This window comes from Cyphomyrmex costatus, unplaced genomic scaffold (assembly GCF_001594065.2).
Source record: "Cyphomyrmex costatus isolate MS0001 unplaced genomic scaffold, Ccosl1.0 scaffold152, whole genome shotgun sequence".
Classification (NCBI taxonomy): domain Eukaryota; kingdom Metazoa; phylum Arthropoda; class Insecta; order Hymenoptera; family Formicidae; genus Cyphomyrmex; species Cyphomyrmex costatus.
Genome location: NW_017275522.1, coordinates 91297 through 163385, shown reverse-complemented (window position 1 = coordinate 163385; position 72089 = coordinate 91297). Strand labels below are relative to the sequence as shown.

The window sequence follows — 72089 nt, the reverse complement described above, 5'->3', positions numbered from 1 at the left end:
TTGTATAAATTTAGTATTAGCTCATTATTTGTTATTAGCTTGAAAAAATTACAAATTATATTACCCGCTTCGTCATCTTACCCTCCTTTCTCCTACACATAAATTCGAAAAAAGGTTCTAATAAAAAATTGTAACAACTAGCTCCGTTCTACGTTACATATATATTTCTGTAAATTATATACTAATAAAAAATAGTTTGTTTTCCAATCTTATTATCTTAATTTAAAAAGTAATATTCTATTCTAAGCTTTATTATAATATGTGTAACCCTGTCATTCTCGATAATTACAGATGTTCTATTCCTTTTAAACATGGTTAAACACGATTGGTTGAAACCGAAAATGATAAAAGAGAGACATATTATGATAAAACGAGCGCGAATAGCACGTATATTTACCATATTCGGATACTCCATGATGTTGGTATCTTTTAATTTGTGTGCAATTCTTCCTATTTTCGGTATTTCCATAAGATATGTGACAAATGAAACGGATTCAGGCAAATTACTGCCACTACAAACATATTACATATATGATCGAGATAAAAGTCCATATTACGAAATAACTTATATCATACAGAGCCTCGGATTGTCAGCATTAGCTTTAATGTACACTACTGTAGACAGTTTTTTAGGTTTATTAGTTTTTCACGTATGCGGTCAGTTGGAAAATCTCAAAACACGCATCAATCAGCTGGATAAGTTCCAAAATTTCGAAAATGCTTTATCACACAGCGTACAGGATCATATACGTCTTATCAGGTTACGAATATTATTGATTTTTTATAATATTTTCTGTGTTTTCTATTCTTATCTAAATTAAATAATTGCGAAACGTCCAAGTATCAAAATACATTAAGAGAGCTTGTGTATCATAGTTTTAAAATATATGAACAAAATTGTTAACATGCATATAGTATTTAACATAATTTAAGTAAATATACCTTACAATTCATCAGTATACCAAAATTTACAATCAAACTGTGTTATATGTAAATATACAGCTTCTTATTTACACAGTACAAACGAATATTAAAATTAAAAAAAAAGTCAATAACAAACTTAAACAGACACTTTCTTTACCTCTAATTTATACAATCAAAATTGTTGAAATGCACATAATATCTAAGATAATTTAAATAAATACGCCTAAAACATACGTTTTGATTATGATTTGAAATCAATACAGTTAAGGCAAGTAATTATATAAAGCAAATTCGATAAGGAAATACAAAAATCATATTATTTCAATGACATATATTTATTTAATTAAATGTACATGCGCAAAATACTTCATGTTACCTATATCTTTAGATAAATAAATCAATTTTTACTATTTCGGCCACAACTACAAAGTATTAAAAAATAAATAAATAACAGTTAGTCTATAAATTAGATAATGTGCTGTTATATCTATCTTTAATTCCTTTATTCTTATTATGATAAATATTCTTATATATTCGTTATTACACACAATAAATACATTTATATTCTTTTAGATCAAATATTGGAAAATGAAAAAGTTACTTTAATGTTATGATATAAACGAATAAAAATTAATTAATAAATATGACTTGTTTAATAACTTTGTTTCTTTAAAACTTTCAGATTTATTAATATGATTGATGATATATTTACGTTAATGTTACTTGGAGTGCTGTTTTATTATGGACTATTATTTGCTCTTTACGGTTTTTTAGTGGGTAGTGTAAGTAGTTCTTTTTAATTACCTTTGCCTGTGAATAATATGATGTATTGCAAATGTTATCTTTATTAGAACATTTTATAAAAATTTAATAAGTTATGCATATACTTCTACGTATAGCGTATCTGACTATCCCATTCCCATACATTTCGAGAAAAGTTGCAAGAAATTCTTTGCATACATTTCTTTTTTAAATATTAATGCATTTCACAATAAATGATTAAAGTTGTATAAACGAAGAATAACCACATACATATAAAATCTGTAGACGTAATAATGCAATTTAATAACATAAACATATTATATAAATTATTATTAATATATATAATTAACATTATATTAATTATTTTTATTTATTTATTAACACTAATTACGATTCCTAAACATTCAAAAATTAAATATTTAATTCTATTAAATTCTTAATTCTTAATTTTGTTTAGATGATGACTCACGGTTGCGATGTGTCAATACCACGTCTAACTTTCCTTATGACGGTATTTATCAATACATTTGCACATATGTGTCTCTACTGTGCTGTAGGAGAAATTTTAGTTGCACAAGTACGTAATTTTTTGATTAACTCTCTTATTACAAACAGAATATTTGTCATAAGATATACTAATTAAAATACTTGTCCGATCTAACACACGAACTATTAAATGCTTGAATTATAGTAATTCTCGCTATTTTTTGCTAAAAAAAAAAAACTCGTGTTTATTTTATCAAAAAGATACCTGATATTTTATTTACAATATTGTCCATCGAAAGCTATAACCTTTTCCCACTTTTCGTGTAACAAATGGATTCCGCGGTAGAAAAATTCAGGTTTTTTCGAGGCGATCCAGTTATCGAACCATTTTTTGATTTCTTCGAGAGTGCCTTCCAAAACTTGACTCTGTCAACTCTGAGTATCTTTTATTCTTGTTGTTCATTGAATGATAAACAAGGATAAAAGATACTCGGAGTTGACAGAGTCAAGTTTTGGAACATAATCTGAAATAACTGAAGTGTTGCTCAGAAAGACCATGCTGCAGCGAAACAAATGGTAATCTGATAGAGTAATATCTGATGAATAGGGTGAGGTAAGGTAAGACATACCATCCAAGTTCCTCCAAAATTTCCTTCACAAGTTGTGCAACATGTGGTCTATCATTGTCATGGAGAAGAATAACTTTATCATGTCTTTTGGCGTATTGCGGGCGTTTTTCTTTTAGTGCTTGATTCAAATTGAATAATTGACGTCGGTAGCATTCCCCATTGATGGTTTGACTCGGTTGCAGCAGATCATAGTACACGACACCGACTTAATCCCATCAAATGCACAGTATGACCTTCTTTTCATGAATATATTGTTTTGGTATTGATGTTGATAATTCGCCGGGACACACTCATGATTTCTTACATTTAGGATTGTCGTAACGAATCCATTTTTCATCGCCAGTCAGAATTCGATGGAAAAACGACTTCCGTTTTTGTCTTTGGAGCAGCAATTCACAAATGGCTGAACATTTCGCAATATGTCTTTCTTTCAATTCATGTGGAACCCAATTTCCTAACTTTCAGATCATTCTTATTGCTTTTAAACATTTGCTAACGATTGACACATCGATATTTAATGTTTCCGACGCTCTTTGAGCGTCTGACATGAATCTTCTTGAAGTAATATATGCCTCCAATTCTTCATCTTCAAATTTTTTCGGCTGACCAAGATGCTCTTTGTCATTCACGTCAAAATCGTTGTTTTTAAATCTTCTAAAACAATCTCTGCAAGTTGTTTCAGATAGAACATGCTCTCCATAAGCCTCCACTAGCAAACGATGACTTTCAGTAGCAGATTTCTTGAGGTTAAAACAGAAAAGTAACGCTTCCCGCAAATACTCTTTTTTGGTACGAAACCTGTCATTTTGATAGTACTTTCATATACATAAGCAGTCACTTTCGGCCATGTTGAAATAGCACAAATACTGACCTCTCTCAGTCAACAGCGAGAATTAATTCAAGCATCTAATATAAAACAATATATAATTTGCGTATATCAAGTGCGAAGGAATTTATGAAGCTGCATGCAAGTACAAATGGTATAACTTGAAGCCAAAGAAAGCAAAGGACTTAATGTTGATAATGATTCAAGCCAACAAATCGTTATACCTTACCGCAGGAAAACTGTTTCCTATGACGATGTCTACATTGTGTAACGTAAGCTAGCTAATAGAAATTGTTAACATATCACTCTTATCTTTAGCACGATTCTTAACATAGATCACAGAAAATATAATATAAAAACAACTTTTATGTATGTAACAGCATTTACTATTTTATTTATGTTACTTTATACATATATGTATAAAATGTAAGGTGTCTGTAAGGTTTTATTTTTATTATTACGTTATTAATTAAGTTAATTTTATACTTTGACATTTTTTTCATATATTATATTTGCAGTTGTTAAAGACATCGGGTGGTTATATATCGATTTTGCTGGCATATTGAGAATAAAAATCAAAATCAGCGAAAATAAAAATCTAATGTTAAAACCCATCGGGAAGTAATAATTAATTGTATTTATTTGATCATAATTTGAATTTATATATAATAAAATTTATTTAATGTATAAAAATGTATGTATATTTACATATTTGTAAAATATACGTATTATGATAACAATATTATTGCATTATCTTGATTTTAATATGCATTTCTCCTGTTAACTTTTCCTTAGGATGTACAACATCCTCTGGACTTCACTTATAAGAGGACATTCCTTGGAGAAAATTGCACATAGTATAGGTAATTTAAAAAATTATAATTTATTTTGCAACAACATTCTTTAAAATGTATTCAATAAGAGTATTTCAGAATTGTTAATATTTTGAAAAAGACGAACTATTTTACATAATTGTTCTAAAACAGTAAAAACGTTTCCAAATTATGGATAAATTTCTGAAAACTACCCACCCCAATTGTCATGAGTTTTAGCATAAAAACTCCAATATCATCAAATAAATATCCTTAAATGGATCTTCGCGGATAAGAAAGTTTAAAGCTAAAAATGTTTAAATAAACATTTTTGGCGTTAAACTATATACAGCCTGAATGGATTATCTTTACCTTATTCGCTCCAAATCACTTTCGAGTGATCTTGATGTTGACCTTCATCTTCAAAAAGATATGCCACAACTTTGAACACCTCCTGGCAGAGGAGAAAGTGGGATGATCCTCGTTTTACGTGAAAATTCATGCACTCCTTGACAAAGGGAAAATGGGGTAGATCACGCTTCATGTGGAAAATCGTCCTCCTTTAGATAAGAGTACGTAGATAGGGGCAACATTTACAAAACTCCACTCCAGTGACATGACATTGTGTAAATATTTATGGCATTAAACCTTCATGTTGATAAAAATTCATTTAAGGACATTTGACAACATTCGGATATTATGATCACTTTTGGTAATAAATACGAGCTAACATTCTATTATACTCGTATGACATGTAAAAATTAGCTATATTCGTACTATAGAGTCAAACCGTTTAGTATTTCAAGTATCGTTTTTGAAATTGACTGACTTTAATAAAATGAAAAGAAATGAGAAGACTAAGTTTGAAGCTAAAGTTTAGAAACTCTAAACTATAGTTTAAAAAACTTTCAAGTTTCTCATATTTTCAGAGAAGTAAACAATCGATTATTACGGCACAACAGGATCGACTTTACAAATTTCCAACGTATAATATACGAAGAAGACACATATCCGTTTTTTAAACTCAAACCTACTTCATAATACATTCACAGTTATACATGTTGCGATCCTGCATCGCGATTACTTACACTTTTTATACAATTTTTCATCTGTAGACTGAACCAAACGTCATGGTTGTAAATTAGCTATAAATATCGACCGTATTATTCTTGTTAAAGATGTTACATTATTAATATGCGATGTACACACTTGTTGAAAGGCATTAAAGTTAGGATGTCCCGTCATATGTAAAGATCTACTACTGCAACGGACAATGAAACGAGAAAAAGAAAAGCTTAGTCCGTTTGCAAACAACAGTATGGAAGTTTCAAAGTATTCAGCTTATGTAGGTGTGCATTTATTTCTTCGATTAGTTCGGATAGACATGCTAGATAGCAATGTCCATCAAGCACATGAATCTAAAATTCACAAAGAATATTTCAAATTATTTTCGTGCAAAACAGTAGTGTTGCAAAAATAATAAGTAAAATGTTTTTTTATTATACCCATTTAAATAAAAAATATTTTATATTTTTGAAAAATTATTATTAACACAGGTAAAAATTGCAAACGTAAAGAAAGTTCGTGTCACTCAATTATTATCTTACTTATTTATCGTTCTACTACTCATTTATACAAATACACACACACACACACACACATACACACTAATTCAACACATATACTAATATGTGTATAATACATATCATCCTTTTAAACGTAAGTTGGTTTGACATTATTTTAATCTCTAGCTAATACTAAATGTAATTGAAGATTTAATATTTATACACAAATTCATATACATACGAGGGTCATCTGAAACGTTTTGAGCCTAACATAGAAACAAGTATTTTATCGGTCAAAATCAATTTCATTTTTCCACATAGTCTACTTTTAATTCGATACATTTTTTCCAACGATGCTCCCACCCCTTTAATCCATTCAAATAATACTGAGCGTCACGCTTTGCAAAATAGGCGTCTACGGATGCGATGACCTCCTCGTTCGATGAAAATTTCTGTCCTCCGAGCCAAACTTTGAGCCTAGGAAACAGAAAAAAGTCGCTAGGGGACAGATCTGGTGAATACAGTGAATGGAGCAATTAGTTTGAACCGCAATTCGTGAATTTTATGCCATAGCGACAGCCGAAGTGTGAGACAGTGCATTATCTTGATGGAACAGCACTTCCTTCTTTTTGAAAGTCGTTTCTTCTCAATTTCTGCCTTCAGCTTGTCAAGTAATGATGCGTAGTACGTCCCTGTTATTGTTTTACCTTTTTCAAGATAGTCGATTAACACAATTTCATGATTGTCCCAAAAAACAGTCACCATCATCTTTCCTATGCCGATAAAACCGTCTTCACTTTCTTCGGAGCAGGTTCACTCTTCGAAGTCCACTGTTTTGAATGTTCTCTCGTTTCAGGAGTGAAGTGATGAACCCAAGTTTCATTAACCGTTATTAATCGAAGCAAAAAGTCCGACTCGTTTCGCCTACCCCGCTCCAACAGGGCCTTAGAAATGTTCATTCGAATGCGCTTTTGATCCAGAGTGAGCAAGCGCGACACCCAACGCGCGGTTAACTTACGCATGCCTAATTTTTTAGTCAATATATAACGAACACGTACTTCAAAAAAATGTATCGATTTAAAAGGAGACTATGTGGAAAAATAAAATTGAATTTGACCGAAAAATTACTTGTTTCTATGTTAGGCTCCAAACTTTTCAGACGACCCTCGTATATTATGTTTCAAGAATAAATAAATAATTATTTTTTACGAAAAAGAAAAGGAATGTAATTTATAAAAAAAAGAAGAAAAAGGTTACAGGAAAGAGAATACACATAAAGAAAAAAAATACATAATCATTACATAATATTTATGCACAACAAAGCAATTTTATCTTACTAGAAGTACTTTTAATCGCATTTATTTCTTTATAAATTAGATTATAAATGGGCTATCCAATTAAATCGAGCTAGTTTGACACTATTGGGCGTCTGGCCAAAAAACAATGAAACTAAACAGAAAAAGATAATATCAAACGTCTATACAGCCCTTATATTAAACACTGCAATCTGTGGGTGCATCATTCCAACTGTACATTCTTTGTTCAAAGTTTGGGGTGATATAATGTCTATAATAGATAACCTGCAATATACTTTACCACTGACAATAGCAATAATAAAGTTATGTACTATATGGTTGAAAAAGGAAGGTAATACATAGACGAGATAGAAGCTAGTTGTTACAATAATTCCTTTTAGTTGCCAAAGACAACAATACATTTCATAAGTTTCATACCTGTGACATTTTACTCACAATCACTAGAAGCCTTAATTAAATTATAGAAGGCACTATGTATGTTTAAATGATTATGAGGATAGAAAATCTATAAATTAATGTATTTCTATTAATTATGTATTTATAATTTATTTGTGTGTACGTGTATGTGTGTATGTGTGTGTGTGAAATAATCTCAGAAATGTAATAATATCATAAATGATAATAATTTGTTAAATTATTAGTTACTAACCGAGTAACTTGACTTACAAAGTGGAATAACATGTGATAATTTACTTATTAACAAAAAAATTAATAATTATTGACTTATAAGGGGAGGGCGCGAGGTGCTACTCACCAATTTTAAAAAGGCTTATGTATGTAAAGTACTGTATTACTAAAGTAATTTAACATACATAAGCCTTTTTAAAATCGGTGAGTAACACCTCGCGCCCTCCCCTTGTTAGACTAGTTAACTCTAGTTACACTAGACAAAAGTTATATTACAATCAATGCATAAGTACTCATTAATAAAAAATTTAATGCTTACATTTCAGTTTAAGAAAAAAATTCTAATATAAAATTGTAACAACTGGCTTCATTCTCCTTTGTACATATACATATTTCTGTAAACTACATGATAATAATAAAACAGTATTTTTCAATTTTATTATCTGAATTTGAAAAGTGTTATGACATGTTCAAAGCTTAATTTGAATAAATAAAATATATAAAACCTTATTATCAATAAAATATATAAAACCTTATTATCCACGTTGTTTACAGATGTTCTTCCTCTTTTAAACATGATTAAAGACGATTGGTTGAAACCGAAAATGATAAAAGAGAGAGACATTATGATCAAGCGAGCGCGAATAGCACGAATGTTTACAATATTCGGATATATTATAATGCTCATATCCTTTACTTTGTATGCAGTTCTTCCTGCATTCGGTATTTCCATAAGATATGTGACAAATGAAACGGATCCAAACAAATTATTACCGCTACAATCGTACTATATATACGATCGAGATAAAAGTCCATATTACGAAATAACTTACATAATGCAAAGTCTCGGATCGTCAGCAGCAGGTTTTATGTACACTACTGTAGATAGTTTTTTAGGTTTATTAGTTTTTCACGTATGTGGTCAGTTGGAAAATCTCAAAAATCGTATCACTCAACTGGATAAATTCCAAAATTTCGAAAAAGCTTTATCACACAGCGTAGAGGATCATATACGTCTTATCAGGTTACGAATATTATTGATTTTTTATAATATTTCTGTCTTTTCTATTCTTATCTAAATTAAATAATTGCGAAACGTCCAAATATCAAAATACATTAAGCTTTTGTATCATAGTTTTAAATAAGAGCAAAATTGTTGAAATGCACATAGTATTTAAGATAATTTAAGTAAATATGCCTTACAATTCATCAGTATACTAAAATTTACAATCAAACTGTATTATATGTAAATACTGCTTCTTATTTACACAGTACAAACGAATATTAAAACAAAAAAAAATCAATAATAAAATCAAACAGGCACTTTCTTTACCTCTAAAGAAAGAACCGTAACTGTATATGTTAAAGAAAAATAGCTAAAGAAAACTTAAACGTTTTTCATACGTCGTCAATATATCATTGATGATGAGAATCAAACACTTCATCATTTGTAACAATTATCTTAAAAAATATTTTTGTTATAACTACTTACATAACTCTCTTTATATTGCTGCATATAATGATTTCACCGACAATTTTCTTATGATTTACAATTAATAGAGTTCAAGCAAATACTTACTTATATCAAGTTATTGAATAAATTCAACGAGGGAATACTAAAATCAAATTAGTTCAATAACGCACTTTTGTTAAATCTTATATATATTTATATGCGCAAAACACATTTCGTGTTACCCACTTTTTAGAGAAGTAAACCAATTATTGTTATTCAGACCACTACTACAAAATATTAAAAAATAAATAAAAATTTAGCAGTAAATTAAATAATACGGTTATCTACAAATTTCTTGAATTCTTTTATTCTTATTATAATGAATATTTTTTTTGCGCGTAACATTCTTGTTTGCTTTGTATTCAATTGTACACTCATTGTGAGATACATATATGATCATATACTTATTTCTACTTATAATTATACTGCATCTTTTTTTACAACAGATATAAAAAATGAATTACATTTTTTTCACTAGCATGTTTACTTAAATTATTATATGAAAGATAAAGTAAAATGAGAAAAAGTTCTCTTAATTAATATTATAATGTAATCAATTAATAGAAAAATTAATTTATAAATATGCATTAACTTCCTTTCTTTAATAATATTCAGATTTATTAATATGATTGACGATATATTTACATTAATGCTACTTGGTGCGCTGTTTTACTTTGGCGTAATATTTGCATTTCAAGGTTTCTTATTGGTAACTGTAAGTATCTCTTTCTTAATTTATATGGGTAACTAATCTCCTTAATTAATTTTGTCTATCAATATTGTGACGTATTATAAATATCTTTTTTATATTACAATATTTTCTAAATACTGAATGTGTATACATAACATATATATATATATTTTTTTTATATATATATATATATACTCTACATAGGCGTAAACAAACATACATGCGTATATGACAATCCCATGTATTGCGAGATATGTTGCCAAAAAACTCTTTTCATTTATATGTTTCTTTTTTAAATATTATATTATTGTAATTTAAAATAAACGATTAAAATTGTATAAATAGAGAATAACCTTATACGTATAAAATCTGTAAATGTGATAACGTAATACAAACAAGAACATCATATTATAAATTATAATTAATGTAACTAACATTATATTAAACATTTTAACGTATTTATTTAACATTAAAAAAAGCATTCTTAAATATTCAAAATAAAATACTTAATTCTATTAAATTTTTGATCTATTTGTTTGTTTAGATGGTGATTCAAGATCGTGCCATATCAGTACTACGTTTAACTTACATTATATTAACATCTGTCAATATAGTTGCACATACATGTCTTTACTGCATTGTAGGAGAAATTTTGGTCACAGAAGTACGTTATCTTCTTGATTACTTTATTACATACAAAATATAAATCATATCAATCCGATCAATAAATATTCTAATTAAAATACTTGGCCATTCCTAACACACAATCTATAAAAATGTAAAATCTATTGCGTATGGCTATATATATGTCAAGTGCGAAGGAGTTTATGAAGCTGCATGCAAGTATAAATGGTACAACTTGGAGCCAAAGAAAGCAAAAAGCTTAATGATGATAATGATTCGAGCCAACAGATCGTTGTACCTTACCGCAGGAAAACTAGTTCCTATGACAATGTCTACATTTTGTCAAGTAAGCTAAATAATACAAATTGTTCATATCACTATAACCTTCAGCATAATTCTTAATATAGGCATAAAAAATGAACGATGTTAATTTTTATTGGACCACCAAATTTCTAACCAAATGAAACAGTGTCACAGCGGTTTAAATCCCGGATGCTTCTAAATAATTGTTTGTGAATTTATATACTACGTATGTAATTTTCGGTTGCACACCGAAATGTTTTCAAACTTGAAACACAACACTAACAAACTCCCGCAATAATATCACGAGATAAATGGACTAATGATTTAACGAGTATTGATGTGTTTATGCATCTTATATTGATCTTGATAATGTTGAATGACTGTTAATAATTAATTTTTATTGCCGAAAATGATACCTCGGCAGAAGTCCAACCCGGGTCTCTGACATTCCGTGCTAACGTACTGACAGTGAGCCTTTAGATCACCGAGGCACGCATTTTTTGCAATAAAAGTTTATTTACAGTAGATTAATAGGTTATTTAACATTATTAAGATCACGCTTTTGAGGTTTTCACGGGTATTTTCTTCAATTATACCCGAAAGTTTACGGGTTATCGCCGAGTCTTTCTTCATTATTAATGCCAACATTTCGTGAACCATGCCGTACACTTCATCAGGGCGAGGGGTGCGCTGACACATGCGATAACACGTAAACCTTCTGGTATTATTAAGATCAATATAAGATGCGTAAATAGCACCAATAATTGTCAAATTGTTAGTCAATTTAACTCGTGATATTAGTGAGGTAGTTTATGCGTATTGGTGTTTCAAGTCTAATTGTAAGAAAATTTCGACGCGCAATGAAAAAATTACGTACGTAATATATGATATAAATTCACACGCAATTATTAAGAAGCACCCGTGATCCAGCTTAGATCGCTGTAGCATTGTCTCACTCGGTATGAAAAATAAAATAAACAGCTTTGGTGTATATAACACTTTTTTATCTTATTTATTATGTTACTTATACGTACAAAATGTAAGGTGTCCATAAGGTTTTGTTCTTATCGTTATTAATTAAATAAATTTTAAAATTCAACGTTTATTTTTTATATATACTTTATTTGCAGTTGTTAAAGACATCGGCTGGTTATATATCGGTTTTGCTGGCACATCGAGAATAAAAATAAAATATTCCGCGAATGTCGAATAAATCTGATTTTGAAACTCACATATAGGAAAGTAACAATTAATATGTTTATTTTATCACAATTTGAATTTAAATTCAATAAAATTTATTTCATTTATAAGAACGCATGCATATTTACATATTTGTCAAATATACGTAATAAAATAACAATATTATTGTATTAACTTGATTTAAACATACATTTCTCCTAGGAACTTCTTTTTACGGTGTGAAACGCCCTGGATTTCACTTATAGAACATTCCTTGGAGAAAATTACACATTGTGCAGGTAATTTAAAAAATATCAATTTATTTTACAGCAACGATTTAGAAAACATTCTTTGTGATTTATTGAATAAGAGTATTTGTTAAATTATTAATATTTTGATAAAACAAACTACTTTACATAAATTGTTCTAAAACAATTAAAAGGTTTCCAAAATAAGATTAAATTTTCGAAAAGCTATCTAACACAATTGCCACTAATTTTGGTAAAAACATTTCACACATGACGTTAAATAAATACCCCTTAAATGAATTTTTATGGATAAGAAATTTTAATACTAAAAATGTTTAAAAAAAAATGTTTAATAAAAAAATGTTATATATATATATACATAAATGAGTTATTTACACCGTACATTCCAAATCACTTCCGAGTGATCTTGATGTTGGCCTTGATCTTCAAGCAGATCTACACCACCATCGAGCATCCTTTGGCAAGGAAGAAAGTGGAGTGTCCTCGTATCACATGGAAAATCGTGCGCGCCGTACAGGAAGTGCTGCAGGAGGGTAGCATTTACGAAACTCTACTTCAGCAACGTATAACTTTTTAACTCCGTATAAATATTTGTAACATTAAATTAAACCTTCGTGTCAATTAAAATCCATTTAAGGGTATTCATTTAACATTTAACATCATTTAGAATATGTTTATCAAAGTTCATACCAATTGTTCGAGTGTCATTTTCGGAAGTTCAGCTACAAAGGCTCACAATAAATGATCGCTTATGAATTGAACAAAGATATAAACAAAATCTAAATATCCTTTATAATGAGACGTCAGTTAGTTTGCGTAATAATTTTGTTATGACACGATAATAAATAAAATATATTAATGCTATTTACAGCTGTATTTCAATAGGTACATATACATATATATATTAATATAAAAACATATATAGTACAATACGCAATCACTATTATTGTACTTTTCGAAGTTTGCCACGTGCAAAAGCAGTACTGTGCATTGAAGCTATTGACGTGATCGGATAGGTGGTCGTCGGGAAGTGAAATATAAAAAACTTGATAACGCATTTTCTGACAATTTTATAAGTTTTGTATAATTTAAATATACAAAAAGCGGTCTAAATCGAGCTTTAATAAGATTGTTTAATTAATTTCTAGTTTAGAATATTACTAAAAGAAACGGCATAAAATAAAAATTTTAAATATATGTATATAAATAAGATCACGAAATAACTTCACGAAATATCTAACACACCGTTTTTTGAAGTATCGGTCTGAAAAATGGAGATTTCAAACATTAAAATGCTTTTTTAAACATCTCGATACGATGATTTTTGACGAAGCTAGTTTATCTTAAAATTTGCCTACATCTTCTTAACAAAATTAAAGTCATTTAATATAAGAATAAGGGTCATTTTTACTTCAGCGTTAAATAACTCGGTGAAAAAAAATTATACTAAACAATAAAGCAATATAAGGATTCACTTTTTCGAAAACTGAAATCGTATTTGTGCACAATTTTTGACCAAATAGAACTTCGAAAATTTTGTAAAAAATTTTGAAATCTGATCCTGTTCATTTATGTTTGTCTAACTTTATAAAAAATATTAGTAATACAGTTTTTTAAACATTTGAATCGATGCTTGCGCATCAAATGTCTAGACGTAATTATTCTATCTCAAAATATACCTATCTTTGCAGGGTGGAACAAGTGATCCTTTAAATTATGTCGAGTAGTGTATGTACCATTATATGTACTTATATTCATTATTCAATTTGCAACAATAAATCAATTTGCGATACACAATTGACAAATTCGTCTGAATAATTGTCGATGAGCTTGAGAAAAAAACTTTATTTTATCTTTCAAGACAATAACACAAATATATTTTAAAAAATTGCAGTACCAGATGATAATGTATAGTATCCATTTTTAGATTTTGTGTATTACGATCACTCCTGGTAATAAATACGAGCTAACATTCTATAATACACGTATGACATGTAAAACTTGGCTACATTCGTACTATAGAGTCAAATCATTTAGTATCAAGCTTCGTCTTTGAAATTGACTGAATTTAATAAAATAAAAAGGAATGAGAAGACTAAGTTTGAAGCTAAAGTTTAGAAACTCCAAACTATAGTTTAAAAAACTTTCAAGTTTCTCATATTTTCAGAAAAGTAATGAATCGATTATTACGGCAGAACAGGGTCGATTTTACAAATTTCCAACGTATAATAAACGAAGAAGACATATATACCCTTTTTAAACTCAAACTACCTTCATAATAAATTCCCAGTTATACACTAAACGTTTTTAAATATACATGCGTTGCGACCCTGCATCGATAACTTACACTTTTTTATTCGTTATTAAGCTACTATGCAGTATTTCATCTGTAGACTGAACCAAATGTCACGGTTATAAACATTAGCTGTAAATATCCACAGTAATAGTCTCCGTTAAAGATGTTACATTATTAACATGCGAAGCACACACTTGTTGGAAGGCATTATAGTTAGGATGTCTCGTCATATGTAAAAATCTACTACTCCAACGGACAATGAAACGAGGAAAAGGAAAGCTTAGTCTGTTCGCAGAAAACAATATGGAAGTTTCAAAGTATTCAGCTTATGTAGGTGTGCATTTATTTCTTTGATTAGTTCGGACAGACATGCTAGATAGCAATGGTCATCAAGCACATGAACCTAAAGTTTACAAACAATATTTCAAATTATTTTCGTGCAAAGTAGTGTTGCAAAAATATTAACTAAAATGTTTTCTATTATGCCCACTTAAATAAAAAATATTTTATATCTTTGAAAAATTATTATTAACATAGATAAAAATTGCAAAGAAAGTTTGTGTCACTCAATTATTATCTTACTTATACATTGTTTTACTACATATTTATACAAACACACACACAAACATACGCACTAATATAATTCATATAGTAATATAATACATATTGTATATGTGTATAATACATGTCACCTATTTTAACGTGTTGATTTGATATTATTTTAATCTAGCTAAGAGTAAATTTAATTAAAGATTTAGTATTTATATACAAATTTTCATATATATAATATTATGCTTCAAGAATAAATACATAACTATTTTTTACGAAAAAGAAGAGAAATGTAATTTACTAAAAAAAAGAAGAAAAAGGTTAAAGGAAAGAGAAAACACATAAAGGAAAAAAATACATCATCATTACATAATATTTATGGACAACAAAGCAATTTTATCTTACTAGAAGTACACAATTGCATTTATCTATTATTTTAATTTTATCTCTTTGTAAATTAGATTATAAATGGGCTATTCAATTAAATCGGATTGGTTTGACACTGTTGGGCGTCTGGCCAAAAAACAATGAAACTAAACAGGAAAAGATGATATCAAACATCTGTACAATCCTTATGTTAAACTCTGCAATCTGTGGGTGCTACATTCCAACTGTACATTCTTTGTTCAAAGTTTGGGGAAATATAATGTTTATGATAGATAACCTGCAATATAGTTTACCGCTGACAATAGCAATAACAAAGTTATGCATTATGTGGCTGAGAAAGGAAGGTAATACACAGAGGAGACAGAAGTTAGTTGTTATAATTACTTCTTTTAATTGCCAAACAATACATTTCATAAATTTCATAAGTGTGACATCTTACTCATAATTACTGGAAGCATTAATTATAAATTATAGAAAACATTATACATGTTTAATGATTATGAGGATAGATATCTATAAATTAAATTATTTCTAATAAATTTGTATTTATAATTTATTTACTGCTTACACTGAGAATGACCCAACCTGCTTTGAAACGTTTGTAATTATTTTTATTTTTATATTTTAAATTAAATGTTTTTTGTTGCATAACTGGCTGTTAACCCTACAATTGTTATTTGTTTTACTTTCTTACAACTATTACATTTTGCTAGAAACTCAACAATTAATTCAAGAAAAAAATCCAAATTAACATATTTTTCATTTCAATTTTATATCCTAAAATAAATATTCCGTATAATACATTTTCATGTGTTTGATTTTATTATAATCTTTAATTTATTTTGTATGCCTACATGTGAGTGTGTGTATATGTGTGTTTGAAATAATATCATAAATGCAATAATTTGTGCTAACTGAGTAACTTGACATACAATGTGGAATAACATGTGATAATTTACCTATTAACAGAAAAATTAATTTTCAATACATTAGAAAAAATTAATTATTATCTACTTCGACTAGTTAATCCTAGTTACACTAGCCAAAGATACATATTACAATCAATGCATAAGTACTCATTTAAAAAATTTAATTCTTACATCAGTTTGAGAAAAAAATTCTAATATAAGATTGTAACAACTGGCTATATTCTCCTTTGTACATATACATTCTGTAAACTACATAATAGTAATACAACAGTATTTTTCAAACTTATTATCTAAATTTAGAAAGTAATGTAGTGTTCAAAGTAAAATAAAAGATATAAAACTCTATTATTTCCGTTGGTTACAGATATTCTTCCTCTTTTAAACATGATTAAAGACGATTGGTTGAAACCGAAAATGATAATAGAGAGAGATATTATGATAAAACGAGCACGAATAGCACGAATGTTTACATTATTCGGATACATTGTGATGCTGATAGCCTTTAATTTGGGTATAGTTCTTCCTGCATTCGGTATTTCCATCAGATACATGACAAATGAAACGGATCCAGGCAAAATAGTACCGCTACAATCGTATTATATATACGATCGAGATAAAAGTCCATATTATGAAATAACTTACATCATGCAGAGTCTCGGAATGACAGCAGCAGGTTTTATGTACATTACTGTAGATAGTTTTTTAGGTTTATTAGTTTTTCACGTATGTGGTCAGTTGGAAAATCTCAAAATACGTATCATTCAACTGGATAAGTTCCAAAATTTCGAAAATGCTTTATCACACAGCGTACAGGATCATATACGTCTCATCAGGTCAGCACATTGTTGACTTTTTTAATTCTTTTCTTTTTTCTATTTTTTACTAAATTACATAATTGCAAAACATCCAAAATTTCTAAATAAAATAAACTTTATTATAAAAAATTTGAAGATTTGTGTTATAAATTTACGGTATTTTATGTAATCAAAATTATTAAAATGCACATAATATCTAAGATAATTTAAGTAAATACGCCTAAAACATACGTTTTGATTATGATTTGAAATCATTACAGTTATGGCAAGTAATTATATAAAGCTAATTCGATAAGGAAATACGAAAATAATATTATTTCAATGACGTATATTTATTTAATTAAATGTACATGCGCAAAATGCTTACCAATATCTTTAAAACTTTTAGATTTATTAATACGATTGATGATATATTTACGTTAATGTTACTTGGAGCGCTGATTTATTTTGGCGTATTATTTGCACTTTACGGTTTTTTAGTGGGTAGTGTAAGTAATTCCTTTTAATTACCTTTGCCTATGAATAATATGATGTATTACAAATGTTATCTTTATTAGAACATTTTCTGAAAATTTAATAAGTTATACATACTGTATTCTACGTATAGCGTATTTGAGTATCTTATTCCCATACATTCCGAGAAATATTGCAAGAAATTCTTTGCACACATTTCTTTATTAAATATATTATTAATTTATTTCACAGTAAACGATTAAAGTTGTATAAATGAAGAATAACCACATATGAAATCTGTAGACGTAATAACGGAATGTAAATAATATAAACGTATTATATAAATTATTATTAATGTAGGATTGTAGAGTAGTCTGAATGCTAAAGGGCGCGTTATCGACCATGCGTAATTTATCCCGGACGAACCCCCAAAATATAGGATTGAGTCAGTCAGAGAGTTCGGCTAGACAACGACCGGTGAACAGAACCATTTTTGTATCCGAGTGAAACATTATTCTGTATTTCTTTCCATTAAAGGAACTTATTATTTTACTTGATATCGTGTTCACCTTAAACACTCCCCATACTCAATCCTACATTAATATAATTGTAACGATGCACCCCCCCATGCATCGTTCCCGGCGCTAACAGCTCGCCGGGCGCCGCTGCATCGCTATGCAATGCAGCGATGAGGGCGCATCGCGCCCGATAAGAAATCCAAAAATAATTCACAGGTGACATAACCAGTACGCAACACCGAATACCGTCGAACACCGCCGAGCTCGTTCGGCTAGTGCTGGCCCCCACCACTTGACGGCTCGCATACCGCGAACGTCAAGCGGCGGGAAAAGACGAGACGAGCCAGAACAATACGAACGCAGGCATTTTACAATATAAAATGCCGCGCTCATAACTAACAAACGATTCCGATCCTGATTCCGCTACCAGCACCAGCTCCAGAGATCCCGAAGCCTTCGAAAGCGAGAAAACGAGTCAGAGAGTGCTCCGACTCGGCCGAGAGTTTTCGGCAGCCGACAAGGCATCCTTAACGCACCGTTTGACAAGAAACAGGGGGTAGAGAGTACTCTACCTCCGCCGAGAGTTCTCGGCAGTCACTTGGTGCCGACTTGCGACTCCACCGACGCCCGGGGTAGAGATAGTACTCTATCTCTGTCGAGAGTTCTTGACCGCCGCGCCGGCCAGAACCGCCGCCTCCTTTCGCACTCTCCTACGGCCGGTTAGTAGCAGGGAGAGTTCTCCACCTCCACCGAGAGTTCTCGGTCGCCAACCGACGCCGACGTTCTTAACATCGCGCTACCGCGAACGCGACGCGCCTAATACCGCGTACCGAGAGGCGTGTGCTGTATTAACATCGCGAGACGATAGAAAAAAAGATAGACAACGTCTAGACAGCGCGTAGCAAAAACCGTGTACACTGCGGCTTTCCGAGCGACCCGTCGAACGTCGCCGACATAGACACACACACACACACGAACACCGTAGACACACCAGCGTGTCCAACTACGGCTCTATATATTCATACACACATATACAAACATTGTACCGACTCACACTCACTCACCAATCACATTATATAGACAAAATTAAGTTCTTATTTTATCTAATTCCGTATCGGAGATTACTCGCTTTTACATTTCAAAAGTTAGGTCGTTACGTAATTAACATTATATTAAACGTTTTAATTTATTTATTAACCCTAATTACTTTTCTCAAACATTCAAAAATTAAATACTTATTTCTATTAAATTTTTAATTCATTTGTTTAGATGATGACTCACGGTCGCAATGTGTCAATAGTACGTCTAGCTTTCATTTTGACGGTATTTATCAATACATTTGCACATATGTGTCTCTACTGTGTAGTAGGAGAAATTTTAGTTGTACAAGTACGTTATCTTTTTGATTACTTGTTACGTGCAGAATATAAATCATATCAATCCGATCAATAAAAATTCTAATTAAAATACTTGCCCATTATTTCTGACACACTATCTATAAAAATGTAAAATCTACAGCGTTTTTATATATATGTCAAGTGCGAAGGAGTTTATGAAGCTGTATGCAAGTATAAATGGTACAACTTGGAACCAAAGAAAGCAAAAAACTTAATAATGATAATGATTCGAGCCAACAAATCGTTGTATTTTACCGCAGGAAAACTGTTCCCTATGACAATGTCTACATTTTGTAACGTAAGCTAGCTAATACAAATTGTTCATATCATAATCTTATAATCTTCAGCATGATTCTTAGTATAGATCACATAAAAAATAAACAATATTAATTCTTATTGGACCGCTTTTCTAACCGAATGAGAAAATGCCACAGCGGTCTAAGCTGGGTCACGGATACTTCTAAATAATTACGTGTGAATTTATATATTATAATATGTATGTTATCTTCGATTGCGCACCGAAATGTTTTCAAACTTGAAACACAACACTAACAAATTACCGCAATAATATTATGAGTTAAATTGACTAAGAATTTAATGATTATTCATGCTGCCTACGCATCTTATATTGATCTTAATAATGTTGAATATCCTATTAAAAATAGTAAATAATTAATTTTTATTGCGAAAAATATTACCTCGGCTGAAAGTCGAACTCGGATCACTGGCATTCCGTGCGAACATCCAATGCCTTTAGACCACCGAGGCACACATTATTCACAATAAAAAACCATTTACAGTTTTAATATGTTATTTAACATTTTTAAGATCATTTAAATATGCGTAAACAGCACCAATAATTGTTAAATTGTCAGTCAATTTAACTCGTGACATTACTGCGGTAGTTTATGCGTATTGGCGTTTCAAGTCTAAAAAAATTTCGACGCACAATCAAAATATTACGTACATACTTAGTATATAAATTTACACATAGCTATTTATGTTAGAAGCACCCGTGATCCAGCTTAGATCTCTGTAGCATTGTTTCATTCGGTTTAAAAAATAAAATAAAAACAACTTTGGTGTATATAACATTTGTTTATTTTATTTATTATGTTACTTACATGTACAAAATGTAAGGTGTCTGTAAGGTTTTGTTCTTATCGTTAATAATTAAGTGAATTTTATAATTCAACATTTGTGCGTGCGTGCGTGCGTGCGTGCGTGCGTGCGTGCGTGTGTGTGTGTGTTGTGTTTTATATATATATATTATTTGCAGATGTTAAAGACATCGGCTGGTTATATATCGGTTTTGCTGGCACATCGAGAATAAAAATAAAAATCCACGAATGTCAGATAAAAATCTAGTTTTAAAACTCATATCGGGTAATAACAATTAATATGTTCATTTCATCGCAATTTAAATTTAAGCAATAAAATTTATTTCATTTATACGAATGCATGCATATTTACAAATTTGTCAAATATATGTATTACAATTACAATATTATTGTATTATCTTCATTTAAACATACATTTCTCCTAGGAACTCCTTTTTAGGATGTAAAACATCCTGTGGACTTCACTTATAGAACATTCCTTAGAGAAAATAGCATGTTGTGAAGATAAGGTAAAAAATTTCAATTTATTTTACAGCAACGCTATAGAAAACATTCTTTATCATTTATTGAATAAGATTATTTGTTAAATTATTAATATTTTGACAAAACAAACTATTTTACACATAAATTATTGTAAAAGAATTTAAAAAGTTTCCAAATTAAGAATAAATTTTCGAAAAGCTATCTACCCCAATTGCCATTAATTTTGACATAAACAATTCAAATGATGTCAAATGAATAACCTTAAATTAATTTTTACAGATGAGAAATTTTAATGCTAAAAATATTTAAATAAAATTATATACAGCCTAAACGAGTTATCTACACCGTACATTCCAAATCACTTCCGAGTGATCTTGATGTTGGCCTTGACCTTCAAAAAGATCTACACCATCGAGCATCCTTTGACAAAAGGAAGAAAGTGGAGTGGTCCTCGCATCCTATGGAAAATCGTGCGCACCTAATAGGCACTGCTGCAGCGAGGCAGCATTTACAAAACTCTACTTCAGCAACGTATAACTTTTTAACTTTGTATAAATATTTGTAACATTAAACCTTCTTATCAATGAAAATCCATTTAAGGGTATTCATTTAACATATAACAACATTTGGACTATTTTTATCAAAATTCATACCAATTGTTCTAGTGTCATTTTCAGAAGTTCAGCCATAAATTTGGCTAACAATAAACGATGGCTTATGAATTGAACAAAGATATAAAACAGAATCTAAATATCCATTATAATAAACCGTTTTTTGAACCGTTTATCGATCTGAAAAGTAGAGTTTTCAAATATTAAATGCTTTTTTAAACATTTCGATACGATGATTATTGATGAAGCTGTTTTATCTTAAAATTTGTCCACATTTTCTCAACAAAATTAGAGTCATTTAATATTAAGAAAAAGAGTCCTTTTTACTACAACGTTAAATAACTCGGTGAAAAAAGTTTATACAGATCTCAACAAAAAAGCAATTTAAAGATTCACTTTTTCGAAAATTGTTAAACAGCATTTGTGCACAATTTTTGACCCCGTTGAACTTCGCACGTAAAAAATATTAAGATCTAATGCCCTTCATTTAAATTTGTCTAACTGTATAAAATATCAGTAATTTTTAAAGTACAGGTCTAAAAAGTAGAGACTGCAAACTTTAAAATGCTTTTTTAAAAATCTCGAAACGATGATTTTTGTCGCATTTATTCTATCTTGAAGTTTGTCTATATTTACACGGTGGAACATTGTGATCCTTTAATTTTGTTGAGTAATGTATATACCATTATATTTATATTCATTATACAATTTGCAATAATAAATCAATTTGTGATACATAATTGACAAATTCGTCTGAATAATACTGTAGTTAAGCTTGAGAAAAAAACTTTATTGTATCTTTCAAAATAATAAAACAAATATATATTAAAAAATTGCACTACGAGATACTGTATAGTATGCACATGTACATACAGTATATTAGATTTTGTGTATTACAGTCATGGTAATAAAAAAAAAAATACGAGATAACATTCTATTATACACGTATAACATGTAAAACTTAGATATATTCGTACTACACAGTCAAACCGTTTAGTATTTCAAGTTCCGTTTTTGAAATCGACTGACTTTAATAAAATACAGAGAAATGAGAGAGAGAGAGAGAGAGAGAGAGAGAGAAGACTATAAGTTTGAAGATAAAGTTTAGAAACTATAGTTTTAAAAAACTTTGAAGTTTCTCATATTTTCAGAGAAGTAATCAATCGATTATTATGGCACAAGGCACAACAGAATCGACTTTGCAAATTTCCAACGTATAAAAACGAAGAAGACACATATTCGCTTTTTAAACTCAAACCACTTTCATAATATATTCCCAGTTATACACTAAAACGTTTTTAAAAATACGTACTTTGCGACCATGCATCGATAACTTATACTTTTTTATTCGTTATTAAGCTACTATACAGTTTTCCATCTAAAGACTGAACCAAATGTCATGGTTGAAAATTAGCTCTAAATATCCACCGTAATATTCTCGTTAAAGATGTTACATTATTAATATGCGAAGCACACACTTGTTGGAAGGCATTAAAGTTAGGATGTCTCGTCATATGTAAAGATCTACTACTCCAACGAACAATGAAACGAGAAAAAGAAAAGCTTAGTTCGTTCGCAGACACCGCTATGGAAGTGTCTAAGTATTCAGCTTATGTAGGTGTGCATTTATTTCTTCGATTAGTTCGGATAGACATGTTAAATAGAAAGATGCAATGTCCATCAAGCACATTAATCTATAATTCATAAACAATGGACGAGTTCAAGCGGTTAGGTACGCTTGTCGAGCAATCGAATATGATTGGTTGAATCTATAAGTAATAACCAATTACGTTCAATCGCTCGGCAAGTGTACCTAGCCGCTTTGCCGTCTTGAACTCACCCAATGTTTTAAATTATTTTCGTGCAACACAATAGTGTTGCAAAAATATTAACTAAAATGATTTTTCATTATACCCATTTCAATAAAAAGTATTTTATATCTTTGAAAAGTTATTATGAACACAAAAAAATTGCAAACGTAAAGAAAGTTTGTGTCACTCAATTATTATCTTACATGTACATCGTTCTATCACTCATTTATACAAACACACACTAATACAATTCATATACTAATATAATACATATTGTATATGTGTATAATACATATCACTTATTTTAACTTAAGTTGGTTTGACATTATTTTAATCTAGCTAATAATAAATTTAATTGAAGGTTTAATATTTATATTAAAATTTTCATATATATTATGCTTCAAGAATAAATACATAACTATTTTTTACGAAAAAGAAGAAAAATTTAATTTATAAAAAAGAAGAAAAAGGAAAGAGAATACACATAAAAAAAAGAAATACATTATAATTATTACATAATATTTATTGTTAACAAAGCAACTTTATCTTACTAAAAGTACTTTTAATTGCATTTATCTCTTTATAAATTAGATTATAAATGGGCTATCCGATTAAATCGGACTAGTTTGACATTGTTGGGCGTCTGGCCAAAAAACAATGAAACTAAACAGAAAAAGATGATATCAAACTTCTGTACAATCCTTATGTTAAACGCTGCAATCTGTGGGTTCTTTATTCCAACTGTACATTCTTTGTTCAAAGTTTGGGGTAATATAATGTCTATGATAGATAACCTGCAATATACTTTACCGCTGATAATAGCAATAATAAAGTTATGCATTGTGTGGCTGAGAAAGGAAGGTAATAGACGAGACAGAAACTGGTTGTTATAATTATTCCTTTTAGTTGACAAAGAAGACAATACGTTTCATAAGTTTCATATTAGTAACACTTTACTAACAATTACTAGAAGCTTTAATTAAATTATAGAAGACACTATGTATGTTTAAATGATTATAAGGATAGAAATTTATAAATTTATGTATTTCTAATATATATATATATATATAATATAAAATATATTGTATAAAGGGCTCTACTATCCCTGTTGGTTACAGATGTTCTTCCTCTTTTAAACATGATTAAAGACGATTGGTTGAAACCGAAAATGATAAAAGAGAGAGACGTCATGATAAAAAGAGCGCGAATGGCACGAATGTTTACGATATTCGGATACATTATAATGCTGATATCCTTTAATTTGTGTGCAGTTCTTCCTGCATTCGGTATTTCCATAAGGTACATGACAAATGAAACGGATCCAGGCAAAATAGTACCGGTACAATCGTATTATATATACGATCGAGATAAAAGTCCATATTACGAAATAACTTTCATCATGCAGAGTCTCGGAATGTCAGCAGCAGCTTTTATGTACACTACTGTAGATAGTTTTTTAGGTTTATTAGTTTTTCATGTATGTGGTCAGTTGGAAAATCTCAAAATACGTATCACTCAACTGGATAAGTTCCAAAATTTTGAAAATGCTTTATCACACAGCGTACAGGATCATATACGTCTTATCAGGTTACGCATTGATTTTTTATAATATTTTCTGTCTTTTCTATTCTTATCTAAATTAAATAATTGCGAAACGTCCAAATATCAAAATACATTAAGAGAAGCTTCTGTATCATAGTTTTAAAGTATATCAGCAAAATTGTTGAAATGCACATAGTATTTAAGATAATTTAAATAAATATAATAATGAAGAGAAACATGGTTACGAGCCAATAAATTCGTTAAAATCTTTAATTTTATTCTAATATATTGCGAAGAATATTACATAATTTTTGGCATTTCGTCCAGGCTCCCACTACTGGACTCATCAGTAAGGCATTGTAGTGGAAGCCTACCTTAGACGCCTGGGAGATTTATTCAATCGAGATTCTATATGAAGAAATATACGCGTGTCAAAGCACTTACGAGAATTTGCAGATATCGATAGACCTCTGATGGCGAGTCGAATATTCTTCATAATATTTACTCAAAGTGAGAATAACGTTTTATTAAAGCTGACGTGTATTTAATTAATTATTAACCAATATACGTAGTCCCCTCAAATTGCGCGCCAAACAATCGTCGGTCTTGAAACGCAGCTCTATAATAATCTAAAAAATCCCCCCAAATTGATCACCGAACAATCGTCGGTCTTAAAACGCAACTCTAATACTCTGAAAATGCTAAATCTGGAAAAATTGTAACTAGATCGCAATATATATTAGAATAAAATTTAAGATCCTAACGAATTTATTATAGCTCGTAACCCTGTTTCTCTTTATTATTAATTTTAAACTTATTGAGCCTTATTACTAACATATTTTAAATAAATATGCCTTACATTCATCAGCATACCAAAATTTACAATCAAAACTGTGTTATATGTAAATATACTGCTTCTTATTTACACAGTACAAACGAATATTAAAACAAAAAAAATCAATAATAAACTTAAACAGGTACTTTCTTTACCTTTAAAGAAATAACCATAACTACATATATTAAAGAAAAATAGCTGAAAAAAAGATATATAATGTCAAAAAGAAGAAAAAATAACAAATGACGTTCATTAATTCAAAGCACACGGAGACAACCCAAAGAAAACTTAAATGTATTTCATATGTCGTCAATATATCATTGATGATGAGAATCAAACACTTCATTTATAACAATTATTTTAAACAATATTTTTGTCATAACTATTTGTATCTGTTTAATTTGCTGCATATAACGACTTAACAGACATTTTCTTATGATTTACAATTAATAGAGTTAAAGCAAATACTTACTTATACCAAGTTATTGAATAAATTCAACGAGGGAATACTAAAATCAAATTAGTTCAATAACGCACTTTTGTTAAATTTTATATATTTATATGCGCAAAACACTTTGTGTTATCTACTTTTTAGAGAAGTAAACCAGTTATTGTTATTCAGACCACTACTACAAAATATTAAAAAATAAATAAATATTTATCAATAAGTTACATAATACGGTTATCTACAAATTTCTTGAATTCTTTTATTCTTATTATAATAAATATTCTTTTTGCGCGTTAACATTCTTGTACTGCTTGGTATTCAATTGTAAACTAATTGTGAGATGTACAATCATATACTTACTTCTACTTGTAATTAAACTGCATCTTTTTTTACAACTGATATAAAAAATAAAGTCCATTTTTTTTTTCACTAGCATATTTACTTAAATTATTGTATAGGATAAAGTAAATGAGAAAATATTCTCTTAATATTATAATATAATCAAATAATAGGAAAATTAATTTATAAATATGCATTTTTTAATAACTTCATTTCTTTAATGATATTTAGATTTGTCAATATGATTGACGATATATTTACATTAATGCTACTTGGTGCGCTGTTTTACTTTGGCGTAATATTTGCACTTCATGGTTTCTTATTGGGTACTGTAAGTACTCTTGCTTAATTTATATGGATACTGTACGTAATCTTCCTTAATTAATTTTGTCTATCAATAATGTAACACATTATAAATATCATTTTTATATTAGATTTTCTAAAAATTGAATGTGTATACATATACATATATATACTCTACATAGACGTAAAAAAACACACATGCGTATATGACAATCCCATGTATTGCGAGATATGTTGCAAAAAAACTCTTCATTTATATTTTTTCTTTATTTATATGTTTCTTTTTTAAATATTATATTATTGCAATTTAAAATAAATGATTAAAGTTGAATAAATAGAGAATAACTTTATACGTATAAAATTTATAAATACGATAACGTAATACAAACAAGTACATATCATATTATATATTATAATTAATATATCTAACGTTATATTAAACCATTTTAACGTATTTATTTAACATTAAAAAAACATTCTTAAATATTCAAAATGAAATATTTAATCTATTAAATTTTTGATCCATTCATTTGTTTAGATGGTGATTCAAAATCGTAAAATATCAGTACCACGTTTAACTTTCATTATGTTAGCATGTGTCAATATATTTGCACATACATGTCTTTACTGCGCTGTAGGAGAAATTTTGGTCGTACAAGTACGTTATCACCTTTTTGATGACTTTATTACGTACAGAATATAAATCATATCAAACCGATCAATAAGTATTCTAATTAAAATACTTGCCCATTATTTTCCTAACACACAATCTATAAAAATGTAAAATCTATTGCGTATGGCTATATATATGTCAAGTGCGAAGGAGTTTATGAAGCTGCATGCAAGTATAAATGGTACAACTTGGAGCCAAAGAAAGCAAAAAACTTAATGATGATAATGATTCGAGCCAACAAATCGTTATATCTTACCGCAGGAAAACTGTTTCCTATGACAATGTCTACATTTTGTAACGTAAGCTAGCTAATACAAATTGTTCATATCACTACTACCTTCAGCACGATTCTTAATATAGACATAAAAGGTAAACGCATATTAACTCTTATTGGACCACCAAATTTCTAACCGAATGAGGCAATGTCACAGCGGTTTAAACTGGATCACGAATGCTTCTAAATAATTACGTGTGAATTTATATGTATATTACGTATATAATTCTTTGATTGCGCGCCGAAATTTTTTCAAACTTGAAACACTATCCTAATAATATCACAAGTTAAATTGACTAACAATTTAACGATTAGTGATGCTGTTTACTCATCTTATATTGATCTTAATAAAGTTTAATAACCTATTAAAACTGTAAATAATTTTTTATTACGGAAAATGCGTGCCTCGGTGGTCTAAAGACTTAGGTCTGATTGCACCAACGTGATTCCGATTTTAAGCGAAGATTTAACTCGTGATATTAGTGCGATAGTTTATCAGTATTAGCGTTTCAAGTTTGAAAAAATTTTGACGCGCGCAATTAAAGAATTACATACGTAGTATTTAAATTCACTCTCGTCATCCAGCTTAGATCGCTGTAGCATTGTCCCACTCGATATGAAAAATAAAAAAAACAGCTTTGTTGTATATAACATTCTTTTTATTTTATTTATTATGTTACTTATACGTACAAAATGTAAGGTGTCCGTAAGGTTTTGTTCTTATCGTTATTAATTAAATAAATTTTAAAATTCAACGTTTATTTTTTATATATATTTTATTTGCAGTTGTTAAAGACATCGGGTGGTTATATATCGGTTTTGCTGGCACATCGAGAATAAATATAAAAAATTCCGCGAATGTCAAATATAAATCTGATTTTGAAACTCATATCGGAAAGTAACAATTAATATGTTTATTTTATCACAATTGAATTTAAATATAATAAAATTTATTTTATTTATTATAACGCATGCATATTTACATATTTGTCAAATATACGTATTAAAATAACAATATTATTGCATTATCTTGATTTAAACATACATTTCTCCTAGGAACTTCTTTTTAGGGTATAAAACGTCCTCTGGACTTCACTTATAGAATATTCCTTGGAGAAAATTGCACGCTGTGTAGGTAATTTAAAAAATTTCAATTTATTTTACAGCAAAGTTATAGAAAACATTCTTTGCCATTTATTGAATAAGAGTATTTGTTAAATTATTAATATTTTGACAAAACAAACTACTTTACATAAATTGTTCTAAAACAATTAAAAAAGTTTCAAAATTAAGAATAAATTTTCGAAAAGCTATCTACCCCAATTGCCACTAATTTTGACATTAATTAAATCGAGCGGTAATTAGATTTTTTAATTAATAAATTTCTAGTTTGGAATATTACTAAGAAACAGTGTAAAATAAAAATATAAAATATATATATATAAATAATATCGAACGTTTCAGAACTTATAAGGTATTTTACTTATAATTTCTAAAAGCATTAATCAAATTATAAAAGACACTATGTGTCTTTTTTTATTGTTGTTGATTATTTTTATATAGTCTTTTATTTTTCAATTTATTTACTATGTGTGTGTTTATATGATTAAATTATGTGGAGGTAAATACGTAAAAATCATGTGGAATAAAATAATTGTTATAATACGATATAGATATAGAATATATTAATAATATGCACATATAGGTGGGTACGAATTTCAACATAGTATATAAATTATACCATACACATTGACTATTACTATACTTTCCGAAGTCTACCAAGTGCAAAAGCAGATCTATGCAATGACGGCCGTAGGTAAGTTAAATGTCAGAAACTTGATAATGCTTTTCATCACAATTTGACACTGATCTGGTTATATTTGATGCACAGCAGCCACGATTCAATTACATATTTTCTAGAATTGATTGGCGACAAATAATATTTCTGCTTCAGGACACTCTACACAAAGAAGCCCAGTGGTATCAGATCAGTAGGTGGTCAGAGTGGTCAAAATATTTACTCCTCCAGATGCGGCAACAATGAAAATACGTTTCGCCTTTTCTATGATTTTTTCCAAAACAAAGCAAAAACTAAAATATCTAAACAGACCTTTCTTTTCTTAATTTATTGATCCCCCAATTCTCAAGGTTTTACTTTTAAATTTCGGACATCCTATATATTATAGCTTAGATAACATTTCTTATATATTTATTAATTATTTATATTTATTGATAATACTACTCAATAAGATTAAAAAACAAAACATTAAGTAAACGACAGACACGAGCACAAAAAAGTTGAAATTAATAATTCATTCAACATTTATACAAACAATACTTGGCTCTAACTTAATCTATAAAATAAAATTATATAATACACACACACACACACATTAGTTAAATTTCAATAAAATTAAAGCACAATATTACTTAATAAAATTAAAGGATCACTTTTCCTTCTTGCAAAAATAGACAAATTTCGACGCTTAAAAAAGCATTTTAAAGCTTGAAATCTCTATTTTAAAAAGCTTTTTTAAAAATCTCGGAACGATGATTTTTGACGCATTTATTCTATCTTGAAATTTGCTTATTTTTGCAGGGTAGAACAAGTGATCATTTAATTTTGTTATATAGTGTATATATCATTTATATACCATTTATATTCGTTATTCAATTTGCAATAATATATCAATTTGTGATACATAATTAACAAATTCGTCTGAATAATACTGTAGTTAAGCTTGAGAAAAGAACTTTATTATATCTTTCAAAATAATGAAACAAATATATATTAAAAAATTGCACTACGAGATACTGTATAGTATGCACATATACATACAGTATATTAGATTTTGTGTATTACATTCCTGGTAATAAAAAAAAAAATACGAAATAACATTCTATTATACACGTACACATGTAAAACGTAGATATATTCGTACTACACAGTCAAACCGTTTAGTATTTCAAGTTTCGTTTTTGAAATTGTCTGAATTTAATAAAACAAAAAGAAATGAAGGCTAAGTATGAAGCTATAAAATTTAGAAACGCGAAACTATAGTTTAAAAAACTTTCAAGTTTCTCATATTTTCAGAGAAGTAATCAATCGATTATTACGGCACAACAGGGTCGACTTTCCAACGTATAATAAACGAAGAAGACATATATACGCTTTTTAAACTCAAACCACCTTCATAATACATTCCCAGGTATACACTAAAACGTTTTTAAAAATACGTGCGTTGCGACCCTGCATCGATAACTTACACTTTTTTATTCGTTACTATACAGTTTTTTATCTGTAGACTGAACCAAACGTGACGGTTATAAACATTAGCTCTAAATATCCACCGTAATATTCTCGTTAAAGATGTTACATTATTAATATGCGATGTACACACTTGTTGCAAGGCATTAAAGTTAGGATGTCTCGTCATATGTAAAGATATACTACTCCAACGAAAAATGAAACGAGAAAAAGGAAAGCTTAGTCCGTTCGCAAACAACTGTATGGAAGTTTCAAAGTATTCAGCTTATGTAGGTATGCATTTATTTCTTTGATTAGTTCGGATAGACATGCTAGATAGAAAGATAGCAATCAAGCACATCAAGCACATGAATCTAAAATTCACAAACAATATTTCAAATTATTTTCGTGAAAAACAGTAGTGTTGCAAAAATATTAACTAAAATGTTTTTTTATTATACCCACTTAAATAAAGAAATATCTTGTATGTTTGAAAAATTATTAACATAGATAAAAATTGCAAAGAAAGTTTGTGTCACTCAATTATTATCTTACTTATGCATCGTTCTACTACCCATTTACACAAATACACACACACTAATACAATTCATATATTAATATAATACATATTGTAGATATGTATAATACATGTCACCTATTTTAACATGTTGGTTCGATATTATTTTAAACTAACTAATAGTAAATTTAATTGAAGATTTAGTATTTATATACAATTTTTTATATATATTATGCTTCAAGAATAAATACATAATTATATTTTACGAAAAAAAAAATGTAATTTATAATAAAGGAAGAAAAAGGTTAAAGGAAAGAGAATATACATAAAGAAAAAAAAATACATAATCATTATATAATATTTATGGACAACAAAGCAAGTTTATCTTACTAGAAGTTCTTTTAATCGCATTTATTTCTTTATAAATTAGATTATAAATGGGCTATCCGATTAAATCGGGCTAGTTTGACACTTTTAGGCGTCTGGCCAAAAAACAATGAAACTAAACAGAAAAAGATGATGTCAAACGTCTGTACAATCCTTATATTAAACACTGCAATCTGTGGGTGCCTCATTCCAACTGTACATTCTTTGTTCAAAGTTTGGGGTAATATAATGTCAATGATAGATAACCTGCAATATACTTTACCGCTGACAATAGCAATAACAAAGTTATGCATTGTGTGGCTGAGAAAGGAAGGTAATACACAGAGGAGACAGAAGCTAGTTATAATAACTCCTTTTAGTTGCCAAAGAAAACAACCTATTTCATAAGTTTCATACTTGTTACATTTTACTCATAATTACTAGAAGCCTTAATTGTATTATAGAAAACACTTCGTATGTTTAAATGATTATGAGGATAGAAATCTGTAAATTAATGTATTTCTAATAATTTTGTGTTCTTAATTTATTGATAGTTACATTGAGAATGACCTAATCGGCGTCGAAACGTTTATATAATTATTTTCATTTTTATGTTTTAAATTAAACGTTCTTTATTGTATAACTGGCTCTTAACCATACAATTGTGATTTGTTTTACTTTCTTACATTGTTTTGCCAGAAACTCAACAATTAATTCAAGAGAAAGATCCGAATTAACACATTTTTCATTTCAATTTTATATCTTAAAATAAATGTTCCGTATAATACATTTTCATGTGTTTTATTTTATTATAATCTTGAATTTATTTTTATATGCCTACATGTGAGTGTATGTACATGTGTGTTTGAAATAATATCATAAATGCAATAATTTGTGCTAACGGAGTAACTTGACATACAATGTGGAATAACATGTGATAATTTACCTATTAACAGAAACATTAATTTTCAATACATTAGAAAAAATTAATTATTATCAACTGAGACTAGTTACACTAGTCAAAAGTACATTTTACAATCAATGCAAAGTATACTCATTAATTAAAAATTTAATGCAGTTTAAGAAAAAAATTCTAACATAAAATTGTAATAACTGGTTTCATTCTTCTTTGTACATATACATATTTCTGTAAACTACATGATAGTAATAAAACAGTATTTTTAAACCTTATTATCTAAATTTGAAAAGTGTAATGTCATGTTCACACAAAGTTAATTACAATAAAATATATAAAACTTTATTATCCACGTTGTTTACAGATGTTCTTCCTCTTTTAAACATGATTAAAGATGATTGGTTGAAACCGAAAATGATAAAAGAGAGACATATTATGATAAAACGAGCACGAATAGCACGAATGTTTACAATATTCGGATACATTATAATGCTGATATCCTTTAATTTGTGTGCAGTTCTTCCTGCATTCGGTATTTCTATCAGATACATGACAAATGAAACGGATCCAGGCAAAATAGTACCGCTACAATCGTATTATATATACGATCGAGATAAAAGTCCATATTACGAAATAACTTACATCGTGCAGAGTCTCGGAATGTCAGCAGCAGCTTTTATGTACACTACTGTAGATAGTTTTTTAGGTTTATTAATTTTTCACGTATGTGGTCAGTTGGAAAATCTCAAAATACGTATCACTCAACTGGATAAGTTCCAAAATTTCGAAAATGCTTTATCACACAGCGTACAGGATCATATACGTCTTATCAGGTTATTGATTTTTTATAATATTTATATTATTTATTATTTTTTATATTATATTATCTGTCTTTTCTATTCTTATCTAAATTAAATAATTGCGAAACGTCCAAATATCAAAATACATTAAGAGCTTTTGTATCATAGTTTTAAAATATATAAGCAAAATTGTTAAAATACATTAATGAAAAATATCTGAAAAAAGGATATATTTATATAATGCCAAAAAGTAGAGAAAATAACAAATGACGTTCATTAATTTAAAGCACACAGAGACAACCTAAAGAAAACTTAAATGCATTTCATACGTCATCAATATATCATTGATGATGAGAATCAAACACTTCATCATTTATAACAATTATTTAAAAAAATATTTTTGTCTTAACTACTTGAATAATTATATCTGTTTATTTTGCTGCATATGATTTAAGAGACATTTTTCTTATGATTTACAATTAATAGAGTTAAAACAAGTACTTACTTATATCAAATGATTGAATAAATTCCAGGAGGGAATACTAAAATCAAATTAGTTCAATAACGCACTTTTGTTAAGTTTCATATACATGCGCAAAACACTTTGTGTTACTTACTTTTTAGAGAAGTAAACCAATTTTTGGTATTCACCAAAACTACAAAATATTAAAAATAAAAATTTATGAATAAGTTAAATAAATACAATTATCGACAAACTGAAATTCTTTTGTTCTTATTATAATGTATATTCTTTTGCGCGTTAACAATTCTGTTTGCTTTGTATTCAATTGTATATTCACATTGTAAGATGTATGATCATATATATTTATTTCTACTTATAATTAAACTGCATCTTTTTTTTACAACTGATATAAAAAATAAAGTACATTTTTTTTCACTAGCATATTTACTTAAATTATTATATAGGATAAAGTAAAATAAAAAAAGTTCTCTTAATTTTATAATATAATCAAATAATAGAAGAATTAATGGTAAATATCTAGAAAAGGAGAGCCCCCCCCCGATGATCTTGACCTTGACATATGTTGTCAAGTGGTCTGCCCCGACAGTACAATCATAGCAACAGTACAATCGTAGAAGTCGTGTGCCCCTTCGCAGGGGGTTGGAGGAGGTGAGAATTACTTCGCGTGGAAAGTTTAACGTTTCTAAACAGAAGGAGATGTAAAATAGTACTTGTTATAATACATATATGGCAGAAATGATACGTTAATATGTATAATTTCTGAGAAATGGTACGTTAATTTTGAAACTTTTTTTGGTAATAACTTTTTAACGGACAGCGGCTGCCACCTAAAACCTGCGGGAGGTCACTCAGGGTCATGATCTTGACAACAAATGTCAAGATCAAGATCATCGGGGTGGGGGGGGCTCCCCTTTTCTAGATATTTACCGAATTAATTTATAAATATGCATTTTTTAATAACTTCCTTTCTTTAATAATATTCAGATTTATCAATATGATTGACGAAATATTTACATTAATGCTACTTGGTGCGCTGTTTTACTTTGGCGTATTATTTGCACTTCATGGTTTTTTACTGGGTACTGTAAGTACTCTTTCTTAATTTATATGGGTACTGTAAATAACCTTCCTTAATTAATTTTGTCTATCGATAATGATATCTATTATAAATGTCAACTTTATATTAGGATATTTTCTAGAAATTGAATGTGTTATACATACATATATATATATATATATATATATATACACTTTACATAGGCGTAAACAAACACACATATGCGTATATGACAATCCCATGTATTGCAAAAAACTCTTTTCATTTATATGCTTCTTGTTTAAATATTATATATTATATTAGTGCAATTTAAAATAAACGATTAAAGTTACATTATTGAGAAATAAATAAAGAATAACCTTATACGTATGAAATCTGTAGATGTGATATCGTAATACAAACAAGAACGTCATTTTATAAAGTGTAATTAATGTAACTAACGTTATATTAAACATTTTTACCTATTTATTTAACATTAAAGAAAACATACTTAAGTAATCAAAATAAAATACATAATATTATTAAATTTTTAAACCATTTGTTTGTTTAGATGGTAACTCAAGGTCGTGATATGTCATTACCACGTTTAACTTTCATTATGACAGTATCTGTCAATATGTTTGCACATACGTGTCTTTACTGCGCTGTAGGAGAAATTTTGGTCGTTCAAGTACGTTATTTTCTTCATTACTTTATTACGTACAGTATATAGATAATATCAATCCGATCAATAAAATTCTAATTAAAATACTTATCCATTATTTCTAACACACTATCTATAAAAATGTAAAATTTATTGCGTTTGGCTATATATATGTCAAGTGTGAAGGAGTTTATGAAGCTGCATGCAAGTATAAATGGTACAACTTGGAGCCAAAGAAAGCAAAAAACTTAATGATGATAATGATTCGAGCCAACAAATCGTTGTACCTTACAGCAGGAAAACTATTCCCTATGACAATGTCTACATTTTGTAACGTAAGCTAGCTAATACAAATTGTTCATATCACTACTACCTTCAGCACGATTCTTAATACAGACATAAAAGGTAATGCTTCTAAATAATTGCATGTGAATTTATATAATACGTATGTAAGTCTTCGATTGCGCACCAAAATGTTTTCAAACTTGAAACACAACACTATCAAATTACCGCAATAATATTATGAGTTAAATTGACTAACAATTCGATGACTATTGATTCTGTTTACGCATCTTATATCGATCTTAATAATGTTGAGTATCCTATTAAAAACTGTAAATAATTAATTTTTATTGTGAAATATATTACCTCGGCTGAAAGTCGTACTCGGATCTCTGGCATTCCGTGCGAACGTCCAAAGCCTTTAGACCACCGAGACACACATTTAACATTTTTCACAATAAAAAATCATTTACAGTTTTAATAGATAAGATGCGTAAACAGCACCAATAATAGTTAAATTGTTAGTCAATTTAAATCGTGATATTACTGCGATAGTTTATGCGTATTGGCGTTTCAAGTCTAAAAAAATTTCGTCGCGAAATCAAAAAATTACATACGTAGTATATAAATTCACACGCAATTATTTAAAAGCACCCATGATCCAGCTTAGATCTCCGTAGCATTGTCTCACTCGGTATGAAAAATAAAAAAAAACAACTTTGGTGTATATAACGTTCTTTTATTTCATTTGTTATGTTACTTACATGTACAAAATGTAAGGTGTCTGTAAGGATTTGTTCTTATTGTTATTAATGAAGTGAATTTTATAATTCGACGCGCGTTCATTTTTTATATATATTTTATATATATTTGCAGTTGTTAAAGACATCGGCTGGTTATATTTCGGTTTTGCTGGCACATCGAGAATAAAAATAAAAGTCCGCGAATGTCGAATAAAAATCTGATTTTAAAATTCATATCGGAAAGTAACAATCAATATATTTATTTTATTACAATTTAAATTTAAATATAATAAAATTAATTTCATTTATAAGAACGCATGCATATTTACATATTTGTCAAATATATGTATTACAATAACAATATTATTGCATTATCTTGATTTAAACATACATTTCTCCTAGGAACTTCTTTTTAGGATGTAGAACGTCCTTTGGACTTCACTTATAGAACATTCCTTGGAGATAATGTTAAAAATGTTTAAATAAAATAATATACAGCCTGAATTAGTTATTTTCACCGTACACTCCAAATCACTTCCGAGTGATCTCGATGTTTCGACCTTGACTTTCAAGAAGATCTACACCATCGAACATCTTTTGGCAAGGAAGAAAGTGGAGTGTCCTTGTATCCCATGGAAAATCGAGCACCTAACGGGCAGTGTTGCAGTGGGGCAGCATTTACGAAACTCTACTACAGCAACGTATAACTTTTTAACTTTGTATATAAATATTTGTAACATTAAACCTTCGTATCGGTGATAATCCATATAAAGTATTCATTTAACATTCAATATCATTTGGAGAATTTTTATCAAAATTTATAACAATTGTTCGAGTGTCATTTTCGGATGTTCAGCAATAAATTTGACTCACAATAAATGATTGCTCATGAATTGTAAACGAAGATATAAACAAAATCTAAATATCCTTTATAAAGAGACGTCAGTTAGTTTGCGTAATAATTTTGTTATGACACGATAATAATTGAAATATATTAATGCTATTTACAGCTGTATACGTATTTCAATAACTATATATACATATGTATATATACATATATATATATATATACATATATTGTACTATACGCAATGGCTATTATTGTGCTTTTCGAAGTTTGCCAAGTGCAAAAGCAGTACTGTGCATTAAAACTGTTGACGTGATCGCATAGTCGTTGGTAAGTTAAATATAAAAAACTTGATAACGCATTTTCTGACAATTTTATAAGTTCTATATAATTAAATATACAAAAAACGGTCTAAATCGAGCGATAATAAAATTTTTTAATTAATAAAAAAAAATTTCTAGTTTACAATATTACTAAGAAACGGCGTAAAATAAAAAAAATAAAAAAAAATAAAAATAAATAATATCGAACGTTTCAGAACTCACAAGGTATTTTACTTATATAATTACTAAAAGCCTTAATTAAATTATAAAAGACACTATGTGTATGTCTTTATTGTTGTTGATTATTTTTACATGAAAAGTTTTTTATTTTTCAATTTATTTACTATGTGAATGTTTATATGATTAAATTTTGTGGAGGTAAATACGTGAAAATCATGTGTAGTAAAATAATTGCTATAATACGATTTAAATATAGAATATATTAATAATATGCACATAGGTGGGTATGAATTTTAATATATATATAAATTATACCATACGCATTGAGACCATTACTATACTTTCCGAAGTCTACCAAGTGCAAAAGCAGATCTATTCAATGACGGCCGTAGGTAAGTTAAATTTCAGAAACTTGATAACGCTTTTCCTCACAATTTTAAACTGATCTGGTTATATTTAATGTGCAGCAGCCACGATTCAATTGTTTTCTTGAGTTGATTGACAAATAAGCTTCCTGATTTTGTGTATTACGATCACTCCTGGTAATAAATACGAGCTAACATTCTATTATACACGTATGACATGTAAAACTTAGTTATATTCGTAGTATAGAGTCAAACAGTTTAGTATTTCAAGTTTCGTTTTTTAAATTTACTGACTTTAATAAGAGAAATGAGAGAGAAAGAAGACTAAGTTTGAAGCTAAAGTTTAGAAACTATAGTTTTAAAAAACTTTGAAATTTCTCATATTTTCAGAGAAATAATCAATCGATTATTACGGCACAACAGGATCGACTTTACAAATTTCCAACGTATAAAAACGAAGAAGACACATATTCGCTTTTTAAACTCAAACCACCTTCATAATACATTCCCAGTTTATACATTAAAACGTTTTTAAAAATACGTACTTTGCGACCCTGCATCGATGACTTACACTTCTTTATTCGTTATTAAGCTACTATACAGTTTTTCATCTGTAGACTGTACCAAACGTCATGGTTGTAAATTAGCTATAAATATCCACCGTAAAATATTCTCGTTAAAGATGTTACATTATTAATATGCGATGTACACACTTGTTGGAAGGCATTAAAGTTAGGATGTCTCGTCATATGCAAAGATCTACTACTCCAACTGACAATGAAACGAGAAAAAGGAAAGCTTAGTCCGTTCGCAGACAACAGTATGGAAGTTTCAAAGTATTCAGCTTATGTAGGTGTGCATTTATTCCTTTGTTTAGTTCAGACAGAACATGTATGCTAGGTAGAAATAAGATAGTTCATCAAGCACATAAATTTAAAATTCATAAACAATATTTCAAATTATTTTTCGCGCAAAACAGTAGTGTTGCAAAAATATCAACTAAAATGTTTTTTATTATACCCACACACTTAAATAAAAAGTATTTTATATCTTTAAAAAATTATTATTCACACAGATTAAAATTGTAAACGTAAAGAAGGTTTGTGTAACTGAATTATTATCTTACTTATGCATTGTTTTACTACACATTTATACAAACACACACACACACACACACACACATACTAATACAATACATATACTAATATAATACATATTGCATATATGTATAATACATGTCATCTTTTTAAATGTAAATTGGTTTGATATTATTTTAATCTAGCTAATAGTAAATTTAACTGAAAATATAATATTTATACACAAATTCATATACATATATTATGCTTCAAGAATAAATATATAATTATTTTTTACGAAAAAGTAAAGAAATGTGATTTATAAAAAAAAAAGAAGAAAAAGGTTACAGGAAAGAGATTACACATAAAGAAAAAAAATACTTAATCATTACATAATATTATTATGTCAACAAAGCAATTTTATCTTACTAAAAGTACTTTTAATCGCATTTATCTCTTTATAAATTAGATTATAAATGGGCTATCCGATTAAATCGGGCTAGTTTGACTCTGTTGGGTGTCTGGCCAAAAAACGATGAAACTAAACAGAAAAAGATAATATCAAACGTCTGTACAATCTTTATATTAAACACTGCAATCTGTGGGTGCATCATTCCAACTGTACATTCTTTGTTCAAAGTTTGGGGTGATATAATGTCTATGATAGATAACCTGCAATATACTTTACCGCTGACAATAGCAATAATAAAATTATGCATTGTGTGGCTGAGAAAAGAAGGTAATAGTACATAGACGAGATAGAAGCTAGTTCTTGTTATTACTCTTTTTAGTTGCCAAAGAAAACGACACATTTCATAAGTTTCATACTTGTTACATTTATTGACAATTAGTGGAAGCTTTAATAAGTATATTATAGAAGACACTATGTGTATTACGCTTTTGAGGCTTTCACGGGTATTTTCTTCAATTATTCCAGAAGGTTTGCGGGTTATCACCGTGTCTTTCTTCATTATTAATGCCAACGTTTCGTAAACCATGCCGTTCACTTCATCAGGGCGATGGGTGCTCTGACACTGCAGATCACAGTATCTCATCATCACACTGCGATACACAGTATCAGTGCATCCCTCGCCCTGATGAAGTGAACGGCATGGTTCACGAAATGTTGGCATTAATAATGAAGAAAGACATGGTAACACTATGTGTATGTTTATATGATTAAATTATGTGGAGGTAAATATTTCATTTGTATTTCTTGCTTATTGAATACGTAAGCTAAATGCATATTATCATTTTTCGTATATTTATTTTATGTACTTTTAGTTATAATAACACCTGTATTTGACTCAGTGTGCATATATCTATATATTGGTTTTTAATCTGTATTTTTTCGAATTCCCCAAACTGATAAGTAAAAGCTAGTTATCACTCTAAAGGCAAGTTATAATAATGTAAATACTTATTTAGTATATACTAAATTTCTAAGTATACTTAGAAATCATAAACTAATAATTTAAGTTCAAGTATCTTTTCTTATAATTAATTGTTAGAAATTCAATAATTAATTCAAGAAAAAAATCCGAATTGATATATTTTTATACATTTTAATTTTTTATCCTAAAATATATATTCAGTGTTCATTATGTGGTTTATTTTGTTTTAATCTTGAATTTGTTCTGATAGATATATGTTTGAAACAAATAACATTAATAATGTAACACACACACACAATTCAACATAGCTCATAGTAACTACTTGTCCTACGGTATATTGTTATAGGCTAACAATAAGTATTGATAAAAAAAATGTAATTTTCAATAAAAAAAAAGTTATTATCTATAAAAAAATTTATTATCTATACACGGTCTAATTTTAATTTTAGTTAGTCTGGTTAAAAATATATTTCACACAATCAATATATAAAAATATTTAATTATTTAAGTTTTAAATATATACATCAGTTTGAAAAAAATTCTATTAAAAAATTGTAACAACTGGAGCTTTGTGTTCTCCCTTATATATGTATATATATTTCTATAAATTATAGTAAAAACAGTTTCTTTTTCATTTTTAATTCTAAAAGTAATGTTCTATTCTAAGTTTAATTGTAATATACATATGTAATTTTGTTATCCCCGTTAATTACAGATGTTTTATGCCTTTTAAACATGATTAAAAACGATTGGCTGAAATCGAAAATGGCGAAAGAGAGGGATATTATGATAAAACGCGCGCGAACAGCACGTATATTTACGATATTTGGATTCTTAATAATGCTGGCGTCCTTCTGTCTGTCTGTAATTCTTCCTGTTTTCGGTATATCAATTAGATACATAACAAATGAAACGGATCCAGGCAAATTAATGCCGCTACAATCATATTATATATATGATCAAGATAAAAGCCCATTTTACGAAATAACTTACATCGTGCAATGTCTCGGAATGTCAATGGCAGTTTTTATGTACACTGGTGTAGATAGTTTTTTAGGTTTATTAGTTTTTCACGTGTGTGGTCAGTTGGAAAATCTTAAAGTACGTATCATCCACCTGGATCAGTTCCAAAATTTCGAAAATGCTTTATCACACAACGTACAGGATCATATACGTCTTATCAGGTTACGTATATTATTGATTTTTCATATAATTTTTTGTCTTTTTTATTTTCAGCTAAATTAAACAATTGCGAAACATCCAAATATCTAAATACATTAAGTTTTTGTGTCAAAAGTTTGAATATTTAAATTATTAATTTATGATAATTTATATTTAAAATAGTTGAAATGCACTTAACATTTAAGCTAATTTAAGTAAATATGCCTTATTATTCATTAGTACATGAAAATTTACAATCAAATTATGTTATATATACATATACTGTTTCTTTACATAGTAAAATGTAATAGTGGAAAGGAAAATGTTGAAACAAATATTTAATCTATAATTATATAAATTCACGCGAAATTACATATACAAGTAACTAAGACCCAAGCTAGACTGTTATAGGCTTCTTATTCGTATTAGTTATGTATGTGCATACATTGACGATCTTTAGATTTGAAAATATTGTTAATCTATGATAGTTTTAAACAAGCGTTTTCTTTACCTCTGAAAAAGTCTCAACTAATCTATTAGAGAAAAATATCTATGAGATATACCCTTACAACACGAAAAAAAAAAGAAAAAATGTCAAATGATACTTGTTAATTCAAATCACACAGAGACAACCTAAAGAAAACTTAGAAATGTTTTATATACATATATTGCCACAATATCATTGATAGTAAAAATCAAACGCTTTATTATTTATACCTGTTACTTTTAAAAATACTTTTGACATAACTATACTTGTATGGCTATATCTGTCTATTTTACTTATACATATACATATATACATAATCATTTAACATTGTTTTTTTTACAATTAATACGACAAGTACGTACACCAAATTATTGACCTATTTTGACAAATTTAACAAGGAAGTATCAAAGTCAAATTATTTTAATGTTGCATTTTTGTTTTATTAAGTATATGTTCAAAATACTTTTCTTACTTTTTAGATATACAAAACAATTTTTGCCATTTAGGGCACAACTACAAAATATTTAAAAACTAAATTAAAGTTTATTATAATATAATAATTACATTTTTTACGCGTTAATCCTTTTTTACATTTATTAAATTGTACTAATTGTGAAATGCATGATCATATATTTAGATATTTGTTTTCCTACTTATAATTAAATTACATCTTCTTACAAATAAATATAAAAAATAAAGCACATTTTTCACTAATATATTTATTTAAATTATTCTTGAAGAGAAAGTATAATGAAAAAATTCTTTGATTATTATATAAACAAATAATATTAAAATTAATTGATACACATTGATTTTTTTTAAATTAATTTTCTTTCTTTAATAATTTTCAGATTTATCAATATGATTGACGAAATATTTACATTAATGTTACTTGGTGCGATGTTTTATTTTGGTATATTATTTGCACTTTATGGTTTTTTATTTGGTACTGTAAGTAATCTTCCTTAATTGATTTTTCCTGTCAATAATGTAACGTATTATAAATATCATCTTTATATTACAACATTTTCTAAAAATTTAATATTATACACTCTATCATACATAAGCCTAACAAACACACATGGATGTTTGGCAGTCTCATACATTCTGAGAAATGTTGTAAGAAATTCTTTTCATATATTTCTTCTTTAAATATTATATTAATGCATTTTACAATAAACGATTAAAGTTGTGTAAATAAAGAATAACCATATTTGTATACAATTTTTATACGTATAATAATGCAATTTGAATAATAAAAACATATTATAAATTATAATTACTGTAATTAACGTTATATTTTAAATCTTTTATTTAACACTCATTACTAGCTATTTTTAAAAATAAACAGTAAATATTTAATTTTAAAAATTAAATATTTAATTCTATTAAATCCTTAGTTCAATCGTTTATTTAGATGGTGACTCAAGGTCGCGATCTGTCAGTACCACGTTTAACTTTCATTATGACAGTGTATGTCAATATGTTTGCACATATATGTCTTTATTGCGCTGTAGGAGAAATTTTGGTTGCACAAGTATGTTGTCTTCTTAATTATAACTCATTACGTTCAGAATATAAATAATACAATATACTAATTAAAATGCTTGTCCGACCTGATTCACAATCTATGAAACAATATATAATTTGCGTATGTCTATGTATGTCAAGTGCGAAGGAGTTCATGAAGCTGCATGCAAGTACAAATGGTATAACTTGAAGCCAAAGGAAGCAAAGGACTTAATGATGATAATGATCCAAGCCAACAAATCGTTGTATATTACCGCTGGAAAACTGTTCCCTATGACGATGTCTACATTTTGTAATGTAAGCTAAGAAATTTTTCATATCACTTTAACCTTCAACATTCTTAATATAAATCATTAAAAAAATCAAATATAAATATCTTTGGTGTATATAACATTTCTTTATTTTATCTGTTATGTTACTTATATGTACAAAATGTAAGGTATCTGTAAGGTTTTATTCTTATCATCTTTTTTTATCGTCATTAATTAAGTTAATTTTACACATCAACATAAATTTTTTATAAATTACATTTTTAGTTGTTTAAGACATCGGGAGGTTATATATCAATTTTGCTGGCACATCGAGAATAAAAATAAAAATCTGCGGAAGTCGAACAAAAATCTGATTTTAAAATTCATATTGCGGAAAGTAACAATTAATATGTTTATGTGATGATGATACAATTTGTATTTAAAAATAATAAAATTTACTTTCTTATAATAATGTATGCTTGTTTACATATTTGTCAAATGTATTATATAATAACAATGTTATTATATATAAATTATCTTGATTTAAACGTATATTTCTTCTGGTAACTTCTCCTTAGGACGTAAAATGTCTTCTGGACATCTTTTATAGGACAACTCTTGAAGAGAATTGTATGTTGTGTAGATAATTTCGAAAATTTTAATATATGTATTTTTGTAACAACTTTTTAAAAAAACGTTCTTTGAAATTTATTAAATAAGAATATTTTATAATAATTAATATTTTTTTCAAAAGATGAAGTATTTTACATAATTTGTTCTAAAACAGTAAATAAGTTTTCAGATTGTTTAAATTGGTCATGGTTTAAATAAGTCTCTTACGTGATATATATATATCTCTTACGTGACTATATATTTAAGATTAATTATTTGTATTCGAATCGACAAAACATCAAATATAAATAATAACCTATTATTATTCTTAAAATTAATATTATTGATTTATAATAACTCAAATTATTTTTATAAGAATATATAATATTTTATTCGTTTAATTCTATAAAATTTACTCACACAGTACACAATTGATCATGAATTGGATAAAGATGTTAACAATATCTAAATGTCAGATAATTTGTGTGATAAACTTGTTATAACATGATAAAAATGGAATATTTTAATGCTATTCACAGCTGTATACATATTTTAATATGTATATAAATTGTACCATACGCAATGGCTATTACTGTATTTTCCGAAGTTTGTCAGATTCAAAAGCAAATCTATGCAATGAAGCTGTTAACGTGTATCCTGATCGCATTTACGGTCATAGGTAAGTTAAATATCAGGAATTATTGATTGATTTTGCTGATAATTTCACAAATTCTATATAATTGAAGTGTGCTTTTTATTAATTCGTAATTACTTTGTAAAAGTGTTATATATTATATTTTACTTTTTTATATTGCATATATAAAAATAATGCATATAAATTACTTAATTATGTATTGTGTGAAATATTTAATCTCGTCAATTGTTACATTCTTATTATACTTATTTGTTCATTGTTTTGATTATGTGATTTTATTATTTTTATTATATTGTATTTATTTATTTTATTCTAAACTTAAATTAATCGATTAAAACTTTATTACGCTTTTGAGGTTTTCACGGGTATTTTCTTCAATTATACCAGAAGGTTTGCTGGTTATCGCCGTGTTTTTCTTCATTATTAATGCCAACGTTTTGTGAACCATGCCGTTCACTTCATCAGGGCGAGGGGTGCACCGTGCACTCATACTGATGAAGTGCATGGTTCACGAAACGTTTGCATTAATAATGAAAAAAGACACGGCGATAGCCCGCAAACTTTCCGGTATAATCGATTAAAACTTCTTAATAAAATGATAAATGAGTATAAAGAGGGCAATAGAAGCTCTGTAGGTTTTGCTCAAATCAGTATTCATTATAATATAATTCTTTATTGAAAATTATTTTTCACAAGTAATTTGTTACCATCGCGCGTTGTATGTACATACATTGAAAAAAGAACTCATTACTTGTAACAAGTTAAAATAACGAGTACAAAAGTAACGAGTCGACGCAGCTACAAACAATGAGTTAATTCTTTCAACAAACGCGTAATGACAATAAGTTACTCTTCAGAAGTAATTTCCCCAATTAGCTTTTTTGCTTATAATTATCGTTACCATCATAAAAAATTACAACGTCATTGCCAAATTATTATAAAAATAACGACCAACAGTTTTTATCTCCGAGTGTTATTCATTTAAATATGTGTATTAGAAAATATTATTATTGATTTGTATATGACGTTTGAAAACTATTCGTTTGCAGGAGTTTATGGTGATGAACCAGATAAATTAGTAAATGGAATACCCACCTCCATACAGGAATATCCTCATTGTGTCTCTTTAAGAAACAATAATAACCACCTTTGCGGTGGTAGCATAATCGATTCGCGTTACATTCTAACTGCCGGGCATTGCGTAGCATCCCTACTTTATGATCGTTCAAGACTACAATCTACATTCGTCGTCACTGACACAACTTATCTTATATAGGCGGACAGGTTTATGGAATAGAGAAAGTTTGGTGCCATGAAAATTATGATATTTTTGGTTCTAACGGTAGAAGCCCTTACGACATAGGATTTGATAAAGGTATAATCTTGAGAAATAAACTATTATGTATTTAACCAGGGAATGGAAGTAACTATTAACTTGTGTATAACGCTTGCTATACCTTATCATTATTCTATTATAATAATATAAAATACATATAATAACGATTTGACAATAACGAATTTTTTTATACTGTAACAGTAACATCAGAGCTGGAAAATCATGGTTGGAAAAATTATTCGTTATTGAAAAAATTAACTTGATATTTCTGTATTTGTAACTCGTCACTTTTTAGTCATTACTTGTAACATGTTATTCGTTACAAATTAATTTTTTCAATAAGTAAACGCGTAATAACTCAAGTTACTTTTTAAAGTAACTTTTTCAACCTTAGCACAATTTCAGCATTTAGTCAGCTATCGTTGTAGTTATAAAAAATTGCTACGTCATTATCAAATTGTCATTACAAAAAATAAGAAAAAAATAACAGAATAGTACCTCTCCCATTTCCTGTATTTAACATACATTTAATTATAATATTATATACATATACATATATATTTGTGATTCGTCCGATACACTTTCTGCTGCATATATTAATAATAAAAAATAATATAGAGGCTTTAAATAATGAAACATTCTTTAATCAAAGTTCTTCAGTTTAACTCATTGATATAAAATGTTTTTAGCTGGCTAAACCCATTCAGTTTGGCACAGGACAACGAGCAATTAAGCTCCCAACACAGGATATTTCAGCGAATGATATCGTTACAATTGCTGCCTGGGGTTCTACAGGCTACCAAAGACCATTATGACACATAACGTTATGTGTACACTGCAAATAACTTTGTGAGCGAAATCTCGATTCAACCCTAGTTGTTGCCAAAGTAGCCTCTTCAGGAGTGGTTTTACAAAAAAATAAAAAATAAATAAAAATAAAAAAAATAAAATAACCAAATGGCATAACTCTTTACATTGGACATCGACCGCCCTATTTTCATTCATTTTACTGAATTTCAAGGTGTATTTTGCATTGAAAATTGCACTTTTTTGAAAAAAATATGCTTAAAAACTACCCTTTTTTTGTTTAATTTGAAAAAATCAGGGGTTGGTCATTGTTTTTTCGTTTTTTAAATGGCATAAATCGATAGGGCGATCTCGAAAATAGCGGACTATGTCTTTTGCATTTTCTTTGGGAGATGAAAACAGATGACAATACGTTGTTCAACGTTGATGATCAAAATTGTCATTCTGGGACGAAATGGGTTAAATTATTAATCCCTGTGAGAGGAAAACAACAATCCTATTATCACTTTTTTCATATAGAATTTTTGTATATATAAAAATAATCATGTTAAACAATGTTATCGAGAATTTGAAAAATATATATTAACATTTTTGTAATTTAATAATATATTTTTATCAAATATAGAATAACTCCGGTATATGCATGGTTGTTGAGAAATTAATATACTGTTAATTTGTTACTTTTTTTGTAACGCATAAAAAAAAAATTTTTTTCATTTAACTTTATATTTCCGAGCTTGTATCTATATATAATAGCATTATACTAAATGCAAATATTTTAAATTTTATCAATTATACTCTATTAATGTGTTCTACAAAATAAAGATAATACAGTTTGGCACATAAAATTAAAAATAATTTATAAATCTTTTGCAATCGATGTTAGTAGTCGTATAAGTACGAAGTACCCTAAAATATATAAAACAGTATAACACACAACTGTTTTCTAATTATCCTAATCTTTTATATGATCATTTGATAAAATTTATGCAAGTGTCCGAACTTTCACGAAAAGCCGCCCGTATAATAGAATCTGTCACTTGTTTACATCAGATTAACGCAATAACTTACAAGTATAGAATAGGACATATAATATTTACTTCTTGCACTAGTATACATATTACAAGCACATAAGACAATAACTATTAAGTATTATTCCTATTAATTTCACTGATGTTTCGACACTGTCAAAATTCACGAATGTTTTAATTTTCATTTCGCTCTTTCATAAATATATATAATGTACGAATACATAATCGTGTATCGTATTCACTTACCCACATTAGAACGGTGATATTATTTTCTTCTGAATACTTCATCCCACGAGCAAATTCTTAACATTATTAATCCATAAGACTATGATTTTTATGATACAAAATTATTTAATTGTACAATAATATTGATTAATATTAAAACATGTCTTTTAATTCACGCAAAACATGCCTTTTAATTCACGCGATTCTAATTACAAAGATAACTGATGGACAGAAAAAGACTGTTTCGCTTACACCCGAGCACGACAACGCAAAGCGACTATCACCGTCGCGTTACCCTGAGATACTGATGTAAACATCGCGCGCATCGATAGTCAGAGGTCGAAGTGTTCCCATGGTAATGGGTCAAAGAATGACACACCCCCGCACGCAGAGTACGCATGCTTCATCATTTCTAGGATAAAAAGGAGGGATGGTATAAGGGGAAAGTATTATACTATACTTCTGAATCTACTTTACTGTACTTTTTACTATAATTGGGTTTGTAACAGTTAATCAATTTACATGCACATCACATAATTGATAAATTGATAACGATCTTCTATAATATATTGTTATTAGATTTATAATCATTACTATTATACACTAATATGAGCAACATTTATGTTTAATTATAATTTTCTAGCTTATAATTGCTTTAGTCAACATATGTTTTTTTTTCTATAAAATTAGGGTATCTCTGATAGTTACACCTTTTTACACATAAATGTAAAAAAATAAAGATTTTTATTTGAAAAGCCTTATTTGTAGAAATAAATATTGATTAGCAATTTATTAACAATTTATTAGCAATATTAACAATGCGTATATTCTGTCCTAATATAAATTAAAAAATGTCATAAAATTAATGTTCTTCTGACATAACGTTCTTACTACATCCGTTACAGAACCATATTGTGTAGATTATATTAAACAGATAAAAGTAAATATAAACGTACTTGCGTTTTTTAGATGAAATCTAAAGATATTCAAATCAAAATCTGATCATAACGGACATCTAATTTTAAAAAATATTAATATAATTAAATTAATAGAATATTAATATTATCACATTTAAAATTTTATCAAATTATTATGAGACCAATATTAGAAAAATAATTTATAATAATAATTTATAATAATTTATAAGAAAAATTATTTATAATTTCATTTTATAACTTCTGCAAAAAGATAGTCAATCATTACCGATTCAGTGAGCACACTGCACTTCAAATCGCTAAACTAGAGCCACTCTTTTATTTCGATCCGTAAACAAATACAATCTAATAAGTACATTCAAGTGATATGTAATATATGATGTGTTAATGGAATGTTAATTGTCAACGTCCAAATACGACGTTAAACATTTCGTATATGAAATCGGCCAATTGACCTCACATAAATTTGAAATTCTGTAGAAAGAAATAAAGATCAAGCTTACATAATTTTGATTAAAACTTGAACAACTATTAATTAATCTTAACGATGTTTAAGTTTAATCACTAATAATAAGCAAGATCTTAAAAAGATGCGCTAAATAACGATTTCCCTGATCAGTATCAGACTATCAGATCCTTATAGGATCCGAAATAACAATCGGCGATTTACCCTTATAATAAAACGTAATAAACATAAACACTATCGAGAAGCGATACATTCATATCCTTAATTTTATTTTCGGAAAATCGATGTTGTAATAATGTAAAATAAATATTTTATAATTTAATTCGTAAGAAATAATTTATAAATATAAATAGAAAGTACAACATTTATATACTTTATTATAACTATTAACTTTTAATATGTACAATTAATATACAGTTTAAAATCATAGCCGCCAAGCGATCAATAAACCAATTAATGTGCTCAAATCATATATTTATAACGGATCTTACATCTGCTTAGCAATAATCTATAGTTGTTGAAAAGTATATTTTTATTATCATAATCACTCTAAGGTGAAAGATATCTAGTATTCTTACTATTTTCTTCTTTTTATTCCAGTAACAATTCACAACTCTTGCTCCTTCAGTGACGTCTATGTGCAATGAGATTTCTTTAAATCTTTAAAGTGTAAAACTTAAGCTTTGAGCTTTAAGCTGTAAAAAGAATTGATCAATCACAGTCGAATGTGAGGCGAGTAATCAGCTATGATTAGTCATGGCATTTCTTAAGGCTGAAGGTTTAAAGCTTAAATTTTATGCCTTAATATCTTGTTGTAAATGCTATTTTATAATGCACTAAACATTAAATATTAAGATATACTAGCTATACCAAGTCATACTGAATGTAATCAATACTACACGTTGTTCATATAAATAATTTTAAACAAACACTTGGCTAAATATGTAAAATATTTAAAGATTGATACATATATTTATTCCTATCATGTATTCATCTCTTAAATACAATTTTATAACAGCAATGAGATTGCTCATGTTCTTTTTATTTTTAAACATAATTTGCAAGTACAAATAAAATCATAAAAAAGAGTCGCTTTTTTCCCCAAGATTGGTTATTTCAATATTTGTTTAATACTCGTTTCCACCACTGTAGATTAACTTTAATCTCGGTTTAACTTGCTGTTCATCTTTTTCTAATTTTTAGAATTAGAAAAAGACGAAGAGCAAATTGAACCGAGATTAAAGTTAATCTACATTGGTGGAAATGCGCATAAATCAAACATAAAATTATGTGGTAAAAATAAAATATTAATTAAACGTTGATTAAAGATTTAATTCAACATCAAACATTGTCAGCTAAATATACATATAAATACACACATTCACACATAACATTATACATATATATGTACATATACGATGGTCTAAAATGTCTAAAAAAAAATATTATTTTTAAAAAATATTTATTCAATCTATTAAATTTTATTGTCAAAAGAGACATGGTCGGTTGTATCTCGCGTCAAATGCACGACAGCAGTTATAAAATAAACAGCGTAGATATCTTTACAGAAACCGCTTAGTTGAACTGAATAATATAATTATCATATTTAAAAAATGGGCTGGACTGAATTAGTGTATAAATTATTATATGCATGTATATAAGATTATATATGTATATGTATACAAAAATTTATAAGTTACATTATTGAGTTAACTCCAATCAATATTATTGATTATTTCTAATCTAATTATCTTGCATTACTTGTTTGATAAAATCCGTAAAGTAACTCACTCTGGAAAAAACATCAGGAAAACCAAGTGCACAAGGTTTTGTCCATGAAAATATACCTATTAGTACACCATTATGTACTAAAGGACTGCCACTATCGCCCTGCAAATAATATTCTGTTTCAATCGGCATTTTAATAAATATATATACTATATATTTTCACAACGTACATATACTTTAAATAACTAAATTTATAGTGTATGTATATATATATATGTATAAAATGAAAAAATTGCGACGTTTTATTTAATAAAGTCAAAAATAATATTTTCTTACAATATTTCTAAGTAATAAGAATATGTATATTACTTTTTTTATTATTATTTGAATTTTCAATCCTACATGATAAGATCACAAATAAAAAATTTTAATCATTCCAAAAAAATTTTAATACACATATTTAGAAATTATTAATAATTACACACTCACAAAATATATAAATTTAGTGCAGCAAACTATTGGACATATTTTATATAATATATTTATATTTTATCTTTATAATATATAAATATAAATTATATATAAGACAAATAATAATTAGTTATAATTTGAATCTTGTATATGTTTAAAAAGTAATATATTTTACCTTACAAGCGCCGATACCTTTCTTTTCGAATGTACAAATTTGGGAGCTAAGAATAGTAGTGTTTTTATAATAGGTCTGACATGCATTATTGTCAATAATTGGCACCGAAAGTTTTTGTAAGTCGCGAGACAACCAACTAAACGGACGAACACGACCCCATCCACTGATAATGGCATGTTGTCCAACAGGTACATCGTATGTTGCTAAAGCAATTGGCCATTGAGAGGATGATATACGAATTTCTTTAGCAAGCTGAAAATATAAACATATTACAAATATGTATAAAATTTCTAATTTTACTAAAGAAAATTTCACAAAAAACAAACTATATTTTACACTAAATATATTTTATTCAATACGATATAAAAATATTAATCTATTAGCTATTAATTATTTCAGCCAATTCATACTATCTATTAATAATCTTAAATTCACTGAACAGTTGCATATTCTCTTCATCAAATTAAATTTGATCTTCGTGCGTAATAATACCAAAGCTTTTTATTATAAGAAAATATCAGCATCTTTATTTTTGAATATTAAATTATTATAATAATAAAAATAGTTTATCTTCAATTTTAGTTTATCAAAAATTATGAATTTATCAAAGTTTATTTCCGACTTCAATTATCAAAAGATAAAAATCAAGCATGCCTCACCGTGATTACAACTAGATCAGCTATCCAAGATTTCTCAGGGCCATATACATAATTAGGATGACATTTGACATCTTTGACAGCGTGTTTTTCACCCTCTTTTAAGTTGATGCTCCCAGTGTGAGCACTGAGTTCTTCAGATGGTTCATCTATTAAGCCACATATACAATGCGCTGCACTCAGGACATGCCTTTTGCTAATAAGCGCACCACTGCAGATATGCAAGTTGTAGCTTCGTAAAGACACCTGATAAGGAAACTCAGATTCGATAGCAGACTGTCCACCAACCAAACGTCGTATACGAAGTGCCCGAATCCCTTTTCCAAAAATAACGTGCACGATATTTGTCACATTTTATTTAAAAAAATCATCGCAATGCATTTCTAATAAATAAATTGCAAGATCCTTCAGATCTCAGCGATAGATGAAGAATTCTCTCATAAAATTTATTTAAGAAAATCTTTTTTTTATAGTAATTTACAGTAATTTTATTTGATATAATAAGACTTATAGATTATTTTTTCTAAAATTTTTAATAAGATTTATCCACTATTTTAAATATGTCTATATAAATAATAAATATGTCTAAAATGCAATAATTTTAAATAAACAGTATCAATTAATAATTTATATTAGTTCTATTTTATCTTTTCTATTTTTTTTTCTTTTTTGTTTCTTTTTTCATTGTTACGTTAAATTAAATTCACATCTAATGTATTACGTTTTTCTTTTTTCGTAGATAAAAACGAAAGGATTCGTTGATGCACGTCTCCACTTACCATAACTAACGTCCAATACTAAAATTACCAAGCATATGGCAGTGAGATCCATCGTCATTATTTAGAGTTAAATACTGTAAACAAATAGATAATTTGCTAAGAAAGAGAGAGAGAGAGAGAGAGAGAGAACATCTTTACGTGAATTTATAGTATTATATATATATATACAGTATATATATATATATATATAGATATATATAAGTAAGTATTCGTATATATTTCTTAAAATTATGTTAATTTTAAATAACATATATATGTATTAATATTTTAAAACTCAACAAATAAAAAATAATAGCCATTACAGTCAAAACTAGATTTTTTAATGCTTAATATTTTTATTTAAAACAAACTATATATGTATAAAAATTGTGTTCGTAACATTCTGTTTTTATTGTTTTCGCCTCAATCAACACAGTTTTATTTATTTATTTGTTATCATTTTTATTGTTAAAAAATAAAATTTTTTAAATAATAAAAATTTTTTTATTAATACCTACTTCAAGTGTTCAAAATAACTCGTGCAAAGTTTCATTGCAATTCACTGATTATACAAATATTTATAAAACTAGTAAATATATCTTATTTATTTACTGAACAACTAGTTTATTCAACACAATGTAACTTTGCATAAATAATCTTGAATTATATATAAAATCTATATATTAAAAATAAAGATTTTTGTTTACTTACTCTTTATAATATATTTCTAAACAGCATCGATTAAAAATATACTATACTACTTATTAAAATAACTTATGCTCAAGATAGTAAACCGTCAACAAAAAAAATGTGTTATTTTTAAATGCAATTTAAATTATTTTTAATTTTTTCATTATTTTGTTATTATTTTGAAATATCTATAAAACATTCTTAATAAATTAAGAACTCTTCAAAATAAGCATTATATCAGACATGTACTGTATTTGATAACTCAAGGATCTTAAATTATAAGTTTTAATATCGGACTATCAAAATATGTTTCTACAATTCCAAATACAATAGACAGTTGAAGATTTTATCCTTAAGCAATTATTTTTGATTTTATACTCACGACGTATCTCCGGTTTATAAAGAAAAGCATTTGCGTTATGTCAAAATTTAATATATTTGTTAATATATATTTATATCTCTCAATATTTATATTTGTTATTATTTATTTATTACACTAAAGATAGTCTAAATTGTAATCGAAACGTGTGTAATTGTCAATTATTATCATCTAGTGTCGGTTTTCATTGACTTGCATTAATTTAAAATTATTTAATTTAATGTTAATTTATAATTATGTTATATACGGCATTAAATATAAAAATATATGCATGTTTTTAAATTTTCTTTTTCTAAACTATCATGAATTTCTAAATTATTTTATGTTATACCTATCATGCTTACAAATCTTGCGTGAGTCATCATACATATAACTGTAACATGCTTACTCACACTAGTAATCTAATACATCATATAAAGATCTGTAATTATATTCCGTGAATCATTTCAAAAAGAAAAATTTGTGAAAATATACATATTAGTCATTTATTTTGTCCAAATTTAAATTATTTATTTTATAGAATAAAAAGTATGACAAAAGGTAATAATTATAATACTAAAACTTCGAAATTACTAAAAATCGTCTGTGCATATGACATAATATATAAATAAATGTATCTAAAAATACAATAGCTTATTTTGGATATTTTAGCAATTAATAGACAATTAAGTATATTATGTGTGCAATAAAATGTTATTAAATTAATTTAATAGCTTAATCTTTAATAGAAAGCTAATAGCATGTGATAAATATTAGAAAGTACAGAAATATTTTTGAAAAATTAGATTTTTAATATTAAAAATTTTACTTAACAATTTTTATTTATTACATTATAAATGATTAGACAATGATAATAATTATAGTAATTCTTATAATAATTAATAACGACACTAATTAAGTAAATTAATAATAAGAATTAATATTCTGTATTTTACTTTTTATTTATCAACACACAGTAATCCGCAACAAAATAATTACAAGACATATGACACAAAAATTACAATATATTACAGGAATGTTTAGTCATAATGGCAGTATCACAATATTATTACAATAAAATTGCAATAAAATATTCCATCTCGAAAAAATGACAGTGTAATAATAGTATGGTAACATACTTGTGAAAACACAATATTAACGCAATTATATGTAACATTGCATAATAAAAGTGTGTTTGTAATTTCAAAGAAAATACAAAATAATCGAAAGTTTTCGTTTATCCATTTCCAGATTTCCAGAATTATTACCACTTAAATATTTGACTGTTCGATACAAATATTTATTACACGTTTCAAACATTACTTTTTCATTTTGTGCATAAAGATATAAATTAAAATATTTCAAACGTATAATTGTATAATATTATATGTTTGTACATATTACATTTTAAATATTATATTATATTACATTATATTTATATTATATATATATATAATGTTTAAAAACATACTTTTAAACATATTTTTTTCAATATTGATACAAACATTTAAAATATTAAATATGTACATATTTTAAGTTAAAAACTAATGTCATATATATATAATATATATATATATAATGCTTATCAATCTTATTCATCTGTCAATATAAAAAATAATTACATAAAGTTTTGCTTATAAATTTACCCATATCTGCTCCTCGTATACGTTTTGATATAATACCTGCCGCCGTAGCTCCGCGCGTGTCGTTCCTCTATCATGTAAAGATGTGCACCTTATTATTATTTGACGAGAAGTCAGCTAGAACCGATCCTGAATATCCCGCGTCTAATATCAATCGAAAGAATACACTTTCTTCACACGAGCGCGTTCGTTCAACTTGTGCACATCAATTGTCAAGCGCGCGCATAAACAGCGACGTGCGCAGCGCTGCGCGATGCGTGAGACGTGCGTGCGCGCGCACACGCGTGATTCGTGAAACATCGTCAGCGTCGCCTACGTAACCGCCGCCGCATGACGTATGCACGTAGCACGTATCATATGTGTGCATATCACATACGTGCACTCGCGACGCAACGTCAAGCGGTCGAGGTTGGTCGAGATCCCATTCGTTTTATACGTGTTCGTACATGTTGCTTACGCACGCACACGCATCACTCGTGCGCGTGTGTACGTGAAGCGCGCGAGCGCGCGTGCGTTTTGTGCAACGTTACGTTATCTACGCCAGCCAACGCGTAGCGCATCGCCTGCCTCGTCGATTCCCTCAACGAAGAGAAAGAGAGAGAGAGAGAGAGAGAGAAAGTTCGTCGGCGCGTCACCTGCATCTCACGACCTGCTCGCGATCGGTGTCCGAGTAGAATCCAGGAAGAGAACGATCCGTACCCCTACGGCAAATCGACTACTTCAAGCTACTCCATCTCAGCAGCGCCGTAATCAGGTTGATGAAGTAGCGTTGTCCGACTCCGTGCTCAACCTGTATTTTTGTACTCCATGGAAGGGCCATGTAACCTATGCTGTGAGTATCGACTTAAGACGATTATGATTCGCGCCTCCGACTGACCCTCCCGGAACGCGGCAACAGGTTCGCGATCGACGCGGTAAGCGAGGCCTTGAGACAGACCTCGCGGAAGCCGCGTTCCGAGAGGTTATGGGAAGACGATCTCTCATGTAATTTCTGGCTGCACCCATCGTGTACAAAGCTTTTTCCTTGTCTCTCTATCTAGATTTGTTTTTTTTTTCTTGCTTTCTTTAGACACTATGTGTTGATCGCATTGTAAAGTGTAAGCGAATAAATTGATTTCACTTTCAGAGTGAAGTGTAGCAAATGGAAGGTTTTAAGGTGAAAGATGAACCGATGGATGCATTAGCCATAGACAGTCAGGTTATGGTAAACTTTTTGTATGAAACAGCAGCAGGTATATGGCATACTGCTGGCGCTGTCCAGAGTCTAACGTAACGATTACTTTAAGGATGAGAACATTGTGAGCGTCGTGCTTAAGGAGGAACCAGGCGATAGAACATTTGATCCAGACTACATGGAGGATATTTGCTCAGGCACTTTTGAGAAGGGCACTCTGTTTTTGCCTATCGAAAACAATGAGGTGGATTTCTCTAATGAAATGGTATGTACATAACAATTATAACTGCATAATCTTTTTATGTAGTTTTCTTATATCTGCTATAAATTCTAAATTTGGAGTAACGTTTGATAAAAGTATATACTTGTTTTTATAACATTTGCTGCGCTTAGTAGAAAAAGCACTTTGTAATTGTAATAAAATTCTTAAACATAATTGGCTTTGCCCTTATTTTCTACTAAATCTAAATATATAAATCAATCGTATTAAAGAATCTTACAACAGTTACAAAGCTGTTCTTTCTACTGAATGCAACCATATATTATGTTATAATATCTTTTTTAAGATCTTTTGTGAATTTTTACAGGTGAAATTAGAGTTGGAAGGAGAATCGACCAGTCATCAGAACTGGTCGCAAATAGCGAATACTAATTTATGTGACAAGGAAGATGTGATGCAACGATGCTTAACTAATGCAAATTTTATACAAACGCAAGACCCTGATAAGCACCAAGGATTCTGTCAAAATGGGCAACAACCGAAATTCTATAAGATCCAATGCTCAATGTGCAAGAAATGGTTTTTGAATAATGATTCCATGGTGACGCATCTAAAGACACACTGTAGTGGAAATCAATGTGAGGTCTGTCAACAGAATTTTACTGACAACTCTAGCCTGCATGCCCATATGTTAACTCATGTTGGAATGAGTCCATTAGAGTGCAACATCTGTCAAAAAAGATTCGCTTATAAATGGAGCTTAAGAAGTCACATGCAATTACATGTATTAGATAAACCTTATGATTGTGATGCATTACAGCAGGCTTTTATGAAACGAGCTGGTTTAAATGAACAGATAATGCCAATGGAGGACAAACCCTTTGAATGTGACGTGTGTCACATGACGTTTAAAGAGAAAATTAATTTGAATCGACACATGACCAATCACACAAATGCAGACAAACCCTATAAATGCACGATTTGTTTTGAGGCGTTCAAGGAGAAGGCGAAATTGAACATGCATTTGCCACTCCATACGGGAAATAAGCATTTCAAGTGTACATTGTGTCATAGATCGTTCGCCCAAAAAACTGCGCTCAACAATCACATGCTGGCACATAGTGGTGAGAAACCGCATGCATGTAACATTTGTGAAAAAACCTACAAGAGAAAATCAGAATTAATTAGGCATACTATGGTTCACACTGGTGAGAGACCATATGAGTGTAAAGAGTGCTTAATGACTTTTCGAGAAAAGGCCAAACTGAATTCACATATGTTGGTCCACACGGGCGAGAAACCGCATGAGTGTCACATCTGTAACAAGGCATGCGCAAGGAAGTCAGATTTGAACAGTCACATGTTATTACACACTGGTGGTCAATATGATTGCAAGGTTTGCGACAAAATCTTCACCAGGAAATCTGATCTGAATCGGCATACTTTAATACACACCGGTGAGAAACCGTTTGCGTGCAATATGTGCGACATGGCGTTCAGGGAGAAGACACGATTAAATTCGCACATGATCGTACATACAGGCGATAAGCGACACGCATGTCACATTTGCCAGAAGACATTCAAGGAAAAGTCGTCGTTGAGGAAACATATGTTAAGTCACACTGGTGACAGACCATATCAATGTTATGTGTGTCAGAAAGCTTTTACTCAGAAAACCACATTGACCAGCCACATCCTGATTCACGCCGATGACAGACCATTTGAATGTAGTTCTTGTCAAAAAATATGCAAAGATAAAGCAGCGTTGAAAAAGCACTTATTGGTGCACGTTAACGACAAAACTAACGAATGTCTTATTTGTATGAAAAAATTCACCCATAAAACAGCATTAAATAGTCACCTGTCAATTCACATATCCTAACTACACGGATCTAGTCTATTACGGCTTTCTGTTTCTTTACATTGAGCACCGTATGTTTGTAGTTGTATAGCATACTTCCATGATTACACCTACATATATCTGTTTTATATGCCAATAGGTCTGATAAAGTCGTATTTTTTCCTGTGTATGGACAAATAATAAATTAATTTCTAAGTAATAACAATAAATCACTTAATGTTCCTACCTAAAAGACGAATAAAATCGTTAATCCAGTTTAAAATCTATTTAATATATGCTATCTGAAAATCAATACATTGTGAAAGCGTTATAACTAAAAACTATTAAATTGAACACTCAAGAGATGTAAAATACTTTAACAGAAAAGTAATAACAAAAAGATAAATAAGGTAGACAAGCTGGAAACTCAAAACAGATATTTACATAAGTGTTACAAAAATATTGGAGTGACTGTTTCTGAAGCCTTTCTAACTTGAAAAAAATATATAATAAATTATAAAAACTATAATAATTAGATATTATTGGTTGTGGAAAGCTTATAATTAAATGAAATTGTAAGATAATTATTTTAACAAATTATATATATATATATATATATACATATATATATGAAACAATCATTGTCAGATTGGTAAAAATATAAGAACACAAAAAATATCTCGTAAAGAGATGTTGATTATTATATATCATTTATTTAACCCACGAACAGAATCATGTTATACATTTAAAATAAATTTCGGGTTTCCAGGTAGTTGAGAATTAGAAAGAAATACCTGAAACAATATTATAAAATTAATTAAAAAATCTTTAAATTATATTGAAATTATTACATATTTATACATACAACTAACTAATTATAATTTATAATATTCAATATATTTTTTAAAATTTATTGCATCATAAACTGCTACATTTTTATTGCCTTTGATAATATATTTTATACACAACTGATATTTGTAAATATACCGCATTATATAAAAACCAAATTTCTGAACAAACATTAGCAAAGAATTTCACAAAAATTGATTTTTAAAAATATATTATTTATTATTATACATATAATGTAACATTAATGTAGTGCAAGAAAAAATGTTCACATAATCGCACTGTTTTTACAAAAATATTTAATATAATATAATATAAATTTAATATAAATTATTGTAATAACGCATAGGAATCTTATGTACCAGATCACTGAGAGATTCGTCTTTTTTGGATTTTAATACACACCTCTGTATCCCATATTGTAATCTCGCTCCATGTATCCTCGTCCTGCCGTATTATATCCTTGTCCCATATTTTCATTGGAACCTCGATTGTTCCAGTTTCCTCTGCGACCGTTATCCATTGGCATCCTTCCCATGTCACGCATGCCTTATAAATTATATATAAAATTTAAAAATATTCAATCTACAATGTTTAATTAATTACATAAATTATACTCTAATGTTAGAAAACCATTTAAATTAGAAGATTTATTGTTGGAATATCTTTAGTTTTGTTGATTGTTAGTTCTCGTAAGACGTGAAATATATCTATAAATAACAACACTTAAATTGGAAACAATATCATTATTATTCACTTTAAAGACATCTTTCATTGATGTCAAAAAAAATAAGAGAAAAATAAAATTTCACACACGATATAACTTACATCTACATAAATGATATTTCATTAATCAAAACTTTATTTCTATAAAATAACAATATAAAAATCAATAGTTATCTTAAAATATAAATTTATTGATTAAAACTGCTTTTATAAAACAGCCATAATAAAAAAATTGACTTCCAAGATATAAATTTTATTATTGAAGTTATTCTTTATTAGATATTATTTCCATTGGTCATGCTCTAATGAATTCTCATTACATAAATAATAAGACTTACCAAGTTGTGCGTTAGATAGTTGAATTAATAATATTAATAGAATAGGAATTAATACAATGAGCTTCATGGTATATACTAGATTTTCAAGAAACACAGTGGATCTCGGAAGAAAGACTGAATCTATGTAACTAAAAACGTCCTTTTATACATTTCTCAGCAAGCTGATGTAATTACTTCTGCGTTGTAAGAATATTAAGGATAATAGCTCGCTCATTAACATGTACTGGGTGTTTGATACGTTGATCATTTATTCCTTCGGTTAATAAGATCAAACATTACTGCCTGTTATGGAAAACTAGAGTCCCTATTTGTATTGATTCAAGGACTTAATTATAAAATCTATCTTGCTTGAAATATAGTAAGACAAAGATAAACAATAACGCAAAGGTATTGAAAATTAATTTTTTAACGGACTATAGAATCATAACTCTATAATCCGTTAAAAAACATGGAATGGAATATTACATTACTAATTATCGAAATAACTGATAATAAGTACTTGTGACGTAAATTATTATACACGTTATTCTGAGAAATCTATTTACTTTTTCAGTTATCTAAGATATGTACAAAGGAAAAATTTTATCTACTCGTATCGATTACAAAAAATGAATGATACGTCAAATAAATATAAAATCTCTTTATACATAAAAAGCTTTACATGCATTTTAAGCATTTTATGATTAAGTGACAAGACGTCTAATATATATTACAAATTACAATATATTTCAAAATTACGTTATCGTCTGTATTTATTATACTTTAATATTCATCTTTTGATTAAACTGGTTATTAACCCTTCACGTCAACAGGATGATTTCCTGACCAACCTGTAATAATATTTAATATTTTAATATTCTATCCTACAATTTTTACATTAAATAATTACATCTCTCTTGGAATACATGTTTAAAAAAAAAATAATTCTATTGGAAACTTACTTCCGGCATTACTACTGGCAAAAGCAGAAGCACCACTAGAAGCCCAAGAATTAGGTCCGCCTTGATTTTGCGCACCATTTTGCGCAGGAGATAAATTTCCAAAATTATTGGCGGATCCTGCGAACATAAAATTATTTAATAGATTTTCATATAGATCAATAAAATTTGTTCGTCATAATATAATTTAAATTTAATTTAATTTTTGTTTAAAAATATTTCAAATATTACGAAATATCATACAAATCTTGTTAATAAATAGCTGAATCGCTACAAACTGTTGACATTTACTATTATCTTATAATAGATAGAAATGCATTAAGAAACATCATTGCTAGATATTACTGATATGATAAATTATTTATGGTCAATGCGAATTGTATGTATATATACGTGTATAGCAGCTTTTGTAGTCAAAGAACGGAAACGGATACTTGGAACCGGCGCTTACTATTAATTAAGACGCTGCTATCTTTGATTTATGCATCATTGTACGAAGGAACGCATCAATCACACACGTATTTCCAATCGTAATGCAAACCTGGCTGACCTTGAAGCCATTTTTCCCATTGTAAGAGAGATTACGTTCTTATCTCGCATATATTTGTTTCGTTTCAAAAAATACCGCTACAATGTCTCGCTAAGGCGTGATATTAGCCGTGAGAAAACTTCCATTTGTATGATCTACTTGACATCGCGGAGAGATAAATGCTATGGAATTATGAACGCATCGTTGACTTGATTTACAATCGGTACACACTCCCTCGTTCTAATCTTAATGATCGTATGGCTTGTTAACGCAACGCTGGTTATCCAATTTTAAACAGTCGTTCGTCTGCCTGTTTATTTTCAGGTGTTAGTTTAAATAAAAGACAAAGAAGCGATGTTTCTGTTAAGTACATTTAACATATTATTTTATCATTTTTAATAAATTTTACTGTTCACATCTATAGTTTAGGTATCATATTTTGAGATCCAAAATGTTTGCGCAATGATATATTTTATAAACAAAAACTTTTAATTTTAAAATAATTGCAAAATGTATAATAAATTATATATTTTCATGACTTTGTGGATGATATTATTAATTATAATTATTATTAATTGATATATATATATATTTTTTTCTATTTTTAAAACGTAATGTCTTCGAGCTATTGAAAGCAAATCGTACTTCCAAATTTTTTTCACAAAATTGTATTTTGCTAATGTCCACTATTAAAATACATTTTTGCAAGTAACGAACCTGGCGCGCCGGGAAAAGAGCCAGCGAAACTGGAACTGGAAGCTTGAGCAGAACTGAATGATCCAGCGTAAGCTCTCGCTTGGGCACCACTAATGGACGCCGCCAAATTCCCACCTGATCCTGGATGATCTGCGCTGGTAGCGAATCCTCCGAGATTCCCACCAGGAACATTGCCAACACCTTTTGGATTTCCAGTACCGGTTCCAACATTTCCGCTGAATGTTCCTCCTGGGTATTTTCCATCTGCGTAGCTTCCACTACCGGGCGTTCCACAACCAAACAGACCCAGCTTACATTGTAATGGATCAGGACCTTGAGGATTGCTTCCCGATCCAGGATAACTTCCTGGTGTCCCTGAGCCAGGATAATTTCCTGGTGTTCTTGATCCGGGATAATTTTCTGGTGTTCCTGATCCAAGATAATTTCCTGGTGTTCTTGATCCGGGATAATTTCCTGGTATTCCCGAGATAGGGAAATTTTCTGGTGTTCCTGAACCAGGATAATTTCCTGGTATTCCTGAGCTAGGGAAATTTTCTGGTGTTCCTGAACCAGGATAATTTTCTGGTGCTCCCGATCCAGGATAATTTCCTGGTGTCCTTGAGCCAGGATAATTTCCTGGTGTCCTTGAGCCAGGATAATTTCCTGGTGTTCCCGATCCTGGATAATTACCTGGAGTCCTTGAGCTAGGGTAATTCCCTGGTGTTCCTGAGCCAGGATAATTTCCTGGTATTCTTGATCCAGGATAATTTCCTGATGTCCCTGAACCAGGATAATTTCCTGATGTTCCCGATCCTGGATAATTACCTGGAGTCCCTACACCAGGATAATTTCCTGGTGTCCCTGAGCCAGGATAATTTCCTGGTGTTCCCGATCCAGGATAATTTCCTGGTGTTCCTGATCTATCTGGATATTTACCGTATGACGGACTACCTGAGTCACCACTTCCACCTATCAAAGGTATAAGAAAAGGATTGTTTCCTTCTGGTATCGGCTTTTCTTCATGAGGGATCACATTTCTATCATTGTTGCTATATCCAGGCTTAGGACGATTCCAACTTGAATCGAGAAAAGGATTTCCTGGACCAATTGGTTTATTATTATCTGTATTTTCAATCCAAGGATTCGAATTGCTGCTTGGAGTACTGCCTAAACAATAGATTAAGATATAACTGACATTATATACATATTTTTACAGATTATTAATATATGTTTATGCAGATCAAAAGTTATATGTATTATTGAAATTTTGAGAAATTAATATATCGTAATATTTGAGAATATTTAATCATACGTATTTCATATAATTTACATGTGCTGAACTCTAAATGTATTTTTTTATGTGATGAATTGTTTCTGAATACAAATTTATTGTTACAAAAGATTTTTTTATAATATAATTTTTTTTTTAATTATACACTACTATTATTTTATAAAAAGTAAAAAATGTATAATTTATAAAAATGACAAAGATTTAATTAAAATTTTCAATTAATAATGCACATACTTCCAACTCTATATAAGAATGGATTTGCTGAATTCCATGACACAGGCCTTTCCGATGTTATACTTGCGCCTTCAATGAGAATTAAAATTTAGCTTTATCATATCTCTCTCTATATATAAATTTAGCTTAATCATATTTATAACTATCAAACAGCTAGCATGTGATATCTCTTGTATTATTTTATATATTACTTAAAGAATAAATATTAAAATATTTATAAAATAAGAAGGGCTACGAATCAAGAAAGCTTTCTTGGCTCGTATAACCCTTCTTATTTTATATTTATTTAATTTATTATTTGATTGTATATCATGTTTATTAAAATGTATATTTATTTAAATATTGTGTAAAATAACGTTAGCTGTCTAAATAGTTAAATATTTAGTTAATTTATAAATATTATTAATCTCATTTTTGTCGTACCTTGCGTTTCAGGGTAAATTGGCCTAATACCAGCTTCGGTATTATGAAGTGAATCTGGTCTATACGCTCCAATATTTGGAACATTTCCATCACCAGTTCCAGCGGGATAGTATGTTTTATTAACACCACTAGGACCTATTACTCCACCACACAATCCATGTGTTGATACGTTATCTTTTCCACTACAACCGCTGTTGCAATTATAATTCCCACAACATCCTCCACAATTACTACCTCCTTGCAAACCAGTGGTACCTCCGCAATTTCCACCTGGCCCGCATCCAGGTCCACTTCCAGGTCTAGGTTGTGCCTGACCTGGCCATATTCCACTTCCATCTCCTGGTTGCTTGCTAGGCCAACCTCCACTTCCTCTTGTAGGTTGTTCGGAAGGCCAAGTTCCACCTCCTTGAGGTTGCTTGGCAGGCAAAATTCTGTTAATACCTGGAGAATACGTACTAGGTGTAATTCCACTTCCATCTCCAGGTTTCCCACTAGTCCAAGGTCCAGTGCCACTACCAGGCTGTAGTCCTCTAGGCCAAGTATCACTTTCAATATTAGGATATGTATGAGGAACAGTTCCATAAGCAGGTTTAGTACTTCCGATAGAATCTTTGACCCCAGGAGTATAACTTGAACTTCCTCTGTACGCTGGTGTTGTACCATACAATGAGGTAGTCCTAGTTATGCTAGGAGTGCTGTATGTACCAGGAGACGTTCCAAACGCACTTGAACCAGCACTTGCAATTGCGCTACTACTTGCAATATTAAAATTAGGTTGTTTCGGTCCTGTTCTGTCGTATGGAGGAGATAATATAGAACTTGGGGTGCTAACGTGACTAAACGGAGATTTAGTTGTTCCAAATCCAGTATTTAACGTTGGAAATCCAGAATGAGGAGTACTTCCTGTACCATGCCAAGTGCTACTTCCGCTTTCAGTCTGACCTAACCAGGAAGTAGTACTTCCATAACTCGGTTTCGTGACACCCGGATGCTCATAAGTACCCAGTGAGCCTGGTGATTTTCTGGGAGCAAATAGATCAGTTTGAGGTCCAGGAACGGTTTTAGATGAATCGATTCTTTCATATGGTCCTTTAGTAGTTCCGATAGTATTTATTATAGTCGTGGGCGTATTATAAGGACCGGGTCTGGGTTTGTTGTAACCTCCTAGACCATAATAATTACTATCAATGTTTGAGGGTGCTTGATCTGTCTTTCCATATGGCGGCCCTTGCGGTGCTTGGGTATTTGCTGGCTTATGGAGATCAAATGGATGATCTGTACTTCCAAAGTTAGAGGTTGCTCCATAAGGGCTTCCAACACCAGATGTTACGCTTGCTCCAGCATAAGCGCCAGCATATGTGCCTGTACAAATAGAAGAATTATTTATATTAACATTCTAAAGAAATTTATTAATTATGTAATATCAGATATATACATATATTTCACCGTTTTTATCTGTATAAAAATATATAGTTATATTTTTTGCATTTTGTTATCCAATTTCTACATAATATTAAGTATTTGTACTAATATTAATGAGCAATAAGAATATATTGAATTATAAACACGCACTTTGCGTTCCTGGTTGTCCGTAAGGTCTATTCTGATATTCCTGCGGATTTCCGTAGCTTGGAGATATGGTACTTCCTGCATGTGGCACCGCGAAAGAACTGCTCGGGAATTGATTGCTGGGCCATCTTTGTCCGGGTTTTGTCGTTGCGTCGAAGTTTGGGACAGGTGCACCGGGTCTCTGCGATGAAGGAAATCTACCGTCGCGTCCACCGTCCCAAGAAGGTTTTGGCGAGGAACCAAAACTACCGGGTGTTGTTCCTCGGTTCCAATCTGGCCAAGAACTTGGTGTTGTTCCAAAAGCGCTCGGAGTTACGCTGCTGTAACCGGGTTTTGATGCATCAGCGAATGGAGTATTCCAGCTAAATCCAGGTTTCGGAGTACTTTCATAGCTACTGATTGGCCTCGAATATTCAGTGCCCGGATAATTGATACCCCCTAAAGAAGCCCCAGGGCTACCGCCTCCCCCATCAACATAGACACCCGTAGGTCCAGTCTTATGTACACCAGGTGGATGGGATCCTGGTTTGTGTCCTCTACCAGGACTATGATGATGCACTTTATCGGGTCTGTATTGCCCATCATCGCATTCATCCCCATCGTTTTCGTCTCCCTCCTCCTCTGGCTCATCCCGCTCCCAATATTCGTCGTTCTCCCATTTGCATTTAGAGCAGTCATCATTCTTATTATAGCCGTGACCTCCGCCTTTTATTCCATGATCATGGCTGGCGCCATGTCCCGAAGGCGTGCCGTAAGATTTTACACCACGGTTAGCATTGTTGTCTTGGGGAAAACCGGTGCTGTCGTAGCTACGAATTTCTTTATGCCTATCGTGAGCATCAGGAACATTTTCTGTGCCTTCAAGTACACTGGTGCTGCTTAATGCAGATCCCTGGTAAAAATTTTTCTCGTAATTTTCTATAAAATTTTTTTATAATTTTTCATATCAATTTATAAGTAAATGTATGAAATTATGGAAAAAAAATTACTTTCAAATGTATGAGAAAATATCAGAATTGAAATACTTTTATATAAGAAAATAAGAAAAAATACGACACATTTGAAAGAGGAAAATTTTAACAAATAATAACAAAATATAATAGAAAAAGTCATATTTTCTCATTATATTTGATGAGTATTTATGAATATAATTTATGAGACAGCTCATTGTGTGAGTATGATTTATGAAACAGATCATTCTATAAAGTATAAGTAAATATGATATATTATTTAAAAAATTATGAAAAATTATGAGAAAAATTTTTACCAGAGATGCACCGGCTCCATTGTATGCACCAGCTGATACACTATCTGAAAAAATTTAAAAAAAGAGCCATTTTTAATTGTTTAAACTATGATAATGAGCATACCTTTTCATCTCTTTGTTTCTTTTTTCTTTTTATTTATACAAAGTTTTTAAAATTACACACACACACACAATCGTCAAGTTATATATACTTCATGCACTTAATAAACATTTTATGTAATCTATTAACGTTGTCGCCGAAACATACTCACGTAAAATAATCGAGTATCATTGTAATAAATAAAGGTCCGAGTGTTGAAATTTATATATATAGTGCAATAGAAGAATATATATACATATGTATATAACTCTATTCTCACAGAAATAAAATTGACTGGATACACTTCTCATTTGTCTACAATAAATTTAATCTCGACACTTTCTGGACGAAGGTTGTAAATTTTTGTCAATAATTCATAACAGAAAATATTACATAATACACGTGAAAACAATTGTACTCCTCCGTAGATAGGCCAACAACCATATACGTAATTATGACGCGATGGCACCAAGGAGATGTGGCCTCCAATATTATTTATAAAGATGATTTCATTGAGTTGTACACAAAGGAGGAATAAATATACACATTAAAGGCATCGTTATTGCTTTCATTGTCTATTCGTGCACATGTATTTGAAATTGAAAAAATAATACAAGTTTGTAATTATAATTTTGACAGACTATGAATTAAAATCATTACAAATGTAATCAGATATAAAAAACATTTCTCCAAGCAGTTTTGATTACAAAATTATAGGCTCATTAATTATTATAAATTGCATATATTGTTGTAACTATATTAATAAATATCAATTTCTAAAATAATATAACTGTTTTAAAAATTGGTTAATAATATGTTTGGTCAAAAATAAATTACTTAATTTTAGAATCGTTTTATTTCTTAATTTACAATCTAAAAAATAGATATTTTTTGTATTTATCTCTATCTCTTTCTCATACATTGCAAAAGAAGAGACAGATAAAATAGTCACTAAAAAAAACTGTTTTAATAAATAGGTATAAGTATTTAAAAGAATAATTTTTCGTATAAATGCTCGTGCAATTATATTTTGATTTAAAAAATATGATCTGCCTGATTGAGCGCACAACAAATATTACGACACTAAAATAGATTTTACAATGTGAGAGACTACCTGAGCCGGCGAGAAACGCGCATGCGAAAAACACCACTAGAGAACATTGCAAGCTGCGGATCCACATCTCAGCGATCTCGGCAGAGGCCGACTCGCGAATGTTGCTTTACCGGTCGTTTCGTTTACACTGCGGCGCCGAGTGCCGATCCATTGCCAAGAGTATTCTGATCGAAAGCTCATATATATAATGAGGATATCCCCCAACAGTGAAAGGGACGCTACGGATCCCGAACGTCGCCGCGAGCGATCTGCGAAGGTGGCATCCTTAGCAGCCAGAGACATATTATCGTACATTGTCGAGCAATGAGTAATTATATTGTTTCTACTATTTACTACTACTAGACAATCAGATAGAAACAGTAAATGCGATGTAATAAAACGATGGAACTGGTTTGAGACGGTCCATTGCTGCCGGAGATGACTACGTCATCGTTCTTTAGGAGTTTCCCCGAGAGAGACTTCAATGCTTGTCACGTTTATACATCCTGTATGGCATGCTATGAGGACATGCTGCGAATCTGTGCACATTTTGTATTAATCTCGTACAAGGAGCTCTCTCGAAGACTTTTTCGTTTATCGTATCTTCTACCAAGATATCAATATTAATTAAAAAAATATACAACATATTCGAGGCTTTCACAGGTATTTTTTCTTCAATTATACCAGAAGGTTTGCGGCAAAAACATTTGCCAATGTTTCGTGATTAATAATGAAGAAAGACACGGCGATAACCCGCAAACCTTCTGGTATAATACAACATATTCATTAAATATATATCATTTTTTATTCAATTAAATGAATCTGAGTCTTTTAAATGACTTACTATAAAATAATAGAATTTACTTTTTCCCCCCTTCTAAGAACAAAGATACTTATTAAAAGTTTTTTGATATTTAAATTAGCTATTGTAAAAACCTGGTAAATATCAATAAATTTCCGTCTAACCTATAGAACACTATTTATATTTTTTATCTATTTATAATATATATGTGTATATATATTTATATTTTATAAACGTATGTTTTTTAATTCTTCAAATGTTTATCATATTATACAGTATACATACAACTATCAATAATAGAGTTCTATCCTAAATTTCAAAATAAAGTATACATTTTATCTAAAATAGTCGTTTAGGTTTACAAATTTACATTCATACTTCAATTTTAAAGATATTTTATCGTTAAAATCTCATAATTTTCATCACTAAACTTTGTATTTATTAATCAATTCTCCTCGATGAAAGAAATGATCATTACTGATTTATTGATTTGCTATTT

General features: G+C 29.1%; 5 protein-coding genes and 1 pseudogene across 6 annotated transcripts; 4 read left to right on the top strand and 2 right to left on the bottom strand.

The window, feature by feature from the left end:
* The first annotated feature begins 8522 nt into the window (after nt 1-8522).
* LOC108783453 (uncharacterized) lies at nt 8523-12262 on the top strand. The gene is made up of 4 exons (XM_018552022.1): nt 8523-8945; nt 10696-10815; nt 10966-11121; nt 12209-12262. The coding sequence occupies exons 1-4, from the start codon at nt 8523-8525 to the stop codon at nt 12260-12262; spliced, it is 753 nt and encodes a 250-aa protein (XP_018407524.1).
* A 673-nt stretch (nt 12263-12935) lies between these two features.
* Nucleotides 12936-36684, top strand: LOC108783452 (uncharacterized). Its single transcript, XM_018552021.1, has 6 exons — nt 12936-13089; nt 32505-32774; nt 33721-34189; nt 35625-35724; nt 36248-36367; nt 36520-36684. Exons 1-6 carry the CDS (start codon nt 12936-12938, stop codon nt 36682-36684), a joined length of 1278 nt encoding a protein of 425 aa, XP_018407523.1.
* A 9489-nt stretch (nt 36685-46173) lies between these two features.
* LOC108783451 (chymotrypsin-1-like) lies at nt 46174-48397 on the top strand (annotated as a pseudogene).
* A 4392-nt stretch (nt 48398-52789) lies between these two features.
* Nucleotides 52790-54913, bottom strand: LOC108783450 (chymotrypsin-2-like). Its single transcript, XM_018552020.1, has 4 exons — nt 54856-54913; nt 54080-54393; nt 53421-53672; nt 52790-52936 (listed from the first exon to the last, which is right to left on the bottom strand). Exons 1-4 carry the CDS (start codon nt 54911-54913, stop codon nt 52790-52792), a joined length of 771 nt encoding a protein of 256 aa, XP_018407522.1.
* A 3373-nt stretch (nt 54914-58286) lies between these two features.
* On the top strand, nt 58287-60882 carry LOC108783468 (zinc finger protein OZF). Its single transcript, XM_018552037.1, has 4 exons — nt 58287-58357; nt 58652-58729; nt 58812-58964; nt 59287-60882. The coding sequence occupies exons 2-4, from the start codon at nt 58667-58669 to the stop codon at nt 60799-60801; spliced, it is 1731 nt and encodes a 576-aa protein (XP_018407539.1). The 5' UTR covers nt 58287-58357; nt 58652-58666; the 3' UTR covers nt 60802-60882.
* A 2529-nt stretch (nt 60883-63411) lies between these two features.
* Nucleotides 63412-70925, bottom strand: LOC108783467 (collagen alpha-1(I) chain). Of its 2 annotated transcripts, XM_018552034.1 has the most exons (8): nt 70810-70925; nt 69617-69660; nt 68353-69241; nt 66781-68142; nt 66358-66426; nt 64854-65999; nt 63611-63727; nt 63412-63499 (listed from the first exon to the last, which is right to left on the bottom strand). In XM_018552034.1, the coding sequence occupies exons 1-8, from the start codon at nt 70874-70876 to the stop codon at nt 63462-63464; spliced, it is 3732 nt and encodes a 1243-aa protein (XP_018407536.1). In that variant the 5' UTR covers nt 70877-70925; the 3' UTR covers nt 63412-63461. The 2 variants fall into 2 exon arrangements, with proteins under 2 accessions (XP_018407536.1, XP_018407537.1); XM_018552035.1 differs by lacking the exon at nt 66358-66426.
* Nucleotides 70926-72089: the final 1164 nt, after the last annotated feature.

Coding starts and splice junctions, on each gene's coding strand:
- LOC108783453 (XM_018552022.1), top strand. CDS start 8,523: ATGATTAAAGACGATTGGTTGAAACCGAAAATGATAAAAGAGAGAGAC. Junction 8,946..10,695: donor AAAAAGCTTTATCACACAGC/GTAGAGGATCAT, acceptor TTGTTTGTTTAG/ATGGTGATTCAAGATCGTGC. Junction 11,122..12,208: donor CAATGTCTACATTTTGTCAA/GTAAGCTAAATA, acceptor CTTTATTTGCAG/TTGTTAAAGACATCGGCTGG.
- LOC108783452 (XM_018552021.1), top strand. CDS start 12,936: ATGTTGGCCTTGATCTTCAAGCAGATCTACACCACCATCGAGCATCCT. Junction 13,090..32,504: donor CGAAACTCTACTTCAGCAAC/GTATAACTTTTT, acceptor TTTATAAATTAG/ATTATAAATGGGCTATCCGA. Junction 32,775..33,720: donor TGTGTGGCTGAGAAAGGAAG/GTAATACACAGA, acceptor CGTTGTTTACAG/ATGTTCTTCCTCTTTTAAAC.
- LOC108783450 (XM_018552020.1), bottom strand. CDS start 54,913: ATGACGATGGATCTCACTGCCATATGCTTGGTAATTTTAGTATTGGAC. Junction 54,394..54,855: donor AGTATTGGACGTTAGTTATG/GTAAGTGGAGAC, acceptor TTTTTGGAAAAG/GGATTCGGGCACTTCGTATA. Junction 52,937..53,420: donor AAGGTATCGGCGCTTGTAAG/GTAAAATATATT, acceptor TATTATTTGCAG/GGCGATAGTGGCAGTCCTTT.
- LOC108783468 (XM_018552037.1), top strand. CDS start 58,667: ATGGAAGGTTTTAAGGTGAAAGATGAACCGATGGATGCATTAGCCATA. Junction 58,730..58,811: donor CCATAGACAGTCAGGTTATG/GTAAACTTTTTG, acceptor GATTACTTTAAG/GATGAGAACATTGTGAGCGT. Junction 58,965..59,286: donor TGGATTTCTCTAATGAAATG/GTATGTACATAA, acceptor GAATTTTTACAG/GTGAAATTAGAGTTGGAAGG.
- LOC108783467 (XM_018552034.1), bottom strand. CDS start 70,876: ATGTGGATCCGCAGCTTGCAATGTTCTCTAGTGGTGTTTTTCGCATGC. Junction 66,000..66,357: donor ATTCTTATATAGAGTTGGAA/GTATGTGCATTA, acceptor TCTATTGTTTAG/GCAGTACTCCAAGCAGCAAT. Junction 63,728..64,853: donor CTCTTTTCCCGGCGCGCCAG/GTTCGTTACTTG, acceptor TTATGTTCGCAG/GATCCGCCAATAATTTTGGA.